This window comes from Xyrauchen texanus, chromosome 28 (genome assembly GCF_025860055.1).
Source record: "Xyrauchen texanus isolate HMW12.3.18 chromosome 28, RBS_HiC_50CHRs, whole genome shotgun sequence".
NCBI classification, from domain to species: domain Eukaryota; kingdom Metazoa; phylum Chordata; class Actinopteri; order Cypriniformes; family Catostomidae; genus Xyrauchen; species Xyrauchen texanus.
In genome coordinates this window covers 8626902-8698990 of record NC_068303.1, presented here as the reverse complement: position 1 = coordinate 8698990, position 72089 = coordinate 8626902, and the positions used below count along the sequence as shown (strand labels likewise).

Sequence of the window (72089 nt, the reverse complement as noted above, 5' to 3'; positions counted from 1 at the left end):
GGGGAGCAGCTGTCAGTAGGTGGCTTGCACATACCCAACACTTCCAGTCCTGTATAAAATGAATGTATACATATTATTTACTTTTAATATTTGTAGTATTTACAATAAAAGTCTGAGCACAAGCTGGTCCTGAATAAATTATTTAATTAATCACAATAATGACAATTGTGAATGTGCACAATTTTATTTTTTGTGATTGTGCATTGTGGGATTTTAATCCCAAGTGGCTTCAGTGTTTTGACTACGTTCACCAAAATTTGTTCAGATCCATTTAATAATTCAGTGACCATTTCTGGTGATGCCAGAAGGTGGTGACAAATTAACTAAAATTGTTAGTCACTGAATCAACAAATCAAAAGAAAATTTTTATTCTTTAAAATGTGTATTTTTACAGACCTACAAAGAGACTTTGGTAGAGGTTTTAAGCATTATAAGAACAAAGAAAATAGGCTATATCATTTATCTACAGTGTGTGAGCTGCTGACTTGACTTTTATCAAAAGACAACAATAATATATATATATATATACACGCTGGTGCCAAAAGTTTGGAATAATGTATAGATTTTGCACTTATGGAAAGTAATTGGTACTTTTAATCACCAAAGTGGCATTAAACTGATCACATTGTATAGTCAGGACATTAATAACGTGAAAATTACTATTACAATTTTTTTTATTTATTCTGAACTTAAACTACTTCAAAGAGTTCTCATAAAAAATCCTCCATGTGCAGCAATGACAGCTTTGCAGATACTTGGCATTCTAGCTGTCAGTTTGTCCAGACATTTCACCCCACACGTCTTGTAGCACTTGCCATAGATGTGGCTGTCTCGTCGGGCACTTCTCAAGCACCTTACAGTCTGACTGATCCCACAAAAGCTCAATGGGGTTAAGATCCATAACACTATTTTTAAATTGTATGTTGTCCAATGTCAGTGTTTCTTTGTCCACTGTAACCTTTTCTTTATGTTTTTCTGTTTCAAAAGTGGCTTTTTCTTTGCAATTCTTCCCACAAGGTCTGCACCCCTGAGTCTTCTCTTTACTGTTGTACATGAAACTGGTGTTTAGCGGGTAGAATTCAATGAAGCTGTCAGCTGAGGACATGTGAGGTGTCTATTTCTCAATCTAGAGACTGATGTACTTATCCTCTTGTTTAGGTGTATCTGGGCCTTCCACATCTCTTTCTATCCTTGTTAGAGCCAGTTTTCCTTTGTCTTTGAAGACTGTAGTGTACACCTTTGTATGAAATATTCAATTTTTATGTCAATTTCAAGCATTGCATATACCATTCATTCCTCAAAACATTGATTGATTGATGAGTTTCTAGAGAAAGATCTTTCTTTTTTTGCCATATTTGACCTAATATTGCCTGGCATACTGTGGCAAAAACAAACAAACACAAAGACAATGTTAAGCTTCAGTTAATGAACCAAATAGATTTAAACTGTGTTTAATATAATGGCCAGGGCTGGACTGGAAATCTGGCATACCGGGCATTTCCGCAAAATTGGCCGAATGGGCCATGATAAGCTTAAATGAGCCACCGTGTTATGCAGAAGGGACCACAAAACGGCGCCGCAATAAGGACAGCGAACCCTTGGGTTCTTTACATCATCTTCATCTGCCTGTCATTGCCAGCATTTGTTACTATATATATATATATATATATATATATATATATATATATATATATATAATATACACACACACACACAGTATATTTACGTGTGTGTGTGTGTGTGTGTATTATATCTCTAGTCTTAAAGGTGCACACAGTTTTTATGTCCAATACACATTTTGTCAAATTCTGCAAATATCTCCTCACAGTCTGCTAGCTGTCCATTCTGTGGGTGGGATGAACAAAATCTAGTATTTGTACACAGCCCTGGCTCTGCAAATGGGACAAAAATAAAGTGGACTGATCCACACAACACTACACCAGCCAATCAGCAACAGGGTGTGGTTCTTGCACGTGCACAGGATGGGGGGTGGGAGCGAGAGTGAAATGAATTACAAGAGCGACGGCAAATCTAGCTGATGCGAACATTCTAAACTCCAAGGAGGACAAGTGGCTGAGAAACAGACCAACAGAAAAAGGTCAGATGGATATAAGCTAAAAAAGAAGGATAATGATAAGTCGAGGGCTAGGAGCCATGTCAACATCGGCAAGGTTTTTCAGCAGTGGAGAGACGTCTGTGAGTTAAAAGGCTTGAAGACAGATGCAGAACTTCTCGATAGGTGGGTAACATAACTTTTGCTATGTTTCACAGAACCCAGATTTGCTGTTGTTGTGATTTTAGATTTAGTAGCATGAGAGTTGTGAGTGTCTGGAGCTGGTGGGGGCAGAGCTTCCAAAGGAGCACTGAAGGGAGGGGTGTGTTACTTTTGGCTGTTAAGTTCAATATTAACAGTATTTTACAGGAATCACTGAGTGCACCTTAAAGTGTTAACTTATAACTCTTAATTGTCACCTTCAATTATATATACAGTATATACATATTGTTGGCTCCTAAAAAAAAACAGTAACAGAATTTTACTGTTATCCCCTTTTTACATGATAAGCCATTCCTAATAAAAGACAATGTAAATCCAACATTCATATAAGGCTATGACCGACAACTACAGTTCCCAATACAATGACCTTCTCAGAACACTGCAACATTTTCTAGAACTTTCTGGTTTTATTTATTCACATAATATTACCCGGACTTAAAAAAAAAAACTTGATTTCCTTGACAGCACAGCTGTTTCCACAAACTGGCTCCAGATTTTCTTGGTTTCCATTTCATTATTGAATAAGTTTTGATGGACTGAAGATTTATGTAGACATTAAATTTCCACCATGCAGAATGATAGAATATTAAAAATGGAATGTGACCCCAAATCTCTCTGCCTTTTCTCACAGACTCAAATTAGTTATCAAGTTGGTATTTTGAGCTAGAGGATCTAAGCCATTCCTCTCCAACAAGCACACATTAAATAAGGTAAACAAAAGGGGTTTTAAGCTTGACTCAAAAGAAAAGTTTTAAATACCACAAATTGCTTATTAATGTGTGGTTCTTAAGGAATATGTACTGGTGATTTAAAGAACCCCAAAACCACTACCTGTAATGTAACATCGAGTTGATCTCCAAAAAAAAAAACGTTTAGCCAATTTAAGAACCCTATACGTTTAAAATGGTTTATGATAAGAAAGGGCTCCTTGCTGAATCTAAAGCGATGCAAAAAATGATTGAGTAGCTATTAATTATAAAAACACTGGAGGAGATTATCCTATAGTGGAATTATACTTTTATGGTGTCTCTACACTCTTATTTTCTGAGAGGATGTTTTACAAAAATATAATAACTCTTGTCTCTCTCTTTCTTTAAATGTGTTCTGTATTCCCTCTGTATTCATAAATAACTTTCACTATTTCAAGACAAGGGCATTAAGTATCATGAACTAGCAATGAACAATATATTTTTTACAGCATTTATTAATATGTTTTAATGTAGTTAATAAAAACTGTTCATTGTTAGTTCTTAGTGCTTTAACTAATGCAAACTTATACGACTTTTGATTTTAAAAATGTATTACTATATGTTGAAATGAACATGAAACAAAATTAATAAATGTTTTAAAAGTATTGTTCATTGTTAGTTTATTTTAACTAACGTTGTTAACTAATGTTAAATGCAACCTTATGGTAAAGCCAGAGCCTTATAAAGGAGAGTTGCGACAACGGAAGTTCTAAATGCTTGATCGTCACGTGATTCACGTAGACTTCAGATAGTTCCAGGAAGTGCTTTTGCGGTCATTCCAAACTGTTAGAGTAGAGTGACAGAACTGCGATTTCTGGTAATTAGTAGTCAATAAATGCATTTATTTTATATATTTATGTAACACACCGACATATGTATGTAGCATGAGTATGTTGTTACAGCGATGTTGTTTTTTAAAGATCAAATCAGCTAATATTTGAGGATTAGGGTTCGCTTACCGTTATTTGCCTCAACTTATTTCAGGCTAGGGTTTCTGTTGCCTTTTTATGTTACCTCATGTTCATTGTTTTCACTAATCTCATGGTAACTAATGTCATATTTATGACTTTTCAGATAGTACAGAGACAGGTTGGTGACAGGTGATTTCCAGCTCGCACCGCACAATGGGTCAATGAACTAGTGAAATGAAGCTTATTGTTTACAATTCTTACAATTCTATATATAGTAATATAATTATTTATGTATTATAAATATTATATATCTAATGTATAATTCTTACAATACTTATTCATATACACAATATATTCAGCTTTAAAACAACTTAAGCATACTCGTATATAAACTGCCGTTCAAAAGTAATGAGGCTGAAAATTCAGCTTGGCATCACAGGAGTAAATTACATTTTAAAATACATTAAAATAGAAAACATATTATTACAATTTAAAATAACTATTACGATATTACTTTTTTGTATTTTTATTCAAATAAATGCAATAACTATTTACAGCAATTCATGAATACATTTCTAATAAATTAAATAGCATGCCAAGCATTTTGTATGTGTCCTTTCTTTCATGTTGTCGTTGCATAGTCTTCACCATGGTTTGCTGTGCTGCATGGGGATGCTCCAATCGCTCAGAGAAAGGTGTGCGAATGTATGGCTTCCCCACTGACATGGAGAGGAGAAAAAATTGTTGGCTCAAGTCAGCAGGAGCAATCTAAATATAAATAAAAATTACAACAACAAAAAAATGTGTGAGGTATTTGCAAAGATTTTACAATTAATAGGGTGTTCGTTACTAACTTTATCCAGCTCCAATCCTTGCCTAATCTGTTAGTTATCCGATAACATCCCTTATCTCCTAATTTAATGAGTAATACTCAACTATAAGGTTTTAATTTACAAGTTATTTTTATTTAGATGTACTGATAATATACAGAATAAGATAATATTATTCTTTAAACGTCTCACCTTTTAAAAGTGCGTCGCAAACGGTTTGTTCTGATGCATCTCTACGGTGTTTGCTGCTACTTCCGGGAACTATTGAGAGGCTCCACGAACCGCCATTGCTGTAAAAAACTCTCCCTATATATGGCTCTGGGTAAAGCGTTACCCAATTGTATTTTCCATGTAGGCAACAAAAGTGTGTGCTTTCAAAATTTCTACACGAATGCACGTTAAATTGCTTGCAGTGTTGAACAAACAGTAAACGTGGACGCTTTATACCTCAATCCCTTCATAAACACCTACAAACACACCCGATCAGAAGAATATAAACAATTAGTATGAAGCAAGAAACGTATAAGGAACTTTCAGCAATCGGTCTTTGTCAGACAAGTGGGTTTGTTGTGTGTGACGTCACCGCGGCGCCATTTTTGAGGTATCGCGACTATCGCGACTGACTGAGTGAGAATTAAAGAGATTGCAAGAGTAAGAAGTACATAAGATTACATAGTGTTGAGAAGTTGTGGTGCATTTGCCGTGGACCAGAAAGCAAGGACGACATGGTAGCCTGTGACAACCAAAACTGCACAATTGTGTGGTTTCATCTAACTTGTGTGGGGCTACAACATGCACCTGCCGAAGAAGACATTTGGATCTGTTCTCATTGTTCCACATAAGCCCAAGCTGCTGTCTCGCATGTTATACGTTTTCCTTTAAGCAAACACACTCAGGTTTTTCTCAAAGTATTGTTGTTGACACTGTTCAGGTTAGACATATCAAAAACATGTTTGTTTTAAAACATACAATGCTTAAAAAAGAAAAAGATATTACCTAAAGTGTTAGTTTCTGCACTTTAATGTTAGTGATTACTTGCATTCACAAATATATAAATTATATAATATTCTGTTCATGTGATTTCAACAGTTAACATTATTGTAATTGTCAAAATATGCAAGTATTAAGCCTTACCAATGTGTTCGTTTTCATACTTTATTTAGCTGTCAAAGTGAATTAAAAAAAAAATACATTTATGAAATTTTTTTGTCAAACGTGCTTTATTGTTCATGCAAGGCTGGTCGAGCAGGCTAAAGCATCAGCACATTGCAATAGATGGACACAGTGGACGGAGTACAAACAAAGTTGCATACATTGAAATTAAGTTTAACTTCAGATCAGACAAAAAAAAAAAAAGTGCAAAATTATGGGACCCCACGACAAGGGTTGATAACCACTGTACTACACTACAGTTGGACATTGGTTTGTCAGCGCACAAAAGACAGTGACGATCTTATCTAAAAATGTGATATCCTCACCTTCACATGGGAGGATCATGTTGATGGGTATGGTTCCTGTTAAAAGGTTATATTTTTGACAAATATTTCCAATCACTCTTTCAACATGGATTCTTAGGTGAGCTACTTTTCTTGTCTCCTCCACATCTCTTGCAGCTAGCTGACAGTAACCCCTTGTAAATGCTGGGAGTTTGACCTCTGCACACAACATGCCAACACTTTCCTTTATATCAAAACCTCTATCAGCCAATACAATGTCCCCTGGCAACAATTTTTCAAGAAAACCACTATTTTCTGTAATGTGTTTATCACTTGTACAGCCACCCCACCCTTTTGATATGAAACAAATAGATCCCTTTGGTGTAATACCTATCACATATTTCATAGTGTGATTGTGCTTGTAGCTGGAAAACATTTGAGCACGTGCTTTCAGATTTGATGGTTTCTCTGTGAAAATCTTAAAACAGTCAATGATCACTGCTACTCTGCGTCCAAAGGACTCCACAAATTGGTGAAGCATAATTTTTTGTAAAGTGTCTCTTTCTGGCCATATGATGGAACGGCTCAGGTTTGCATACATAAACGACACAATTTCATGAAATGTTCTGTATACTGTCTTTGGGGAAACACGAGAGAGATGGGCTAGATGTTGTGCAGGCAGATCCAGTCTGAGGCATAAAGGTTATGAGAAGCATTTGAAATGGACTAAGAACTTTCTTCTTTTGGTCTGACATGAGAGGCACCAAAAAATTTAGTAAGGCCATAAAGGTTCCCAGGTTTGGCATTCCTGTGTAGTACTTAACTTTATCATCATTGTCTCCAAAAAAACTATCAGACATCCTGTGCTCATCAAGTTCACGTCGCAGCTGTACGTTTTCTTCCAACAGGCGGTTAACTTCTGCAGATCTGTGCACATAAGTTACATTCTGTTTGTGTCACAGCCATCCCCTTAGTTGTGTGGGTCCCTTCCTCAGTGTGTTGCTCGCCATGTCCTACAGCATCATGTGTCTCCTCCTCAGTGTGTTGCTCACCATCTCCAGCCGCTTGTGTCTCCTCAGCATGTGGCACAACATCTCCATCAGCCTCTTGTGTCTCCTTAGTGTTTCGCTCACCACCTCATTCAGCTGGCTGCAGTGTGTTTTTTCTTTCCTCCCTCTTACTTCGTCTTGCCGAGCGTGTAGTGTTGGTGTGAGAGATTTCTGACCCAGATGGAGGGCGGGTGCCCAGTCTGGGTCAGTCTCCATCATCTCATATGCAGGTTGACCTGCAATAACATGAAAAAGTTTTTATCTTCAAAACATGGGACCAAAAGTGTCAACAGTAATCATAGATTATACTAAAGTATTAGTACAGACACTGAGCAAATATAATTCAGCTAAAAAATATTTTAATACTGAAAAAGTATTAAAACAGTGCTGCACTTTTCAGACTGCAAGTCACACCGAAGTGAAATTAAAATTTTCTGCAAAAACACAGTGAGTAACGTTAACTTTCAAGCCTTACAAATTGTTTAATTGAACTTTTTCCATTCTAAATCTATATCCATTTAGTTGACATTGCAGTTGAGTAAAGTACAAAGTAAGGTACAAACCCCCAAAATAATAAGTGCTGTAGTGAAGTAAAATCATTATTTTATAGCCCTGTATTTATAAGACGATTGCATATCATTTTACAGTATAAACAATAAAAGACTAATACTTCAAATTTGTCAACTTCGTCACCTTTATGTCTTACCTTTATGAAAATGTTGAGAGCAGACATATATAAACGGAGATATGTTTGCAAAGGTGATGTTTTTGCGTCGCACAGCTCCAACCCAGGCCATCCGACGCCTTTTTGTTACGTCCGCGACATGCTGTCCATGTCCTTTCTTCAAAGTGGGAAAGCTAAAAAACCTTTCCCCGTTGTTTAGTTTGTGACCCTTTCTGTCGTGAGACTTACTATCACACAACAAGAACGCACCATTTTATCACATTTATGAACACAATTCTCCAAGCAGAATACACCAGCATTGATACCTTAGAAATGGCGGCTACGCCCATAATGCACTTCGCGATTCACGAGTGTGACGTCACCTGACAATGACCGAGCTGTCATACAAAAGTCATCAATATAATTGCATTGCAAAGCTCCAATAGTAGCTAGAGAAGTACAAAAGCTAGAGCATAAGAAATTAAATAATAATAATAATATTAATGTACAATTGACATGTTTTTTTCTGTTAATATACATAAGACGTTCTTACAAGAACTAATAAATGTATTGATTTTGCTTTTATTTTGATTGAATAATAATAATAATTATAACAACGAATATTAATGTATAATTTTCACGTTTTTTCATGTGAAGGTACATAAGACGTTCGTACAAGTACTAATATATTTGTTGATTTTGCCTTTATTTCGCTTGTATGGTAGAATAGGTAAGACCGTTTGGATTTTATTTTGAAATCAAATGTTTAAAAGAGTCTTGTGGTTTTCGGCTTCGCCAGAAGAATGAAGATTGAAGATTTAATGAAGTTTGATCGAGGAAACAAAATAATATGGTGTGGGGATTTTAACTCTCATAATACACTTTGGGTGGGAAAATTACAGATTATAATGGATTGATATTGGAGGAATTAATTGAGAATAAAGGATTGGTATGTCTAAATAATGGACAAGGCACTAGGGTCAATCTAAGTAATGGAGTAGAGTCAATATTGGATTTAACATTGGTGTCCAGTGAGTTAGCATGTGGGAGTAAGTGGGAAGTGAAAAGTGATAATAGTGTAGGAAGTGACCATTTTCCAATTTTAATTCATTTTGAGGAAAATTTCAGGATTGAGCTTGATGGGGTCACAAGATGGAAATTGGATAAAGCAGATTGGAGTAAATTTGCAAGTGCTTGTGATGAGGAGTTTAATAAGATTGATATGACAGGGGAAGTGGAAGAAATAAATGAAAGTATTATCAAAGCTATATTGAACGGAGCATCACAATCAATTGGAAAGAGTACTAGTAAGAAATTAGTTAAAATGGTACCATGGTGGAGCAAAGAATGTTCTGAAGCCATCAGAAATAGAAATAAAATGTTTAGAGAACTGAAAAGAAAACATGCAATGTTGAATTTGCTAAATTATAAAAGGGCTCAGGCAGTAGTAAGGAAGATTATCAAAAGGGCAAAAAAGAAATACTGGAGAGAATTTTGTAGTACTATTGGAAGAACAACACCTCTAGATAAAGTTTGGGGAATGATCAAAAGAATGAGGGGAATTAGACAAGATAAGGATCTTCCAGTGTTGAAGAAAGGGGAAGAAGTGGCATGTGAGAATAAAGAAAAAGCAGAAATGTTGGTAAAGAATTTTGTTAAGATTCATAGTTCAGATAATTTGACACAAGAAGGTAAAATCAGAAGACAACAAACTTTAGATAGATATCCGGAGGTACTAGGAAAAAGATTAAATAATCAGAGTCCTCTAGATGAGGCCCTTACCATGCATGAGCTGAGGAGGGCTTTGAGTAAGAGCAAAAGAACGGCACCTGGAAAAGACAATATAAGTTATAGTATGATAGAACATTTAAATGATACTACATTGGGTAAAGTATTGGAATTATTCAACAAGGTTTGGGAGGAGGGTAAATTACCAAAAGGGTGGAAAGAAGCAATTATCATTCCGATTAAGAAACCTGGAAAGGATCCTTCAAATCCTGATCATTACAGACCGATAGCTTTAACATCACATGTGTGTAAAACCATGGAGAAAATGATTACAGAAAGAATAACATACTACTTAGAAAGAAATGAGTTATTTTCACCATTTCAAAGTGGATTTAGAAAGGGACGTAGTACTTTGGACTCGTTAATATGCATTGAAAATGATATTAGGAAAGCACAAGCAAATAAAGAGGGGGTAGTAGCAGTTTTCTTTGATATAGAGAAAGCGTATGATATGATGTGGAAGGAAGGTTTGTTAATAAAGCTAGATAAAATGGGGATAGGTGGTAAAATGTATAACTGGATCAAAGATTTCTTATTTGGCAGGTATATCCAGGTTCGTGTGGGTAACTCTATTTCAGATACGTTTTTAATTGAAAACGGCACCCCTCAGGGGAGCGTCATTAGTCCAGTACTCTTTTCTATTATGATTAATGATGTTTATAAGAATGTTGATCATGATATTGGAAAATCACTTTTTGCAGATGATGGGGCAATTTGGAAAAGAGGAAGGAATATGGAATTTGTTGTAAAGAAAGTTCAGGAAGCTATTGATGTGGTGGAAGACTGGTCCTTGAAATGGGGATTTAAGTTATCTGTTGAGAAATCTCAATCCATCGTTTAGATAGATTGAAGATATTTGTCTGAAATTGTATAAACAAAGATTAGAAAGGGTGAAAATATTTAAATTCTTGGGGTTATGGTTTGATATGTTGCTTACGTGGAAAAATCATTTTAATAAAATAGAAGATAAGTGTAAGAAAGTATTGAATATTATGAGGTGTTTAACAGGCAGTGTATGGGGAGCAGATCGTGTGGCGTTAAGAAATATTTATACTGCATTAGTTAGATCAGTCCTAGAATACGGATGTATTGTTTTTGGTTCAGCTGCTAGTTCATCTTTAAAAAGGCTGGACAAAATTCAAGCTCAAGCATTGAGATTATGTTGTGGAGCAGTAAAATCAACTCCAATATCAGCGCTTCAAGTGGAGGTTGGGGAAATGCCATTAATTCTGAGAAGGAAACAGTTGAGGGCAAATTATTGGGCTAACTTACAGTCAAAAGGAAACACACCCAACAAAAAGAAGTTTAAACGAAAGTTGGGAAAGCAGTAAAATTAAAAAGGAGGTATTTAGTAGGGGAATTATAGAGATAACTAGATAGGTACATTTCCTGAAGAAAATGTGAGTGGTGCTTGCCGTGGCAAAACTCGTCAAATAGCCTGCTTGAAAAGAACAGAAATTGTGGTCATAAATAAATCAACCCAGAAGTCTGTATAATTTTCTGGTGCAGAAATATGTGATTTGTTACTAGGTTGCTAGGGTAAGCCCATGTGGTTGCTATGCAGTTAGCAAGGTAATACAATACATGGCTCCTTTCCATCCTGAGTGAAATAAGTCAACCCAAAAATCTGTACTGTTTTCTGGTGCAGAGATATGTGATTTGTTACTCGGTTGCTAGGGTAACCCCATGTGGTTGCTAGGCAGTTACCATAGTGATACTAATCAAGTGTCCTTGCCATCCTGATTGAAATAAGTCAACCCGAAGTCTCTATGTTTTTGTGATGCAGAGATATGTGATTTGTTACTCGGTTGCTAGGGTAAGCCCATCTGGTTGCTAGGCAGTTACCATAGTGATACTAATGAAGTCTCCTTTCCATCCTGATTGAAATAAGTCAACCCGAAGTCTCTACGCTTTTCTGATGCAGAGATATGTGATTTGTTACTCGGTTGCTAGGGTAACCCCATCTGGTTGCTAGTCAGTTACCATAGTGATACTAATCAAGTGTCCTTGCCATCCTGATTGAAATAAATCAACCCAGAAGTCTCTCTGATTTTCTGGTGCAGAGATATAGTTACTGCTAAACGGTTGCTAGGGTAGTCTGTGTAGTTGCTAGGAGTGGCTTGGCAGCTGCCAATCATGAATCTCCAAAGGCTGCTTGTCAGTATGAATGATATAAACCAACTCCCATGCCTCTGTGACATTCAGAATGGAAGATATCCCTCTATGGATTTTGGTTGTTAAGGTGCTTGACAATGGTTGCTAGGGAGGGGCTAGGAAGTGTTGATTTGATGCATGATTGGCTGTTTGCTGTCCCGAGTCAAACGAGACCACCCTTGTGTTTCTATGACACTTCTATCCGGAGATATCCCTTTGATCTGTTTCAATAGAAGTGTATGGGACTTGTTGCTAAGGTGCTCTTAATGGTTGCTAGGGCGTGGCTTGATAGCTTCACAATGATCCTGAGAGACTGATTGGTCGTCTGAGTAAAATGAGCCCACCCCCTCGCCTCTATGACACTGTGATCCAGAGCTATGTTCAATACAAATCCCTATGCCTTTTCATTTCATGGGCCGTCCTACACCATTATAAGTCAATTGGGGCATTTTTGGGCAGCTCCTGCCCCCAGGGGTGCAACTTTTACCCCATATTGAGGTATGCTCATACAGAGCCTGCCAGCCTCTTCAAATGTGGCAAATCACACGCTTCTACTGAAATCCTCGCTTGGAGCTGTGACGCGTCAAAGTTTGTCTCAATGTTAAGTCTATGGGATTTTTCGCCGCTTTTTTGCCCCTGGGGCAAATACCGCACTCCGATCGCTTATAAAAGTCATAGCACACGTGTCCTCAATAGGTCGCTCGATTTGACACCTCATTCGTGGGTCTACGCCAAACGGTGCGGGATGAGTTAGGTGTCAAGTTTTGTTAAGAGATATATAAAATAAAATAACTAGATGGGGACATTTCCTGAAGAAAATGTGAGTGGTGCTTGCCGTGGCAAAACTCGCCAAACAGCATGTTGTAACTTGAAAAGAGCAAAAATTATGGTCATGAATAAATCAACCCAGAAGTCTGTATGATTTTCTGGTGCAGAAATATGTGATTTGTTACTCGGTTGCTAGGGTAAGCCCATGTGGTTGCTATGCAGTTACCAAGGTAATACAATACATGGCTCCTTTCCATCCTGAGTGAAATAAGTCAACCCGAAGTCTCTACGTTTTTGTGATGCAGAGATATGTTATTTGTTAGTCGGTTGCTAGGGTAACCCCATCTGGTTGCTAGGCAGTTACCATAGTGATACTTATGAAGTCTCCTTGCCATCCTGATTGAAATAAGTCAACCCGAACTCTCTATGCTATTGTGATTAAGAGATATGTGATTTGCTAGTCGGTTGCTAGGGTAACCCCATCTGGTTGCTAGGCAGTTACCATAGTGATACTAATGAAGTCTCCTTGCCATCCTGATTGAAATAAGTCAACCCGAAGTCTCTACGCTTTTGTGATGCAGAGATATGTGATTTGTTACTCGGTTGCTAGGGTAACCCCATATGGTTGCTAGGCAGTTACCATAGTGATACTAATGAAGTCTCCTTGCCATCCTGAGTGAAATAAGTCAACCCGAAGTCACTACTGTTTTCTGGTGCAGAGATATGTGATTTGTTACTCGGTTGCTAGGGTAACCCCATCTGGTTGCTAGGCAGTTACCATATTGATACTAATGAAGTGTCCTTGCCATCCTGGTTGAAATAAATCAACCCGAAGTCTGTACTCTTTTCTGGTGCCGAGATATGTGATTTGTTTCTCGGTTGCTAGGGTAACCCCATCTGGTTGCTAGGCAGTTACCATAGTGATAGTAATCAAGTGTCCTTGCGATCCTGAGTGAAATAAATCAACCCGGAAGTCAGTACTATTTTCTGGTGCAGAGATATGTGATTTGTTACTCGGTTGCTAGGGTAACCCCATCTGGTTGCTAGGCAGTTACCATAGTGATAGTAATCAAGTGTCCTTGCCATCCTGATTGAAATAAGTCAACCCAGAAGTATCTACGCTTTTCTGATGCAGAGATATGTGATTTGTTACTCGGTTGCTAGGGTAACCCCATGTGGTTGCTAGGCAGTTACCATATTGATACTAATGAAGTGTCCTTGCCATCCTGGTTGAAATAAATCAACCTGGAAGTCTGTACTCTTTTCTGGTGCCGAGATATGTGATTTGTTTCTCGGTTGCTAGGGTAACCCCATCTGGTTGCTAGGCAGTTACCATAGTGATAGTAATCAAGTGTCCTTGCCATCCTGAGTGAAATAAATCAACCCGAAGTCAGTACTATTTTCTGGTGCAGAGATATGTGATTTGTTACTCGGTTGCTAGGGTAACCCCATCTGGTTGCTAGGCAGTAATCATAGTGATAGTAATCAAGTGTCCTTGCCATCCTGATTGAAATAAGTCAACCCGAAGTGTCTACGCTTTTCTGATGCAGAGATATGTGATTTGTTACTCGGTTGCTAGGGTAACCCCATCTGGTTGCTAGGCAGTTACCTTAGTGATACTAATGAAGTCTCCTTGCCATCCTGATTGAAATAAATCAACCTGGAAGTCTGTACTCTTTTCTGGTGCCGAGATATGTGATTTGTTTCTCGGTTGCTAGGGTAACCCCATCTGGTTGCTAGGCAGTTACCATAGTGATAGTAATCAAGTGTCCTTGCCATCCTGAGTGAAATAAATCAACCCGAAGTCAGTACTATTTTCTGGTGCAGAGATATGTGATTTGTTACTCGGTTGCTAGGGTAACCCCATCTGGTTGCTAGGCAGTAATCATAGTGATAGTAATCAAGTGTCCTTGCCATCCTGATTGAAATAAGTCAACCCGAAGTCTCTACGTTTTCTGATGCAGAGATATGTGATTTGTTACTCGGTTGCTAGGGTAACCCCATCTGGTTGCTAGGCAGTTACCATAGTGATACTAATGAAGTCTCCTTGCCATCCTGAGTGAAATAAGTCAACCCGGAAGTCTCTACTGTTTTCTGGTGCAGAGATATGTGATTTGTTACTCGGTTGCTAGGGTAACCCCATCTGGTTGCTAGGCAGTTACCATAGTGATACTACTGAAGTGTCCTTGCCATCCTGGTTGAAATAAATCAACCCGGAAGTCTGTACTTTTTCTGGTGCCGAGATATGTGATTTGTTTCTCGGTTGCTAGGGTAACCCCATCTGGTTGCTAGGCAGTTACCATAGTGATAGTAATCAAGTGTCCTTGCGATCCTGAGTGAAATAAATCAACCCGAAGTCAGTACTATTTTCTGGTGCAGAGATATGTGATTTGTTACTCGGTTGCTAGGGTAACCCCATCTGGTTGCTAGGCAGTTACCATAGTGATAGTAATCAAGTGTCCTTGCCATCCTGATTGAAATAAGTCAACCCAGAAGTATCTACGCTTTTCTGATGCAGAGATATGTGATTTGTTACTCGGTTGCTAGGGTAACCCCATGTGGTTGCTAGGCAGTTACCATATTGATACTAATGAAGTGTCCTTGCCATCCTGGTTGAAATAAATCAACCTGGAAGTCTGTACTCTTTTCTGGTGCCGAGATATGTGATTTGTTTCTCGGTTGCTAGGGTAACCCCATCTGGTTGCTAGGCAGTTACCATAGTGATAGTAATCAAGTGTCCTTGCCATCCTGAGTGAAATAAATCAACCCGGAAGTCAGTACTATTTTCTGGTGCAGAGATATGTGATTTGTTACTCGGTTGCTAGGGTAACCCCATCTGGTTGCTAGGCAGTAATCATAGTGATAGTAATCAAGTGTCCTTGCCATCCTGATTGAAATAAGTCAACCCGAAGTGTCTACGCTTTTCTGATGCAGAGATATGTGATTTGTTACTCGGTTGCTAGGGTAACCCCATCTGGTTGCTAGGCAGTTACCTTAGTGATACTAATGAAGTCTCCTTGCCATCCTGATTGAAATAAATCAACCTGGAAGTCTGTACTCTTTTCTGGTGCCGAGATATGTGATTTGTTTCTCGGTTGCTAGGGTAACCCCATCTGGTTGCTAGGCAGTTACCATAGTGATAGTAATCAAGTGTCCTTGCCATCCTGAGTGAAATAAATCAACCCGGAAGTCAGTACTATTTTCTGGTGCAGAGATATGTGATTTGTTACTCGGTTGCTAGGGTAACCCCATCTGGTTGCTAGGCAGTAATCATAGTGATAGTAATCAAGTGTCCTTGCCATCCTGATTGAAATAAGTCAACCCGAAGTCTCTACGCTTTTCTGATGCAGAGATATGTGATTTGTTACTCGGTTGCTAGGGTAACCCCATCTGGTTGCTAGGCAGTTACCTTAGTGATACTAATGAAGTCTCCTTGCCATCCTGATTGAAATAAATCAACCCAGAAGTTTCTCTGATTTTCTGGTGCAGAGATATAGTTACTGCTAAATGGTTGCTAGGGTACTCTGTGTAGTTGCTAGGGAGTGGCTTGGCAGCTGCCAATCATTAATCTCCAAAGGCTGCTTGTCAGTATGAATGATATAAACCAACTCCCATGCCTCTGTGACATTCAGAATGGAAGATATCCTCTATGGATTTTGGTTGCTAAGGTGCTCGACAATGGTTGCTAGGGAGGGGCTAGGAAGTGTTGAGGTGATTCATGATTGGCTGTTTGCTGCCCCGAGTGAAACGAGACCACCCTTGTGTTTCTATGACACTTCTATCCGGAGATATCCCTTTGATGTCTTTCATTAGAAGTCTATGGGACTTGTTGCTAAGGTGCTCTAAGTTGTTGCTAGGGCGTGGCTTGATAGATGCAAAATGATCCTGAGATACTGATTGGTCGCCTGAGTAAAATGAGCCCGCCCCATTGTCTCTATGACACTGTGATCCAGAGCTATGTTGAATACAAATCCCAATGCCATTTCATTTCATGGGCCGTCCTACACCATTGTAAGTCAATTGGGGCATTTTTGGGCAGCTCCTGCCCCCAGGGGTGCAACTTTTACCCCATTTTGAGGTATGCTCTTACAGAGCCTGCCAGCCTCTTCAAATATGGCAAATCACACGCTTCTGCGAAATCCTCGCTCGGAGCTGTGACGCGTCAAAGTTTGTCGCAATGTTAAGTCTATGGGATTTTTCGCCGCTTTTTTGCCCCTGGGGCAATTACCGTACTCCGATCGCTTATAAAAGTCATAGCACACGTGTCCTCAATAGGCCGTTCGATTTGACACCTCATTCGTGGGTCTACGCCAAACGGTGCGGAGGACGAAGTTAGGTGCCGAAGTTTTGTACATGAGGAGATAGAATAATAATAAAATAACTAGATAGGTACATTTCCTGAAGAAAATGTGAGTGGTGCTTGCCGTGGCAAAACTCGTCAAACAGCATGTTGTAACTTGAAAAGAACAAAAATTGTGGTCATAAATAAATCAACCCAGAAGTCTGTACGATTTTCTGGTGCAGAAATATGTGATTTGTTACTCGGTTGCTAGGGTAAGCCCATGTGGTTGCTATGCAGTTACCAAGGTAATACAATACATGGCTCCTTTCCATCCTGAGTGAAATAAGTCAACCCGAAGTCTGTAGTGTTTTGTGGTGCAGAGATATGTGATTTGTTACTCGGTTGCTAGGGTAACCCCATATGGTTGCTAGGCAGTTACCATAGTGATACTAATGAAGTGTCCTTGCCATCCTGATTGAAATAAGTCAACCCGGAAGTCTCTACTATTTTCTGATGCAGAGATATGTGATTTGTTACTCGGTTGCTAGGGTAACCCCATCTGGTTGCTAGGCAGTTACCATAGTGATACTAATCAAGTCTCCTTGCCATCCTGATTGAAATAAGTCAACCCGGAAGTCTCTACTATTTTCTGATGCAGAGATATGTGATTTGTTACTCGGTTGCTAGGGTAACCCCATCTGGTTGCTAGGCAGTTACCATAGTGATACTAATCAAGTGTCCTTGCCATCCTGATTGAAATAAATCAACCCGAAGTCTCTACTGTTTTGTGATGCAGAGATATGTGATTTGTTACTCGGTTGCTAGGGTAACCCCATCTGGTTGCTAGGCAGTTACCATAGTGATACTAATCAAGTCTCCTTGCCATCCTGATTGAAATAAGTCAACCCGGAAGTCTCTACTGTTTTCTGATGCAGAGATATGTGATTTGTTACTCGGTTGCTAGGGTAACCCCATCTGGTTGCTAGGCAGTTACCATAGTGATACTAATGAAGTGTCCTTGCCATCCTGATTGAAATAAATCAACCCGGAAGTCTCTACGCTTTTCTGATGCAGAGATATGTGATTTGTTATTTGGTTGCTAGGGTAACCCCATCTGGTTGCTAGGCAGTTACCATAGTGATACTAATGAAGTCTCCTTGCCATCCTGAGTGAAATAAGTCAACCCGAAGTCTGTACTCTTTTCTGGTGCAGAGATATGTGATTTGTTACTCGGTTGCTAGGGTAACCCCATCTGGTTGCTAGGCAGTTACCATAGTGATAGTAATCAAGTGTCCTTGCGATCCTGAGTGAAATAAATCAACCCGGAAGTCAGTACTATTTTCTGGTGCAGAGATATGTGATTTGTTACTCGGTTGCTAGGGTAACCCCATCTGGTTGCTAGGCAGTTACCATAGTGATAGTAATCAAGTGTCCTTGCCATCCTGATTGAAATAAATCAACCCGGAAGTCAGTACTATTTTGTGGTGCAGAGATATGTGATTTGTTACTCGGTTGGTAGGGTAACCCCATCTGGTTGCTAGGCAGTAATCATAGTGATAGTAATCAAGTGTCCTTGCCATCCTGATTGAAATAAGTCAACCCGAAGTCTCTACGCTTTTCTGATGCAGAGATATGTGATTTGTTACTCGGTTGCTAGGGTAACCCCATCTGGTTGCTAGGCAGTTACCTTAGTGATACTAATGAAGTCTCCTTGCCATCCTGATTGAAATAAATCAACCCAGAAGTTTCTCTGATTTTCTGGTGCAGAGATATAGTTACTGCTAAAGGGTTGCTAGGGTACTCTGTTTAGTTGCTAGGGAGTGGCTTGGCAGCTGCCAATCATTAATCTCCAACGGCTGCTTGTCAGTATGAATGATATAAACCAACTTCCATGCCTCTGTGACATTCAGAATGGAAGATATCCTCTATGGATTTTGGTTGCTAAGGTGCTCGACAATGGTTGCTAGGGAGGGGCTAGGAAGTGTTGAGGTAATTCATGATTGGCTGTTTGCTGCCCCGAGTGAAACGAGACCACCCTTGTGTTTCTATGACACTTCTATCCGGAGATATCCCTTTGATGTCTTTCATTAGAAGTCTATGGGACTTGTTGCTAAGGTGCTCTAAATTGTTGCTAGGGCGTGGCTTGATAGATTCAAAATGATCCTGAGATACTGATTGGTCGTCTGAGTAAAATGAGCCCACCCCATTGTCTCTATGACACTGTGATCCAGAGCTATGTTGAATACAAATCCCAATGCCATTTCATTTCATGGGCCGTCCTACACCATTGTAAGTCAATTGGGGCATTTTTGGGCAGCTCCTGCCCCCAGGGGTGCAACTTTTACCCCATTTTGAGGTATGCTCTTACAGAGCCTGCCAGCCTCTTCAAATATGGCAAATCACACGTTTCTCTGAAATCCTCGCTCGGAGCTGTGACGCGTCAAAGTTTGTCGCAATGTTAAGTCTATGGGATTTTTCGGCCGCTTTTTTGCCCCTGGGGCAATTACCGTACTCCGATCGCTTATAAAAGTCATAGCACACGTGTCCTCAATAGGCCGTTCGATTTGACACCTCATTCGTGGGTCTACGCCAAACGGTGCGGGACGAGTTAGGTGCCGAAGTTTTGTACGGAGATAGAATAGAATAATAAAAAGTATAGAAAATAATAAAAACTAGATAGGTACATTTCCTGAAGAAAATGTGAGTGGTGCTTGCCGTGGCAAAACTCGATCAAACAGCATGTTGTAACTTGAAAAGAACAAAAATTGTGGTCATAAATAAATCAACCCAGAAGTCAGCTACGATTTTCTGGTTCAGAATTATGTGATTTGTTACTCGGTTGCTAGGGTAAGCCCATGTGGTTGCTATGCAATTACCAAGGTAATACAATACATGGCTCCTTTCCATCCTGAGTGAAATAAGTCAACCCGGAAGTCTGTAGTGTTTTGTGGTGCAGAGATATGTGATTTGTTACTCGGTTGCTAGGGTAACCCCATATGGTAGCTAGGCAGTTACCATAGGGATACTAATGAAGTGTCCTTGCCATCCTGATTGAAATAAGTCAACCCGGAAGTCTCTACTATTTTCTGATGCAGAGATATGTGATTTGTTACTCGGTTGCTAGGGTAACCCCATCTGGTTGCTAGGCAGTTACCATAGTGATACTAATCAAGTCTCCTTGCCATCCTGATTGAAATAAGTAAACCCGGAAGTCTCTACTATTTTCTGATGCAGAGATATGTGATTTGTTACTCGGTTGCTAGGGTAACCCCATCTGGTTGCTAGGAAGTTACCATAGTGATACTTATCAAGTGTCCTTGCCATCCTGATTGAAATAAATCAACCCGGAAGTCTCTACGTTTTTGTGATGCAGAGATATGTGATTTGTAACTCGGTTGCTAGGGTAACCCCATCTGGTTGCTAGGCAGTTACCATAGTGATACTAATCAAGTCTCCTTGCCATCCTGATTGAAATAAGTCAACCCGGAAGTCTCTACGCTTTTCTGATGCAGAGATATGCGATTTGTTACTCGGTTGCTAGGGTAACCCCATCTGGTTGCTAGGCAGATACCATAGTGATACTAATGAAGTCTCCTTGCCATCCTGATTGAAATAAGTCAACCCGAAGTCTCTACGTTTTTGTGATGCAGAGATATGTGATTTGTTATTTGGTTGCTAGGGTAACCCCTCCTTGTTGCTAGGCAGTTACCATAGTGATACTAATGAAGTCTCCTTGCCATCCTGAGTGAAATAAGTCAACCCGGAAGTCTGTACTCTTTTCTGGTGCCGAGATAAGTGATTTGTTTCTCGGTTGCTAGGGTAACCCCATCTGGTTGCTAGGCAGTTACCATAGTGATAGTAATCAAGTGTCCTTGCGATCCTGAGTGAAATAAATCAACCCGGAAGTCAGTACTATTTTCTGGTGCAGAGATATGTGATTTGTTACTCGGTTGCTAGGGTAACCCCATCTGGTTGCTAGGCAGTTACCATAGTGATAGTAATCAAGTGTCCTTGCCATCCTGATTGAAATAAGTCAACCCAGAAGTATCTACGTTTTTCTGATGCAGAGATATGTGATTTGTTACTCGGTTGCTAGGGTAACCCCATGTGGTTGCTAGGCAGTTACCATATTGATACTAATGAAGTGTCCTTGCCATCCTGGTTGAAATAAATCAACCTGGAAGTCTGTACTCTTTTCTGGTGCCGAGATATGTGATTTGTTTCTCGGTTGCTAGGGTAACCCCATCTGGTTGCTAGGCAGTTACCATAGTGATAGTAATGAAGTGTCCTTGCCATCCTGAGTGAAATAAATCAACCCGAAGTCAGTACTATTTTGTGGTGCAGAGATATGTGATTTGTTACTCGGTTGCTAGGGTAACCCCATCTGGTTGCTAGGCAGTAATCATAGTGATAGTAATCAAGTGTCCTTGCCATCCTGATTGAAATAAGTCAACCCGGAAGTCTCTACGCTTTTCTGATGCAGAGATATGTGATTTGTTACTCGGTTGCTAGGGTAACCCCATCTGGTTGCTAGGCAGTTACCTTAGTGATACTAATGAAGTCTCCTTGCCATCCTGATTGAAATAAATCAACCCAGAAGTTTCTCTGATTTTCTGGTGCAGAGATATAGTTACTGCTAAAGGGTTGCTAGGGTACTCTGTTTAGTTGCTAGGGAGTGGCTTGGCAGCTGCCAATCATTAATCTCCAACGGCTGCTTGTCAGTATGAATGATATAAACCAACTTCCATGCCTCTGTGACATTCAGAATGGAAGATATCCTCTATGGATTTTGGTTGCTAAGGTGCTCGACAATGGTTGCTAGGGAGGGGCTAGGAAGTGTTGAGGTAATTCATGATTGGCTGTTTGCTGCCCCGAGTGAAACGAGACCACCCTTGTGTTTCTATGACACTTCTATCCGGAGATATCCCTTTGATGTCTTTCATTAGAAGTCTATGGGACTTGTTGCTAAGGTGCTCTAAATTGTTGCTAGGGCGTGGCTTGATAGATTCAAAATGATCCTGAGATACTGATTGGTCGTCTGAGTAAAATGAGCCCGCCCCATTGTCTCTATGACACTGTGATCCAGAGCTATGTTGAATACAAATCCCAATGCCATTTCATTTCATGGGCCGTCCTACACCATTGTAAGTCAATTGGGGCATTTTTGGGCAGCTCCTGCCCCCAGGGGTGCAACTTTTACCCCATTTTGAGGTATGCTCTTACAGAGCCTGCCAGCCTCTTCAAATATGGCAAATCACACGTTTCTGCGAAATCCTCGCTCGGAGCTGTGACGCGTCAAAGTTTGTCGCAATGTTAAGTCTATGGGATTTTTCGGCCGCTTTTTTGCCCCTGGGGCAATTACCGTACCCCGATCGCTTATAAAAGTCATAGCACACGTGTCCTCAATAGGCCGTTCGATTTGACACCTCATTCGTGGGTCTACGCCAAACGGTGCGGGACGAGTTAGGTGCCGAAGTTTTGTACGGAGATAGAATAATAAAAAGTATAAAAATAAAAATAAGTATGTGAGATTACAATAGTGATGCTTTGCAAGCACCACTAATAAGTATGTGAGATTACAATAGTGATGCTTTGCAAGCACCACTAAAAATAAAAATAAAAATAAAAATAAGTATGTGAGATTACAATAGTGATGCTTTGCAAGCACCACTAATAATAAGTATGTGAGATTACAATAGTGATGCTTTGCAAGCACCACTAACTAAGGAGCTAGGAATCAACAATTGGGTAATTAGTCCAACTGCCGTAATACCAGCTGTTCCATCATGGTTACTACCTCAACCTAGAGTTGATATTTCTCTATTAAAAAAGGTTAGTTCAAGCAAAAGCATGTTTAGTATGCAAGCTTGTGTGAACACTGTGCTGCGTGAGAGATATGGGTATTATGTACAAGTATTCACGGGAATGATCCAGAGAATGGAAAATCAAGCTGTGCATTTTACATTCCTGAACTAAAAATTAAGGTGTTTAAGAGAATAACTGATCATTTGTCAGTATATGCAGCAGAAATGATGGCAATCATGTTTGCATTACAATGGATAGAGGAAGTCAAACCCTTGAGAATACTAATTTGTTCAGATTCAAGAGCAGCATTGGAAAGTCTCAAAAGTGCGTCATCAAAATGTAGGGAGGATATTATGTTTGAAAGTTTGTTATCACTATATCGAGTAAATAGTCTGGGTATAGATGTTCAGTTTTTATGGATCCCAGCACATATTGGCATCCAAGGAAACGAGATGGCAGATTCTTTAGCTAAGGAAGGGTTAAAGATAAATCAGGTAGAAGTGGCAGTACCAATTAGCAAAGCAGAGATTAAATCATACGTACGAAGCAAAATTAAGATACAGTGGCAAAAATTATGGGATAATGGAAGTAAAGGAAGACATTTATTTAAAATACAGCAGAAGGTGGGGGAAGAAAAGACTCTGGGGAAGAGCAGGAGAGAGCAGGGGATGATTAGCAGAATCAGGTTTGGTCACACAAGGTTAAATGCATCTCTGCATATAATAGGGAAGCATCCAACGGGAAAGTGTGAGATATGCAGTCAGTCAGAAACTGTGGAACATGTGCTGTTTGAGTGCACTAAATACTCAAATCAAAGACTGGCTCTAAGGAATGGACTGGAACATGAATGAATCAAACAAATGGATATTACAAATATTGTCTCAAATAATTCCGGAAAGATGGTGCTTAAAATTGTGTCATCGTATCTACAACAAACTGGACTGAACGTAAGGATTTAAACAAATGTAACTAAGATACAGTAGGTGGCGATAATGCTCCATATGGTTGCAAGTCGCCAGTAAAAAAACGAAGAAGAAGAAGGCCTCGCCAGAAAACGGAGCTACATTGTAAACACACTGCGTCCATTTTCAAACCTGTCTGGAGAAACATCAGACACAGAACCTGAACATGGGGGCCGTACTCGGGCTTTGTTCCATGGCCAGTTGGGTGAGTTTACCTATTTGTATCCTGCTAAAATATAATCCTAAAGATGTGCGAAAGGAAAGAACTATTCGGTTTTCGGCGAGGTTAGATTGTGAGGCTGATGACACCCGCAGAAAATAGCCATAACAGAAAGAGAAAATGGTGCCTGGGCCCTTCACGATTCCCTAGATTAATCAAACCTACTGAATCTTTCAAATAATAACCACGAAAGACACATAACAGCATAATAATTAAATACACTGTGTTTTATGGGGTGACAAATCAAACTATTGTTCGAAATGTATAATGTAATGTTGGGTGGTTCCCCTGTCATGTTATAATGAAGGAAATTGTTGTTGTTTCGCTATACCACGCTTGTCTTATTGTGTTTTGCTTGATTTGGGTCATCAAACATATGCAAACATTGGATACATCAAACATAATTGTATCCAAATCATTGTTGATAAATAATTTACTGTTCAGCAGTAAATTGGACCTATCAAAAGTGTGCTTTGAGGCTTAAATTGGATTTAAACCCACTTTGACAAATTATCTACATTCACAAGTACATAGAGACTATTAAAGTAGGACACGATTTTTATGTTTTTAGATGTTGCAACATCAAAACTTGCATCAGATTTCAAGTCATGACACACACGAGGAGAGGATAGGCCTACAGGAGCAAGTGTTTACTGTTGGGTTACATTGTAGAGTATCTTTGAAAAGTAATTAAATGGTTAGTTCAACCAAAAATAAAACATTTTAATAATAATAATTCCTTACATTTATATAGCACTTTTCTAGGCACTCGAAGCGCTTTACATAGCATAGGAATGATAATGCGATGGCAGCCATAGTGCGACAGAACGCCCACCACAGACCAGCTATTGGTGGGGAGGAGAGAGTAGAGCGATGTAGCCAATTCTGGGATGGAGATTAATACGAGGCCATGATAGATAGGGACCAATGGGGGGGAATTTGGCCAGGACATATGACTGACTTATTTTAGCAAGGATTTAATGCATGATTTATCTTAACTCTGTGTTTGTTATGTAAAGCCAGACAACTATAGATACAAGCTTCATTGTATGTTGGCATTTGTTAGAGCGAATCGGAAAGGTGAGGGATGTGACATCTCTAATTAGTCTGATGCTTATAAAGTCATTTTTATCAAGCATTGTTATGTGTCATTCTGATGTCAGTGTGTTTGTGTTTTGCCCAGCCATGCTCATTTTGTAGACTTATCTGACAATTATTGTACAAAGTTAATGCGTTTTATATGTTGTTTTCCTGTGTAGATTCCTTGCCTTTGTGGCAATGCTCCTTGCCTGCTGTGCTCATGTTGCCCGAGTGGAAACAACTCAACCGTTACTCGGCTGATCTATGCCTTTTTCATGCTGCTGGGTGTGGGCATTGCCTGCATAATGCTCATGCCAGGCATGGAAGGGCATCTGAAGAAGGTAATCCAGCAGTAAATTTGCCATTGCTGTTGTTAGTGTGGCATAGTGGTGGAAGATCTGGGCTGGGAATTAAAAGGTTGTTGGTACGAACCCTGCATGGATCCCACTGTGCCATTGAGCAAAACACTTAACCTCAGGTTACTGTGGGTGGATTGTACCTGTAATAAGTGCACTGTATATGTGAATGGTGCTTTAGATAAAAGTATTTGCTAAATTACTACTTACTGCTATTCTTGCCTTAGTTTACTATTTAAATTAGGGCTGACAATCTATTCAATTTTGTTGTCAAATTAATTGGGCTACATGCTATGCCAATTAATTACATTATTGTTGCATACAAGTAAATCATAGCAGATACTATTTAGTAGAGACGGGCCACTTCTGTTGAAATAAATGGGAGAAATTGGAATGCCCAACAGAGAGCGAGATATAATATTATATATATATATCTATATAGAAAGTCCTGCCTACAGGTAAAAGGGCCAATCACTTTTTAGATGCAGCCTGTCAATCAACTCGACAATGCACATGCGCTTCAGCTGTACAAACCGGAAAAATTCAAGTAGATTGGAGCTGCACTGTCATGACCGGAAATGGCTTCCCGGGAGCGTTCCAAAGATGGCCGCCAGTGGACTGACTTGCTTGAAAGTCTTGATCATAGATAAGATAATACAAAAAGTGGCTTTAGAAGGCAATATATGTTTATATCCATATTAATGAATAGAAGAATATCATTGGCCTACAGTTCACTCACAGCAATCCATTTTGCAACTGAATTTGTCAATCCGTCTGAGATAGATTTATTATAAGGGCTTATCTAAGGACGTATCCATGTACACATTGGTCAGACGGATATCTTTTGAGCGTGTCCGAAACTTGAACATATCTCGAGATCCCTGCATTCAGAATCGCACTCCATTGAGCTGTTTTTGAACACAAGAATGCATCCATCATCATGCTGTGCTGTCGCTAGTGTCGAGCAAGACTGTGGTTTGTTCTCTGTATAGCTGCACAATGTCTGTACAGCTGGAGTTTCGCTTACTGCCCCCTGCTGAAAAAAAGTGGTACTTCAAGCTTAAATTGCTCCGATGGTAGGAATATTCCTTAAGATCCTGTCACATTCGCATAGCAGAACTTGTGGGCGAAATACAGTCATCTCAATGGGAATCCACGTTATCGTGAATTTCACAAGATGGACTTCCAGTGATGAAGAATTTTGATTTGACATTGACCTCTGTGTCGGTGGTGCCTCCTGAACAGCTACACTGAAAATTCACAATGGATAAAGATACTGTATAATTTTTGTGGTGAGTTCCTTTTAAACATGAAATCAACATCTGCCCATGCCACCTTCGCATGCACAATTTTTATGTGCAAAGGTTATACTTAATAGGTTATAAGGACTGTGCATTAAGATCCTTGCCATTTTTGGGGATTTCCGCCTGGATTTGGCCTACCCAAATTAAAAAGCTTCCCATTCCCACATACTTTGGCCTAAATACACAGTTTTGGTGTCATTTTACAGGAAACCCTTTGAAGTTGCATAAAACACTGCTAAAAATAAAAAAAAATTTAATATATGTTGTCTGAACAGTAATAACCCTCCTAAAAAAGAGGCTTTTTGATTTTATTTATATAAATTCATTTTTGAAAGTGTATAACTCAAGCCCTGTAAACCCTACCAGCAAGCAGACAGTTTTGGCTGTTTCCACTAGATGTCAGCAAATACCTGAAAAAGGAATTTTGTCTGTATCATGTTTTATTTAATATCTATTTCAATTTATTTGAAGGGAGGAATATTACTTTTTTTGGTGTACTTTCCACCTACCCAAATCTAAAGTCTCCCCATACCCATATACAGTGCTATAAATGCAAAATCCCAGTGTAATTTTACAGAAAACCCTTTGTCATTACATAAAACACTGTTGAAAGTGGTAAATATGCGCTCTGGTGTCTGGTGAGACAGCGTCTGTGTGTTTTGCGCACGTAACCTACCCAGTGATCACTTCACAGTCTGGATGCAATATCACAGCCCCTGATTGGTCTATTTGATCTTGAGAGACATTGCCGGAAAGCAGAGGGTCTAAGCTTTACGGCAATATATGCTTTATCCGGATCGGATGTTTACATATTTTCCTGGATTGTTGAATATCATATAACATTACTTTGTGGTGTTTCTGCACTCGAGGGATTACTTGGGCACACAACCACAGAAAACACTGAAAAACGGCTCATTTTGCAGAGAATAACCTAAGGTAAAAGATTATGTAGCATTTGTGGCTAACTGTGCTGTCTAGTGCGAGTAGCACGGCAAATATTCAATAATTTCACTTGTATGATTGTATACTTCATGATTCATTCGAAGTGTATTAGATATGTGATTATACCTCAATAAAAAGACTTATTGGAACTTCTTACTGGCAATGAGAGCTTTCATTTGATACATGGTTTGTACATGTGCGTCATATTTGAGCGATATGAGACATATGTATTCAAAAACGCACATAATTATGACACGACTTTTGATGGGTGGAACTATGTAATTTATTGTAAATAAGTTACTTAGTGTAAAACAAATGCCAAAGTGATGCATATCTCAAGAAAGTAGACATTCTAAGCTTTCAAATGGTACCAGATATGAGCTCATAACTCCTCCGCATACATTTAAAATTGGAAGTACATTATTACTGACGTAATTTTAAATCCCGGAACCGGGATCGTGGATTTTAAGATTTAAGGTCCGGGGACATGATTAATGGCATTAATTTAAAAAATGAAAAACATTTTACAACTGAAATACATTTTGGAAAAATAATTGTGGGAAGTTTAAATTCTCTATTCAAATGTTGTTTTATGTCTGAGGACTTTTTCATGATGGTCTTTTGTTGTCTATGGGATGGGACATTCTAGTCATTTCCATGTTGTTTGTATGCCTCTGCAGATTCCAGGTTTTTGTGAAGGAGGAATAGGGTCGTCTATTCCAGGGGTTGAAGGTCATGTGAATTGTGATGTCCTGGTTGGGTATAAAGCTGTGTATCGTGTGTGCTTTGGGATGGCCATGTTCTTCCTCCTCTTCTCTCTTATCATGGTGAAGGTCAAAAGCAGCCAGGACCCACGAGCCGCTGTGCATAACGGGTATGTAGCCTTGTGGTTAATAGCGGGATGGTAACCTGAAGGTTTGAATAAGAAGAATTGCCATTGCAAAGCACTTAATGAAGTTCTTAAATCAGTTTAGATAAGGCATAGTAGCAATGTATGTGACATTCATAGACCGTAATGAGCATGCAGTTAGCTTAAAGCAATGTTCCGGGTTCAGTACAATTAAAGCTCAAGCGACAGCTTTTGTGGCATAATGTTGATTACCACAAAAATGTATTTTGACTCCTTTTCTTTAAAAAAAGCAAAAATGTGGGTTACAGTGAGGCACTTACCATGGAAGTGAATGGGGGCCAATTTTGAATGTTAAAATACTGTTTCAAAGGTTTAGCCACAAGACATACATGATATGCATGTAATCACTTAGAAACTGTACGAAGTTATAGCCAAATTTACAATTTTGTTACTATGATGATGAAATGTCAAACAACCTTAAAACGATTGTAAAAACAATGATTTTAACAACTTTACAGCTGTGTAAATGTAGTTTTAAAAAAGGAGGAACGAGTCAAATTATTTTTTGTGGTAATCAACATTATGCCACAAATGCTGTCGATTGAGATTAACTTGTTCTGTGCCCGGAACATCCCTTTAATTTGGGCAAAGCTACAAATAAAACCTTTTTCAATGATGTTTGCTCTAAATATGCAAAAAAGAAAAAAAAAAAAAAGGTGTGACAAACTTTACAGATCTTCTAAAATATTCCATCTTCTCTAGGTTTTGGTTTTTCAAATTTGCAGCTGCCACTGCTATTACAGTCGGAGCATTCTTCATTCCCGAAGGCCCCTTTACTACTGGTAAAAGACCTTTAGTCTTACTATATCACCTTAATTATAAACCACACTTGTAATTACTTGAATACAACAGTGCCAAGGCATTGTCATAGGCATTGGCTCAGTAGGACTTTACTAAAAATAATAGTTCAACCAAAAATGAAATTTCTAACATCATGCATTCTTCCATTGAACACAAAAGAGATAAAGAGAGAATTTTGGCCCCAGTCATCATGCAACAAAAGTGAATGGCGACTGATGCTAACGTTCTGCTAGATGCTAAACTCTGTTTGTGTACCACAGTAGAAATACAGGTTTGGAACAACATGAGAGGGAGTAAATAATTTGGGTGATCTATCCCCACTTTGTTGTTCCTACATCTATTTATGAGGAAGATCTGAAGCTACAATGATCTTCTGCTTGGTCTCTTCCAGTCTGGTTTTACGTTGGCATGGCTGGAGCTTTCTGTTTCATCCTCATCCAGCTGGTCCTCTTGATCGACTTCGCTCACTCCTGGAACGAGTCTTGGGTGGAGAAAATGGAAGAGGGAAACTCTCGTTGCTGGTATGCAGCTCTTCTTTCGGCAACAGCCATCAACTACGCGCTGTCCCTGATGTCCCTGGTGCTCTTCTATGTGTATTACACTCACTCTGATGGCTGCACTGAGAACAAAGTCTTCATAAGCTTCAACATGCTGCTCTGTGTTGGGGCGTCTGTCTTGTCCATCTTGCCTAAGATCCAGGTAAAAAATTGAGAAAATGAGGTATCAGAGTTTGAATAGACAGTATCAGATAAGTAATGATCTGTTACAGCCACAGTCTGTTACAACTACTTAACAACAAATCTCTAATGAATATACTAAAAAGGGAAAATTCTGTCATTTTCTCACCCTCATTCCATTCCAAACCTGTCTGACTTTATTTCTTATGTGGAACCTCAAAAAGAAATTCATTTTCATTGTGTTGCAAAAAGATACAATGAAAGTGAATGGTTACTTGTGTGTTTAACAGAAGAAAGTGAGTCATACGGGTTTGAAACAACATAAGGGTGAGTAAATGATGAGTGAGAGATCCCTTTAATATTGAGATTTGAAGAAGTATAATTTATTCTCATTGATCAGGAATTAAATTAATTTGTCTACATATTACAAGAAGCAAGCTTCACCTTATGATATAAAGTTGATTTTCCTTCATTCAGGAGTCGCAGCCCAGGTCTGGTCTCCTGCAGTCCTCTATTGTTACCTTGTACACCATGTACCTGACTTGGTCTGCAATGACCAATGAGCCTAGTAAGCATACTGAGATGTTTGATAAAAGGGAGACAAAATGTTCCACTGTAAACATCTGTTGGTAAAAACTAGTTTTTTTTTTTCCCCCTCCCATCAAGACCGTACGTGCAACCCCAGCTTGCTTGGTATTATTGGCCTCAACAGCACCAGCCCTGCTGGTCAGGACCGTGTTGTTCAGTGGTGGGATGCTCAGGGCATTGTAGGATTGATTCTGTTCCTGTTGTGTGTGCTGTACTCCAGGTAAGAAAGTTTCTTTCAAATTAATTTCACACAAAAATCTAAATTCTGTCATTTACTCACCCTTGTGTTCTTTTTTCCATTGAACATAAAACATTTTTAGGCAGCCTCAGTCAACATTCACTTTCACTTGCATCTTTTTCCTTACAGTGAAAGTGAATGGTGACTTAGTGTAACAAGCTTTCTTAAATATATTGTTGTGTGCACTAAAGATAGTCAGATAGGTTGGGAATTACATGAGGGTGAGTAAATGGTGATGGAGTTATTATTTTTGGGTGAAGTGTCACTTTAAATGATATGAGCTAATGTTCCACTTATTTTCAATGGTGAATTTCCTCAGCATCCGCAATTCCAGCAACACTCAGGTGAACAAGTTGACACTCACCAGTGATGAGTCTGCTCTGATCGAGGATGGCCCCGCTCCAGAGAACTTCGAAGTGAGCGATGGCATCAACCGTGCTCTTGACAATGAGAAAGATGGAGTCACCTACAGCTACTCTTTCTTCCACTTTATGCTCTTCTTGGCCTCCCTGTACATCATGATGACACTGACCAACTGGTACAGGTATGTATCCATGTGACAACCTTAACCTACAGCATTTTGTATGAAGTCAATGATCCTGTATACAGCCTCCATTTTCCAGATTTAGGTCGTAGCCATTGATTCACAATAGTTATCATGCCTTTTGGCTTTTTCATAAATAAAGTCCCAAATTTACAAATTGGCACATCAGATAAAAATAAAGATGTTACTCTGTTGACACAAGCAGGATGTAAAAAATATAAAAACTTAATGAGTTTTTAACTGTAATTGCTACCATTTTGTTCATACATGTGACTACTGGCTTGGATAGATTAATTCTTAAATAAAAACCTAGAGTCTCCTGATACAAGGACAGTCAGTTTAAATTAGTTTATAGTATTTATATGGTACAGTGAAGCCAAAATTTTTTTTCCTCATATGAGGACGCAGGGTCGCAAGAGGCTATATAAGTTTACCCTGCTATAGTTTACTTCAGTGTTCCAAACCTAGAAATATTAAAAAGGTCAATTTATACAGTTAAACAGTCATTGTACAGAATAAATTGACTGCAGAATACTGCGATTGACCACTCCGAATCAAGTGTTTATTTTCTATGCCAGGTCTCAAAAGTACGTAACATTTATTGTAATGTCTACTACAAATTGTAATGTTTATTATGTATATTAGAGGTCGACAGATAGTGGTTGTTTTTATTTTATCCCCTTCCCAATTTGGCATGACCAGTTCCCTCTACTTACTGGGTCCTTATGGTGGCACGGTTACTGGCCTCAATCCAAGTGGCAAAGGAAAAATTGCAGTTGCCTCTGCTTCTGAGATAGTCAGCACGTGGCTTGCTGTGCATCCCACCGCAGAGACTCATAGCATGTGGAGGCTCATGCAATTCTCCGCGATCCACACACAACTTACCATGCACCCCAATGAGAGCGAGAACCACTAATCGTGACCACGAAGAGGTTACCCTATGTGACTCTACCCTCCCTAGCAACCAGGCCAATTTGTTTGCTTAGGAGACCTGACTGGAGTCACTCAGCACACCCTGGATTTAAACTCGCGACGCCAGGGGTGGTAGTCAGCGTCAAAACTCGCTGAGCTACCCAGGCCCCTACGACCAATAGTATAGACCAAAACTGATAACTACGGTGGTGCGAAATGCCTATTACTGATTAATATGCCATTCGTTTTTTAAATCAATTTATAGAATGACACATTTTCTTAATCTTTCTTTACTATGTCGGGAAAAGACAAAGGTCAAAATGAAAAGTGCTAGTCACATGAATCCCCTAGGAGGAGTGTTTAAATGTTCAGAGACTGTGGGGGGGCCTGGGTTGTCAGTGAGTAAATATGCTGACTACCACCTCCATCCAGGACTCCTAAAGCAACCAAATTGGCCCATTTGCTAGGAAGGGTAGAGTCACATGGAGTAACCTCCTCGTGGTCACTATAATGTGGTTTTACCTCTCGTTGGGGCGCATGGTGAGTTGTGCGTGGATGCCGCAGAGAATAGCGTGAGGCCACCACATGAGCCATGTCTCCACGGTAACATGCTCCACAAGCTCAGTGTAATAAGATGTGCGGATTGACAGTCTCAGACATGGAGGCAACTGAGATTCATTTTTCAGAAAATCCAAAATCGCCGACTTCCTGTTGGCTGAGGCTAATGACTGAGAGTATGAAAGTTGTTTGGCTTAATGAGAACTATATACACGTATCAATTTTGGTTACTGTAGGTGAAAATGGGTGTTGCAGAACCCCCCCTTACATGCCCATTTTCAAGAGGGTGCTACAGAGACACACCCCCCCTGCAACTTTGCCTGGCCCTTATGGCCGACGACTCTGATGTGTGAGTTTAAGCATGTTAAGTTCCCCCATACAAAAACCATGAAAATAGTAACTGTGGCGCCATCACCACCTGGTGGTTCTAGGAAAACAAAGCATGGTGGACTTTTAAATATAAACAAGTCCAAAACACACCAGGGTCTCTTATTTTGAAATGATGAAAAAAACATCCAAAAAGCAACTATTTGCACCATTGAATTGGCAAAACCAATATATCGGTCTACCTCTACTGTACATTATAACACGGTATTTGATCCTTGATTTCACTTTAAGCAAGTGATATTCTATATAATAAAAATAGGGGAAACTAACAGATTTATATTTGCCATGTCAGATTAATTTTTTTACTGTCTTGAATGAAACCTGTTGTATAATTGTTGTTGTTGTTATTATGTCATTATAGACCATAAACACATGAAAAACTGGCTGTCTATGTTCTTTATTATTGAATCCCTATTAATATTCAGTTCTGACCTCTAATGTCTATCTCTCAAACTCTCGTCTTTAATCTAATTTTCCCTATGTCAAATTTTAAAAGCCCTGACGCCAACTATGAGACGATGACCAGCAAATGGCCCTCTGTGTGGGTGAAAATCTCCTCCAGCTGGATCTGCATCTCTCTCTACGTGTGGACCCTGGTGGCTCCACTGGTCCTCACCAACCGTGACTTTGACTGAGAGCACCCTTAGAATTAAAGCTTGCTGTAATTCTTTGCTTTTATCTTTGAATTATATAGGATAGGAGACTTCTAAATGTAAATAATGTGTGTTTAATTCATTCAGCTAACCCTATATGCGTTTTTTTTTTTTGTTTTTGTTTTTTGCATGCTTTAATGTATGAGATTGTATGTTAAAATATAAATTGGCGGGCAAATGAAGAACACGTCTTGTGTTTCTTATGTTGTAAATATATCATCCTAAATTAAGAATTTTAAGAGAACAGTGTGTTCTTCAAAATGTTGGAAATTGTAACCGTAATTAATAGTCTCTGCATGTTTTAGAAAAAAAATAAAAAAGTTATTTGTGAAAAGTAGCAGCAATGCAGGTCATGTTTTTCCATAAGTTATGTGACTTGGCATTTCCTGTAGAATGCACAAAAGTATACAGTGTTGCATTTGGATGTTACAAATTTACAGGAAACTTAGAATTGTCAATTTTGTACTGCTTTTTAATAATTTGCACCAAGAACGTAATACATTTTAGACCATAACCGTGCTAACCCTTTTGCATCTTGCACAGGCTAGTTAGTGTATGGCTTATTTGTAACTATGCTTGTAGCCAATGTTTGTGCTGAACAATGTTTTGCACTGAATTTTGTTATTTTACCTGAAAACCCTTAATAGTTTACATGTTTGGTATCGTGACCCTTGTTGTCAATGTCTTGGGCTCACTGGAAAAAATTATTAATTTCTGAGCTGCTCACATACAAAGCTGTCAGTGTTATTTCTTGTGCATTGTAATCATCCCACATTTCATCTCAATAAAGTTTAAACCAAAACTGTTTCCTGACTGGTATGTCTAAACTAATTAAGGCCCAAATTTTTATTTTATCTTTTTGAAGCTGTGTATGTATCACAAAAGTATTGAATTTGGATTCATGACATTACTTCTGTACACAGCTCAATTTACTGCTCTCTGCTAGCCAAAAAGATGAAGCGCTCCTACCAATGGTGCTGTTTCAGTAGCATTTGAATAGCATTGCAAGGTGTTTTTAGACATTTGATTTGAAGCAATAAAAGTTAGCAGTGCTATATTGCCATTTTCGTTTATCATTCATTTAAGGATTTTAAATCAACCAAGTGAAAAGATTGGAGCAGGGGTCGGGAACCTATGGATCATAGGCCCGCCGAGTGTTGTGCCTAATTCCTAATGCTGTGTTTCCTCTAGATGGCAGTAAAAACTCTGATTCACAAACCTGAACACAATGTTCAGTTAAGTGGGAAAATCAAGTTGTTTTACCTGTAGATTCTGCCTTTCTTATTCTGGCTGGATGCTCAAATAGTCCTAAAATAGGTTTGGTGGATTGATTAATGCAACACTATATGTCCCATTAAGCATTTTTTTGTACTGGATGCTCAGATAGTCATAATATAGGTTTGTCTTTCTGTTAGCGTTGATAAGGCATCTGTTGTTGCACTGAGGAGGCCAAGGTCAGGGTATCTTGGATTATTCCACACCATTGATTGCGATTTAGGGTGGCTTTCTGTGCATCGGCTATTGCGCGAGCGGCTGTTGATCTTGGGCCACCTGGTTCATTCACGTTTTATTTGGAGCGCTTTTTACTATTTTCCAGTCGGCGTGTCTTTCGACGTTTAAGCATGATTCTGTAGTCTGATGGTCTCCATGCGACATACATGGCCAAACCAACTTAGTCGTTGCCGTTTGATATGTTTCAATTGTGCTTGTTCTGGCAAGTTCGTAGAACGTACTCATTTATCCACCGATCTCTCAGGGTGATATGTGATATCTTCTCTGCAGTTTGCTTCTCTACTTTTGAGTAGTCTGGATCAAATGATAGAGGTTCATAGCTTTGCTGATGTTGACAAAAGGCTTATGCCTCTATAGTTTTTGCAGTTGGCCGGATCACTTTTGTGTGTGTGTGTGTGTGTGTGGTACGATGATGGCATCCTTGAAATCTTGGGGCACGTCCGGCCATTCCATATCGCTGAGTAAAGGTTCTTTAGTCGGGTCACTATGATTCCCCCCCAGCTTTCAGCGCTTAAGCTGGGATTGCATCAATTCCAATTGCTTTGCGATTTTTTTTAGTCCTTTGATTGCTGTTCTGATTTCTTTCTCATTCGATGGGTGGTCAGTAATTTGCTTACAAACTGAAGTTTGGCATTTTCCAGCAACTGTTGGTCTTGGCTAGTCGGTTGTGGATGGTTGAGGAGTAGTTTGAAATTTTCCTTCCAACTTTCTAATTTGCCTTCAAGTGATTTTAACTGGGCCCCATTTTGATCTTTATGGCTTGATGTTGTAACCCTAAATTTACCATTGCAGCTCTGTAGAGTGTTGTAAAGAAGACGTTATCGTGCTTCTTACTAGCCGACTCCATTTCTTCAGCCTTTGTATTCCACCAAATTTTTTGTCAGCTTTGAGTTGCCGTTTAATCTGTCGATTGAGGTACAGGTAGAGTTTGTGATTGGTATTCTTTATCTTGGGATGTTCTTCAACTAAATTTAAGGTGTTGTCTGATATCCATGGTTTGATTTTCCTTTTCATTAGGGGGCAAGTTTCCATTAGTGATTCTATAATGGGGGTTTTGGTTGCATTCCTGTTATCATTGATGTCTTCAGTTGTGAGGGCTGCGAAACAGTTGTGTAGTTGGATTTGAAATTGGGCTTGTTTGGTGGGGTCGGCTAAGCATGAGTAGTCCAATGTAGGTGTGGGGCATGTAAATTTGTGTGCTTTTAGGTGGAGTTTAAACTTGACGCGAACTAGGTAATGATCTGATCCAATGGAGGTTCTGCGCATTGCTTTGACAATGAATTGCACTCTGGAATCTTTTGTGTATAAAGAAATAGTCCAACATTCTTTGATCCCATCCGTTATTTGAGAACCAAGTTAGCCTGTGACGTTTAGGATGTACTAATTTATTGTAGCTGGCAAAAGACAGGAGACGTAGGCCGTTGTCATTGACAGTTCAATAAGGGGCCCAGTGATTTTTCCCATCTGAGTCGGCAAGACCTGGTCTGGGCATTGAGGTCTCTGCAGATTATTATCATATGATTTCCTCCTTGATATGAATTCAGGGTCCGTTGTAATTCTTCGTAAAAAGTGTACTTGTCAGCATCGTTGCTGCCCCCTGTAGGGGTGTACACCACGATGACGGCTGTTGGTATCGATTCGATCTGAGATTGGCTGAAAGCAGGTGACGAATTTCTTCAAACTAGTTTTCAACATGAAAGCTCTGCCTCGATTAAAGCTGTCACTGCCGGAATAGAATAAATGGAAGCTGGCTGAATGGCTAGGATTCAAAACAGTACGTTCTCTTTGTTCGGGGAGTCTGGCTTCGGTAATAGTAGCTAGGTCAATTTTAGTTTTATCCAATTCATTGGCCAAAAGGTCCATTTTGCCAACTTGGCTACCTGAGCAAATGTTCCAAGTAGCAAAATTAAGAACGTCCTTTGCGTTGAAAACTTTCCGTGGGGCTGGTAGTTGATTTTTCGGAGGGAGCCCAGCTACTCCCAATGCAGCAGTTGAGCCGTTTGCGCAAGCCATATGAAAGTTCTGTAAACTTTGTCCTGCCATTGGGTTCTTGGCTGGTTTTGACGGTTCCGTCGCCACGAGAACCAACAATCCCCATTTTGCATCACAGGCTTGTGACCGGCATAGGCAGGGTTTAATATAGGTTTGGAAGATTAAAACAAGCAACACTGTAAGTCCCATAAAGCATTTGACTTTTTTGATAGAAAGTCTTAATACTCAGGGGGTAAAAACTGGACGAGGTCATATTTTCCCAGCTGCCTGGATTCTACCTCCTTCATTCTTCTGTCTAGATGCACAGAAAGTAATAAAAATAGGTTTGATGGATTAACACAAACAACTCTTAATGTCCCATACTGCATTTGATTCTTTTGACATAGACAGTATTATCATTCAAGGGGTAATAACTGGGCGAGGTCATATTTTCCCACCTGTCTGGATTCTACCTCCCTCATTCTTCTGCCTGGATGCTCAAATAGTCATAAAAATAGGTTTGGTGGATTAATAAGTGCAACACTTCAGTATAATGTTGAGGGGGTTATTATTGTGTGGAATCATTTTTACCCACCTTCCTGGATTCTATCTCCCTCATTCTTCTGTGTAGATGCTCAGAAAGTCATAAAAATAAGTTTGGTGGATTAATAAATACAACACTGTATGTCCTATAGAGCATTTGACTCTTTTGCCATAGTATGTCTTATTATTCTGTGGGATAACAACAGGGCGGAGTCATATTTTCCCACCTGCCTGGATAATACCCCCCTCATTCTTATGTCTAGGTGTTTAAATAGTATTCAAAATGAGTCAATTATTTTTAGAGTATTGTCAGGTTATGGTAGCCAGTAGCCACGATTGTTTACATTATCATAAACCTTTAATGTGTGTGTGTGAGCCTTTGCAGTATGTCTTCACAGATTGCAAGATAGATAACACAATCTATTACTTTGTGTAGAGGAGGTCCATTGGAGAGGTCAAAGAGGTCATGAGAGTCCCTCTCAAAGAAGTGTTGTCGAGAACATTTAGCATGGTAAACACTCAAATCTATATCATATCACTAAATAAGCTAATACAGAAATGCTTTCTATATACAAAACATGTCCAGTTCAAACTCAACCAAACATCAACCAAAATCACACAATCACAAATAATCATTGTCTCAAATATAATATATATATTAAACTAAGTATTAACTAAGAGAGGAAGATGAAGACCAGGAGGAATACAGAAATGTATCCAATTAGATGTATATCCATGGACTACAAAGAGTCATTCGTGTTTAACTGGACCATACAACACAGGTTTTTGGAAAACATGAATACCTTATAGAAAGAGATTTAAGAATTTGATTAAAAATTACAGATATTAATAACTAGTCATTGTCAGTCCATAGCTAACTTTCTGTCCAGATTCAAAATGATGCATTCAAAAATGGCTTTACCCTTCCTAAACATGGGTAAAGAGGTTAATTGATCAAATTGTGTGTCATTGTAAAACAGTGATATGAAACATTCTGTCATGCTGGATATTAAATGAAATGTAGATTTGTGGACCAAAAAATTATACTTTTTGTTTGAAATGAAAATTTAAAGTTAGACACATGGTAATATGTATTGAGTCAAATTCTTAATTTGTGCTACATCACTTGTGAACAACATGAAACAAACCAGACTAACATGTTTAAGTTCCTTTAATGCTACAGCCAAGCTCAATATAATGATGAAAAGCTCACATTAACAACAATTCAATGTATAACGCACAACATTATGGAGCCAACCATAAGCAAAATTCTTCATGGCTATTTAGAGTGACATTTGGACATCAGGCAGGCACTTCTATACCATATATATGAAGAATAGCTGTGACTCCCACAACAATCTTTGATCTTCACCGAACTTGTCAATAACAAAAAAAAACAAATAAAAAAAAATAACACATTTCACAAAACAGCTGCAATGCAAACCAGCAGCATACCTGCAGCCTGATCACCTGCAAGAGATGATGAAAGGTACACTAACTAGTGAACACTATAACAAGAAATATGTGTAACAAGAAGGAATGTCAAACTCATGGACAGATGGTACCAAAAACATTCTGGCAAATAAATAAATCATCATTTTGATGAATATCTACAAGAAAATCAAAGGTCTAGTCCCTGTTTTGCAGGCTGATTCCCTTTTAGATATCCAGCTCTGGTATATCGGCACTGGGCAGGTCAGAGTTCAGTTCGCACAAGTAGAAAAGAGTGGCCTCGCTCGCCTCTGCTTCTGTGAGGGGCTCCAGCTTGATCAGAGAGCTTCGTGGGGTCTTTGTCTCCAGGTCCTTGTCCAACAGATCTGCTGGTTCTTCCAGCTGGCTCAGGTTTTCAGCTGGGGATTCTGCGGGTGGGGCGAGAGGGGTGCATCCATCCAGGAAGGCCAGAAGAGGGCATGTGGTGTACTGGATTAGCTGCTTATCTATATGAAGATACCAACCGGTAGTAAATAAGGCACATAAAGGCACATAAAAATTGGTAGGCAATGATTAAAACCTTCTGTTATGTTTGGGTCATTTTTTACCCATTTAAGAGTTAAATACAGTTTAAAACTATTTTTAAAGTTGGTCGAAATGCCATTGGATTCTCCACAACAATGAATAAAAGAATAAGTAAAATATGTCAGTGTGTTTTGATTGATTACTAGGGTGTTGCAAGGTGGTTGCTAGGGCATTACTAAATATAAGATGGTTGCTTATTGGCCCAAGCCAAAAGAGACTATTCCCCAAGTCTCTATGATTTCCTGATCCCTAGACATGTGTCGGAAACTTTGCAATTTAAGTCTATGTGATTTTTGCTCAATTTAAAAAGTTCTGTATTTGTTTCAAACAGATATGATTGGCAAGTATTCTAATTATCAGCTTGTTTTACTCATACTGAAGAGTTTACACCATTGATCTATTAAAAACATTCACATCAACCATCAGAAAGGGAAAAAATGTGATCACAGTGATTTCGATTGTGGCATGTTTTTTGGTTTTGGTTTAAGTATTTCTGTAACTGCTTCTCTCTGTGCTTCTCTCTCCCATTGAGCGTCAGTTCTGCAGACAGAAATGCCTTGTTGATGAGAGAGGTCAACGGAGAATGGCCAGACTGGTTTGAGCTGACAGAAAGGCTATGGTAACATAAATACCCACTCTGTACAATTGTAGTGAGCAGAATAGCATCTCTGAATGCACAACATGTCAAAACTGAAGGTGAATCGGCTACAACATTACAAGACCACATTGGGTTCCACTGTCAGCCAAGAACAGAAAGCGGAGGCTGCAGTGGGCACAGACACACCAAAACTGGACAGTTAAAACTGGAAAAAACAGCTTGGTCTGATGAATCTTGATTTCTGCTGAGGTACACAAATGGTAGGTCCACTGCAGCCTCAGCTTTCTGTTCTTGGCTGACAGAAGTGGAATCCGACATGGTATTCAGCTGTTGTAGCACATCTGCCTCAAGGTTCAAAGAGTTGTGCATTTTAAGATGCTATTCTGCTCACTACAATTGTACATTGTGGTTATCAGAGTTACCATAGCCTTTCTGTCAGCTTGAACCATTCTGGCCATTCTCCGTTGACCTCTCTAATCAAGGAGGCGTTTCCATCCGCAGAACTGCCGCTCACTGGATGTTTGTTTTTTCTGGCACCATTCCAAGTTAACTCTATAGACTGTTGTGCGTGAAAACCCCAGGAGATCAGCAGTTTCAGAAATACTCAAACCAGCCCATCTGGCACCAACAATCATGCCATGGTCAAAATCATGGATATGAAATTTTTTCCGCATTCTGATGTTTGATGTGAACATTAACTGAAGCTTATGTCCCGTATCTGCATATTTTCTTGCTTGCACTGCAGCCACATGATTGGCTGATTAGATAATCACATGAATAAGTAGGTGTACATAATATAGTGGTCATGAGTGTGTATGCATGCATGCGTGTGTAAATATATATATATATATATATACACACACACACACACACACACACACACATGTTGTGTTTCCATGTTTTATGGGGACTTTCCATAGACATAATGGTTTTTATACTGTACAAACTTTATATTCTATCCCCTAAACCTAACCCTCACAGAAAACTTTCTGCATTTTTACATTTTCAAAAAACATAATTAAGTATGATTTATAAGCTGTTTTCCTCATGGGGACCGACAAAATGTCCCCACTAGGTCAAAAACGTCGGGTTTTACTATCCTTATGGGGACATTTGGTCCCCACAAAGTGATAAATACACGCGCTCTCACTCTCACTCTCTCTCTCTCTCACACACACACACACACACACACACACACACACACACACACACACACACACACACACACACACACACACACACACACACACACACACACACACACACACGCTTATAATCAAAATGGAGGTACTGTGTTCTACCAGGCCTTTTATTTTTATTCGTATACTAGATTTAAGGTTGTTAGAACTTTTTTCAAATTCACTAAGGGTTACATAGGCATATCATGGTTCATATGGTCATGGAAAACCTGAAAATATAAAGAAATCTTAAAATTGATATTTCCTGGTCTGAAGTCGCCATTAAATTAGAAACATCTTTATAAAAAGTAATGGAAATTTCTATTGTGAAGGTTGCTGTGCTCTAAAACATTTTCTCAGCTATAAATTGCTCTTTGCGAGTTCAGTTTCTATAGAATGATATTTAAATAAAAACAATAAAATTCAAACTTAATTTCTTGGAATTTCTTCAGTGAATATACTTCTTTCCTGTTTTGCTCTGCTCCAAAAAAAAAAAAAAGTCCTTTGCTACAAATTGTTCTTTGCGATGTTAAGCTCTATAGAATGGTACTTAAAAATCATTCAGTAATCATGAACAACTGGAAAAGACATGAAAATTCAATGTTTGACTAACTAATTAATTTAAATGTAATAAAAAAAGAAGTGGGAATGATTACCCATGTAATCAGGCTCAGACTCTCCTTTGTTGGCTTTATTAAGCTCATCTTTTGTTTCCACCATAGTTTCCACCATAGTTTCCTGTCAAAAGAAAAAAAAAAAGCTATTTTATTTTTTAAATACACTGAAAGTAAAGCTTGAAGGACAAAATTAGAGAAACTTTATCACTATGACAGCATGGAATTCAAATTCAACAGGTCATCATGGTTTTACAGCAGTACAATACTGAAAATTCAAAAGGAACAGATGGGAAGGCACATGAGCAGGCAGAGATGACTAAATATCTAAACATACCGCTGCAATATCTGGGTCAATGCTGAACTGTTTTCCGTAGAGCATGGCCTGAAAGTCTTCCAGACTGCAGTCGATACTGTCCAGATAGTCCATCAGCTCAACCCTGTAATGATATAATTCACAAGAAGTTACAAGCAATGAATTTAAAACCATGCTTAGAAACATTCTATTGTCACATGCACAAGATTTTAAAGCAATCCATTTCTACAAAATCGACATAAAATCCAAAATATGTATTTTTTAGGTCAGTTTTTAATTATTTTTCAGATGCCAAACATTTTTAAATGCTTTATTAGACCGTGAATAGTTTGGATTTGAAGTTGTTTAGCCACATTGAACTAGATAGGCCTTTATATACTTTTCTTTCAAACCTGATATATACCTGTACATTTCGTTTGAGTTTACAATATTTGTTCTCAGTATTAGAATAACATTTGTTAGTGAAAGCTCACTGAAAATGTGTAGCATGAAATGGAAAATTAGATTTGGGCATTATAGTTCACTTACTTGCCAAGAAGGTTGATGTTTTGTGAAATGGCTCCGTTCTCACTGAGAATGGAGTCCATCAGCTTGACTGGATCCTCAAAACTCAGACCTGAAGGTTTGTTTAATTGCAGGGCACTACTGGTTGGTGAATAGTCAGAGGTGATTTTAGGTACAGGTTCTTGTTGAGTGGTTAAATTTGTTCCATTGCCATTTACGCTTTCATTTTTTGTGGTTGAGCTGCTTTCATAACTGACTTCCACGATTTCAGCATCTCTATGAGAAACAGAGAAGAACATGGATTTAAAATTCATTGCAAATAAATTACAATCTCTATATTATAATAAAACACACCCCAAATACTTACCCTTCATCAATCGGTACAGATATAGCATCTGTAATTTCTGGATCTTCGTCAGTGATATCACAGATGATGACATCATCGGAAATGTCGGGACTGTTATTTAGTCCATTCATTGCAGACTAACAGAGAAGACACCAGATGCATTTCTAACATACAGAACTTAAATGTTCAATATTAATGAGGATTATCATATTTATTTAAATAAATCCTCCCCCACCAACATGAATTTAACTGAAGGCGACAATCACAATTTAAGGTTCATTTCCTCAAATCTCATCAAGACAGTAAAACGTAAGGCAAAAAATAGCAATGTTACGGTAACAAAATAACTGATAATAGCATGTTTTCTTCAAGCAAGAGGAGACAGTAAATATTGCATGGAACTAACCCTACATATTTTATCTATACATACTTGACTGTGGTCTATGTGTTCGTCAAAGATCTGGTGGATGAATTTTGACTTCTTTCCATTACTGTTCAGAGCAAGTGGCCTGTTAGCAAGAGAGCAAGTATTAGCAAACTCATTCAATAACTTATTTCCATTTAAGACTTTTATTTCAATTTTGGTCTTACCTTTTGCGTTTCAAATTTAACATACGATTGTTCTGAACCAACGTGAAAATGAACTGCACCAGCTAGAATGGGAGGTGCAAAAAGTAGCATTAGATTTTAAACATGTGCATTAAGCCCTTCATGTATTTCATGCTCTGGAATCATTGCAAAACTGGTGCATGCAAGGGAAATGTACCTCCTTTATGACTTGCTGTTGTTGGTTGTGTTTCTGCCTGAGGTCTGAAAGCTCGGTCCAAAGAGCTTCATTCTCTCTGAGAACCCCCCAGAAGACAACATGATTTTAACATTTCCTGATGACAATGTGAGAGGTGCTTATGCATGTAAATCTAGCCAAAACTGTGCTAGTGTTATTGGGTGGGTGGTTGCTAAGGCATTTCTAGGAGGTTGCTGGTAGACCAAAATCAAAAGAGCCCTCTATAATATTATGATCCATTAATATTTCATGGGTCCTTTTTTCTGGTCCAACAAGTCTGATCATTTAGAAATTTAAAAGAATGCCTCTTCTAAACAAGCTGCATGAATAGTCATAATTCATGTCCGCAGCATATATTATGATGAAATTATGTGCCAAAGTTTGATACTTGAGTTTAATCAAATTCCCATCCATATGTATGAGCAATAGTAGTAAAAATTCATCTTTATGCTGACTTGATTTAATTGAAAACTGGATAAATGTACATATAAGGATAATATTAGATAATACAAGATAAATGCAGAAGAGAAAAGAGAGCAGACAAACACAGACTAAACTTGAGAGTATTTCAATACCTTTTCAGGGCAGCAAGTCTAGAATCCATGTTTTCTTGCTGCTCACGGACGTCATGAACGGTTGTGAGAATTTTAGAGAGATCCTCTTGTCTTATTTTACCTTCTTCAGGTCGTGCATTGGATACCTATATGAAGAAAAATCAATCACGGCTTGAACACAATACCAGATCAAAGGACTGGGTGTTTAAAAAAAAAAAAAGATTTTCCGATGTATCGCGATCTTTTTTTGAACGATCTCAATATCGATTCTTAAATCCCAAGATCGATCTTTTACTCTATGCGGCAACCCTCTGCAAAGGGAGTAAATCACTTGCATATGCGAAAAAATTGTGTGCAATGCAAGTACAAATGTTTGTGATTAGCCTCTGGCTGGTAAACTTTTAGATTTTAACTCACCAGTGTTTGAGTAGTATAGTGGTGAAGAAGTTCAGCAGCGAGATCCTTTCACTGCGTGTTAAGAGAAAAAGTTTATGTAATGTTTGTCCAAAGACGAGACCAACGCAATACATTTGTCATTGAATAATGTCTCTTTTAATACCCTTTATGTTCTTTACAGTCAGTTGTTGATTAGAAACAACAACAAAAAACATTTATTTCTAAAAATCACACACAGCACGGATGCACTAAAGAAATGCATCCACTCTCGTTAATATGCGCACAGTGGCTGATGACGGTAGTCCTCAAGAGACAGTTCTGATTTAGCACGTGTTCTAGATATCAATGTAAATACTTGTTATTAGAACAAATTATACACGTAAACAATAAAAATGTAACAATAAGATATATATTTAATAGAGTATATGCAATTTCAAGACATTGATTGATGAAATAAATGTGACTCCTATGAATCGATATCGAATCGAGAGCTTGTGAAACAGAATCATATCGGGAAATCTGTATCAATACTAAGGATGTAACGGTTTCAAGCCTTTACTATATACCTTGGTTTGAAAATGGACGATTATCATACCATTGAAATCTCATTGACGGTATTGCATAAATATAAAAGACAGATCTTTTTCAGAACTTTTCTAAAATCCAAATCAGTTTAATTAAGAGACATTTACACAGCACCCTCTAAACTTGGTGAGATAAAATCTTTAAATTGCATCTTCCTCATGTAACATTCAACTGTCACTCAATTTTAAAGGTGGCATGAAAGGTGTCGTAAGCATCACAAGCACATTAGAAGTGCTGCATGAGTGGAGAGCAGCACGAGTGCATCATACAGATACACTATATGGACAAAAGTATTGGGACACCTACACATTACACCTTCAGGAGCTTTTATGACATCACATTCTAAATTCATAGGTATTAATATAGAGTTGGTCCCCCCTTTGCAGCTATAACAGCTTCCACTCTTCTGGGAAGGCTTTCTATGTCGGTTGGAATTTTTGCCCATTCTTCCAGAAGAGCATTTGTGAGGTCAGACACTGATGTTGGACAAGAGGGCCTGGCTTGTAATCTCCGTTCTAGTTCATCGCAAAGGTGTTTGATAAGGGTCAAGGCTTTGTGCGGGCCAGTCAAGTTCTTCCACACCAAACTCATCCATGGCCCTTTATGGACCTTGCTTTGTGTATTGGGGCACAGTCATGCTGGAACAGAAAAGGGCCTTCCCCAAACTGTTTCCACAAATTTGGAAGCATAGAATTTTCCAAAATGTCTAGGTAAGCTGAGGCATTAACATTTTCCTTCAGTGGAACTAAGGGGCCTAGGTCAACCCCAGAAAAACAACCCCATAGCACTATCCCTCCTCCACCAAATTTACAGTTGGCACAATGCAGTCAGTCAGGAAACTTTCTCCTGGCATTCGCCAAACCCAGACTCGTCCATCAGACTGCCAGATAGAGAAGCGTGATTCGTCACTCCACAGAACATGTTTCCACTGCTCCAGAGTCCAGTGACGGCATGCTTTACTCCATCTGACGCTTGGCATTGTGCTTTGTGATGTAAGGATTGCATACAGCTGCTCAACCATGGAAACCCATGCCATGAAGCTCCCGGGGCACAGTTTTTGTGCTGATGTTAATGCCAGAGGAGGTTTGGAACTCTGCAGTTATGGAGTCAGCAGAGCATTGGCGACTTTTACGCACTATGCTCCTCAGCGACCCCGCTCTGTAACTTTACGTGGTCTCCACTTCGTGGCTGAGTTGCTGTGGTCCCTAAATGCTTCCACTTTGCAATAATACCACTTTCAATTGATCGTGGAATATCAAGTAGGGAAGAAATTTCACGAACTGACTTTTTACAGTACCACGCTTTAATTCAGTGACCTCTTTAGAGCGACCCATTCTCTCACAAATGTTTGTAAAGTTAGACTGCATGGCTAGGTGCTTGCTTTTATACACCTGTGGCAATGGGACTGAATGAAACACCTGTATTCAATGATTAAGAGGTGTGGGCCCAATACTTTTTCAATATAGTGTATGTCCAAGCCTGAACCTTTATTACTGCCTACAAAGCAGTTGAAGTCTGCTGTCTGGGATTACTTTGGTATGTTAAAGACCCATTTGGCACCATCAATGTTGATGGTTACCCAGTCTGTAAAGTTTGTTGCACAAAGTATCGGCACAAGTGGGAAACACTTGCATCATCCCATGAAATGTGATGAATGCAAGTGGAAATACAGCATACAGGTTAATCAATTATAGCCCCCTTTTAATAAAAACACCAGATTCAATGTAGTTTTCCATAATTTGTAATGACTTGGTAGATTAGTTTTTCATGCTTTCTGTCACATTCACAAATGCAGAAAACACATTTAAGCATTGTTCAACATTACAAAGAGCCATCCGTTTTTACATTTGCCAAAGTGCAACACAACAGTAGGCCAACAATGTGTTTGATACTACTAATAATATTTGTATTTGCAAAACATAGCACTAATTATGGTTTACAAAGTACATGGCTTTGGTGTGCAGGAAATTGACAATACACATGCAGGAAATTGACAGTGCAACTGTGGCAGAAAATAGACAGTATTGAGTAAAATGCCAATAAATAAACTGCAAATAAATAATTTAAGTAGGTATTGTTTAGAATTAAACTAAATCACAAATGCAACAAATTACTGAATGCATATCTGACGTATTATCCTGGGCAATAATCATTACAAGATATTACAATTCAATTCAATTTCATAAAATAACAATAACATTTTTTTTTTATTTATATTCATCGGACTACAGTACATGTTGCCATTTTTTTTTTTTTTTATAACTGCTTTACATTTTTTCTTTTATTTGTTTTAGCATGTTGGATTAAGAGAGTTTCCTGATATTCAAGATCAAGAGTAAAAGGATTAAAGTTGAAGACATCCAAAATAAAGTTCATTGTGTGTTTATCAAACATATTTCATAACCAAATATTAAACTTCAAAAATATTATCAATGCACCTCAATACCGTGATACCCTGGTATTTTTTGTGTTGGTTATCATACCATGAAAATGTCATCCCGCTCCACCCCTTATCAGTACTCAGCCCTACTAGAGCATAAAAGAAGGTAAACAACCTTCTCTAATTTGAGAACGGCAGATGTTGTTAACGACAACAGAATCAAAATCTAACCTTTCATATACCAGTAGAAATGTGTCAACAGGTATACATTTTTTACCTCTATCATGGACGTGTTGTGCAAAACACCACCAGAAGTTAATGAATGTCCGTTACAATCAACTAAAAAGGAGGCCTTATTTTTTGGCTTGGATTGAAAAATAATGCCAAGCAGATAAAATAATTGTTACAGATTAGTTACTTATTGAAAATGTGGTTTCATTGAACATTTGTTGCAAAAACTGTGTTAAGGTTCTACCATTACTTTGGACATTATTTTAAATGGAAATTCCTCTTTTATTTTCTTCTCTTTTTTTTTTAGGTTTTCAAGCTTTTTATTCACTTTTCCATAAAAACATACTGTAATGTATATCTTTATAAACCAAGAATTGTAAGAATATTGTAATATAAATCTTTGCTTACATCACACCAGACTAAACCATCCCAAGTTTGATGCTCTTCGCATAATGTATTTGCAGGTGGTAACTTGTTTTCAGGTCTTTAACTTTCCAACAAATCAAACAGAAGGACATTGACTGTCTCTATTTTCTTATTTTCTCATTTTAAACAATTGTCTCACCTTTCTCTTGATGTTCTCTAGCAGGTCATCTTGCCCATGTTTGAAATAAGGATGCTGGAATTCAACTGGTCCATCTCGTTCTTGCTTCACTATGCCTATGTCAATGTGCATCACCTTGCGAAAACCATCTGTTTGTCAAGTAAACAACAAAAGAGGGAAAGAAACAGAGATGGACCTCAGATTACAGCTGAACAATGAAGACAGGAGAACTTCTGTGCAGGGGGAGAGAAATTACTCACACATGTTGAGCTGTCGAACAAAGCTGGCCATGTTGTTGTGCTTGAAAAACTTGGGGAGAATCTCTTTTGCAAACCTTTGTTCATCCAATACAAGAAAACTGTTCCCTTCCTACAAAAACATAAAGAGTTGTTATTTTTTTACAGAAATTAATAAACTTTCATTATCTATGAACCCTTATGTAGCTCTAGGGGAATTCATTAAATTATTCAATGATTAACAACTTCAATTTTCAATACATTACAGCTATTGTATGGAATCGATTTTCGAGATTTATGGGCTACTTTAATGGAGATTCTTTTGGGGGAGATTGATGGTCACCATGAACTGTCATTAAATAGAAAAATACGTAAATTCTTAAAACAATTCTCCTTTTTGTGCTCCAATGGAAAACATTTCAGCACATGGATTTGGAAAGACATGAGGATTAGTGAATAAAGACAGAATTTTTATTTTTAGGTGAACTAATTATTTAAAGAAAACATAATAGAAGGTATATTCTCTTCTACAATTTTTCATAAAATTCTATGTTATGCATCCAATTTAGTTGGATTCTACTCTATTATTCAATATAATTTAATGTCCATAATAATTTTTGCAGACTTTAGCCCCTTTCTTTAACCTTCCATCATTACATTTTATATCAAACTGACTAGCACATATAGTACATACAGAAAAATACAACCAACCTCACCTCTCTCTCTCTCATATATATATATATATATATATATATATATATATATATATATATATATATATACATACATACATACACACATAAACAAAAACACACACATACACACACACACACACACACATTATATATAAGTAATATTACACATGCAAGCGTGCGATATGGCCCTATATCAGCACTGCTGTGATTCGGCCGCAGGTACTTTTACTATTGCATGATATAATATTATATTATAGCTATACAGGTTGGCTGGGTTACAAATTAAGCAAAAGAAAACAAAACATTGAAAAAGTCCAATGGATCAAAAGTAAATCAGACAACTAAGAGACATATTTTAGTTATGTAGATATTTTAATCATTAAAATATTATTTTAATTATTTTAAATTGCATACTTTTATATTTGACTGTCATTCATACGTTTTTGAAGCCTGAAAAGGAAATCATATACCCTTATTTTATTATATGACTCAAGTTAAACTTATATAAATTACATTGTTGTGTGAGTGAAGCACACATGGTGAGTTTGCATGGTAATTAATCGTCATATTCGTGAATCACCTAAAACAGACAATTAATCATCATAGCCCTATAAACAGGCGATTAATCGTCATAATCGCAATTATTTGTTTGACAAATGTCAGACAAATTTTACAATCGTGACACCGAATTTTCAATATTAGGATCCTACCTTGAAAAATGTTTTTCTAAAAAATGTGTACGAAATTTCAAACAGTGACAACAGCTTGTATCATTATTAAAAATGCGATTTTATGACCTTGAATTGATAGAATGTGAAATTTTACATTTTTAAAAATCTAAAATGTGATAACCATAAAGAAATTATTATTTTTTTTTTTTTTTTATAATTTACTATATTAAGAGAATATATATTAGGAGGCCCCCTCTCTCAGTTTGCTTAACATATTTTTCAGTTGGATTATGCTTACATGTCGTCAAACGTCTGGCGAGTAAAAACAAAAATGTACTAGCCAATGGCGATTCTTTCTCAAACATGATCGTATAGGGTTTATAGCACAACCCCTAAATATCTGACACACATCAATCACATGCCAGTTTTCACAACATAATAAACAACTGATCACACAATACCTGGATCGCAAACAAGTGTGTCATTGTCAGCTAAGCTAGATCGCTAACATTTAGGTCAGCTTTTCTTTGTATTAGTGTTTTTCTTTTCATATACCTGACTCCAGCAAATAAATTCATTGGTATCCAAATCCTCGACGAGAGTCCAAAGCTTGGTGAGAAATGCGGGGACATTTGAGTTGTGCTTCATTTTGCTGAAATTAAAATGAATCGTTGTGAAGGAATAAATCCTTTCAGACAGTGGACAAAACACGAGTACCAGTGAAAATAACTACGCAAATACACAACTTCCTGCAGGAACCGAGTGCTCTGATTGGTCAGTTGCGGGCTTACGTAAGTTTCCTCACGTGTATGGTCATTCGTGTGCTGGTGGTAGCCAATAAAAACTCGTATCTGGGGGAGAGGGCTCTGATTTGCCAGTCTTCAACCAAAGAAAAATAAAAATATACACCAGTGCTTTAAAAGAAAGCGGTTTTGACTCATGTTTTCTAAAACGGTGTTCTTCTGTTAAAATGAATGGGAGAAATTGGAACGACCAACGGTCAATGTAGAAAAAAAGTCCCTTCTTACATGTAAAAGAGCCAATCACCTTTTAGATACATTCATCGACTGTCAATCAACTCGACAGCGCGCATGCGCATTACCTTTTTTCTTTTTTTTTTCTCGTTATCTGAGGTAAAGAAGAATTTTTGACACAAGTGTTGTCAGATTTTACTGCTAATTTGAAATATGTCCTTTGATCGTAATCTTGACAAATATCTTAGGATGTCTATTCCCATTCAAGTAGATAAGGGCTGCACTGGCATGACCTCGAGAGAGATGGCCGACAGTGGTCAAGTTTCTTGTCGAAAGACTTTGTTTTCACGACGATCTGTCGCACTAAATCAAATGTATGGCGTGATTTTTATTTCACAAGAACTCGTATATTTTTGAAACCATCCGAATTAATGAAAAAAGACTGGGTGTTAATTTTAAATACCTAACACACACACATATATATATATATATATATATATATATATATATATATATATATATATATATATATATATATATATATATATGTTGTGAAATTCAAGTTTTTATTACTCAAGTGGTGGATTTTCAGGTCTCAGTATTCAGGTTGTTGAATACGGGTTGAGACATTCAGGTGACAAAATTCGAGGATGACATCCGAGAATGCAAAGAAGAGCAAATGAGAGTTGATGTAATCCATCTCGCTTTTGGACAATCGCAAAGCCATGGAAACAGCTAAAAAAATATATTAAATGAATAAAGACAGTATATTATAAATATATAGCAGTATATATTCACATTGAACAAATCTGCTGAACAGGCAAATACAAATGATTAAGGTGCACGCGTACATACCCAGGTTACACGATCCCCAGTTGATCCATAACACCGGTATTAGTAAATATTAGTATTTATGACTAATGTTTACATTGTAGTCTGGCGGTGTGAATAAAGTCTGTGCTTTATAATCTTATGTGTTGTTTGTTGACCAACATTAGTATATAAACAAAAATATATACTGTAAATTTACATTAGAGTGTTTTGGTATTATTATTATTATTATTATTATTATTATTATTATATGTTACAATCATGACATACCATAGTCTGGGTGTTATGAACTTATAAACTTATATCTGTCTTGGTGACAGAAGCTTCCAGTGCACAAACAATAGAGCAACAAGATATATAAAAAAAAAATAAAATAAAAATAGAATAACAATTATATATATATACACGTGTGTGTGTGTGTACAATATACAAATACAAATCTTCTATATATAGAATCAAGGGAATGTGGTGACAGAAAAGGTATGTATGATGGATAATTATAAATAGACTAAGCTGTGTATTGCACATTAATTATTGCTCAATGGGGGATGAGGAGAAAATGGATTGGCTTAACTTGTAATGATTTGGAATATTCCTTTAATGTATAAAAGCCTTCCTTATCTGTAATAAGGTAGACCAGGTCTAGTTGTCACAAGGTCCAAATCTTTGTTGAGTAAAAGGTTGAATTACACAAATGCATTTTTCACAAACTAGGGTTTCTTTGTATGTTGTTTCCCAAACTTCAAAAATGTCTTAAATTAGGATTTTTTTTTTTTTTTTTTTTTTTTGTGAATTATGTCATCCAAACTACATTTTCAGTGTCATTATATTTTTATTATAGCTGTTTGGTAAACAAAACAGGGTTGCATTATGGTAAGGTCTAACTATATTATAAAGTTAGATTTTGACTGAAAGGTTGAACATTGTCCAGGACAAGCACAATTTTTTCATAAATATCACGTTGGGGAAAGTTGTCACACGTGTTTTAAAAGTTAATTAATACCAGCTAATAGCTCATGGAACACATTTGAACTTTGTGACAAACAGACACGATATTGTTCATATTACAGTGAAGCCTTGATATTAGGTTACACCTGGCACTTTTGTGCAACTCTCATCAATATTACATTTGTGGCAAAATGCTTGCCAAAAATATGTAGGGTTAAAACGTGTGGAAAGGCTATTGAATGAACATTGAGGAAATAGGAGTTGAATGAAATTTTATGATGCAATAGTTTGTCCCTTTATAATGCCTCTATCCCTTTCTCACACTAGAGGTCAGCATTAGACAACATTAAGACAACTGAAAACATCTGGCCTAAAATCATCATAAATTATTGATAACTATACTGTTTCAAATGTCATCACATTTATAAATGACAGTGATATTGTACATTACTTTACAAGTGCATACAAAAAAAGAAAAGAAAAAAAAGCTAAATACAATTTTATAGAACAGAGTGCAATATGCCTCGACAAACCTAATCATCTACAGGAGAAAACATTTCAAGATTAAACTTTTGTCATCTCCGGTGCAATTGGGTCTGTTGTAAAAGGGATTCGAACCATACATCTGCAAAAGTGCCTAAAAATGCAGCCCACCAATCGCCAGCTCTCTCTCCAACACATGTGATAGTAATTTCAGTTTTAGCTGACATTATATTTAACTGATTATTGTGCTTTTTAAATGCTTAGCACTTGATTTAATTTGTCAAACCAGCTGCAAAACAAATTGCCTTCGGAGATAAATAAAAGGCTGCATTTAATTAACCAGACCTGATGTTGGACAAAGTAACTGTAAGTGGCCTAACAACACCATGCTCCCCTTAATGTTCGCCGCATAACAAAGAACGAACTCGACAAGCCTGAGTAATGAGAGCAGACAGTAATATTACATCAAAAGATTACATCAAAGGGTCTTTCCAAATATCCTCAATTAGGGCATTCTTTGATTCTCGGTAAAAGAGATTATAGAGATGGCAAGAATCAGTGCAAACTATGGTTAGACAGGTGACAAAGCAGGCGCTATTGGATAGTATAATCTGAATCTAACACCTGAAAGATCTCTATCTTACACATCCAGTCTCTATATTTCATTCACTCTATTTTATTTTCTATAAATGAATAATGGCAAACAGCTTATATGGTAATGGCCTTATCTTAAGTGTTTGCATTTGATAGGTAGCACATGCTTATCTTGAAAAGGGCAATTTGTATATGTGGATGAATGGATTTAGGATTTAACAAATATGATGTGCGATTATGGCCAATTATAGTTAATAACAGTTTTAGTGGATTAGGAGGCCTTCTGTAAATTGATACAATAGAATCAATGCAAATAATTAAACTAGATATCTTCCATGCATACACATCCCATGAACAACTGTAAGTTTATGCATAATGTAAACAAACTAATAATCCTAGATGAAGTCAATGGAAGTGGACTGACACACTGTCTCATTGAACCCATCGCTTGAATAGGCTTGGATGTCTTCAGGTAGGTATTGGTTGTGAAGCCGTACACTCACTTTCTCTTGCTCTCTCTTTTTGTCTTTCATTTTCTTTTGTCTTTTTTCCAATAAAGTTGGACCAAAAAGCCTGGAAGGAACTGATATTTTCCATTGGATGTAGGACTTGGACCTCGGTTTTATAGTTGTTGTTCCCTCTCATTATTTGATTAATCTAAGGGAACCAAAATGAAACAGACAAAAATATATTAGTGCTGACCTCCGCAGATGTATTTTTTAACTAAAGAATAAATAAGTTTGGGTTACGCCATGCTGAGCTGCCAAAGAGACCATTTTATTGCTGTTCGAAACATCTTGGAGTAAGTGAAACTAAATGGTTTTGCTTCTCTCTGTTAATTTGTGCAATATTTCTATATGCCACCGCACAAATTGAAATCAAATGATCTCATCATGCAACTAGCTGATGTTTTAGAGCCAACGTTTTAAACTGCAACAATAAAACACACCTTACCAGTTGGATGTCAGAGGCAAATACTGAAAGCTTTTTTTTCTCTCTTTACTTTGAGGAAGTTCTTTTAAAGAGAACATAATATCCATTTCTTTTCTTTCAGCTTGGTGAGACTTGGAAATGGTTATAGACAACATGCTGGCCAGAGGCAATAAAATATATGTTTTCACATTTAGGCTCAGTATAAGGCTTCAGAAGAGATGTTGCCACATATGACCTCACAAAGTCTAAGAATAAAAGGTTAAATCAGGTAAAGAAGTGATTTTTCTCCATTATACAAATAGGGTAGGTTTTAAAGTCTTGTTGGAAATATTTTAACTGCCATACAAAGCACTGCTATGTGTAGCAGTTAAATTAACTATTAATAAAAATAGGTTGCTTTCCCTGAAAGTTTAAAAACAGTGGCTTTGTGTCAAAATATTGCTCAGTTTGTTTGAGCATCCCAACCAGCTAGACACAGCAACATTGGCTCAACCAATGGCATGAGTTTAGGGGTGGGACTGTCTGTTTGGCTGACCAGTGGAAGACGAGGGATTGTTCGGGAAACCTGTTGAAACTGTCATTTTTGCAATTCCGCTTGGTGCCAAAACGATGCACATCACCTTAAAATGGTTAGTTAAAACAAAAATGTGTTACATTCATACGAGCAGACAGAGAAGTAAGTTTGAAGTAAGTTTGGAGCAGCATAAATAGAAATAAACCTTGTGTAAATTGTCAGCTTTACGCTAAGCTAAAATGCTATTTCTAGCCATTTTACATGCACATGTTACCAGGCACGATCATATTTTTTAGTCTTTAGTCTTTTTCCAAAACTTTTCTACCTCCTTATGCATTAGGTCCCATTAAAGGGGTGATGTTCACATCTGGCCTTTGTTGCATCCCTTTGTCAGGCCTATTACATAACCTGAATCCTAAATTTCAGGCCTTTGTTTGAAATCCCCAAGTTCTTGCAATTTTAACACCTGACAATCCTGGTTTCTATTTAAATAAATTCACTTTTCTCAACATTTCTTCCCTGATTCACCTCCATGATAATAAAGCAATGAAACTATTTAGTCAGCATGAACCATGTGCTTTTACTCCATTGGGGGTTTGCATCAGAGCATGCCAAATGTCATAAAAGTAAAGAGATAAATTATGCAGCCAAACTCTCTGAACCATCTGGCATGTACATTTATATGCTCCAGGACCAGTATTAACATTGTTTGTGCATTATTGCTCAGAAAACACTTACCGCAGTGTCATTAGGCCAGAGGGACATGATTGGCCACAGTTTTTAAATTACCCTGGTACTGACACAGGGACGTTTAGTCAGTATACAATTTAAATGCTTGTTGCTCGAATTTAACTAAATGATGGACAGATGGAGTGCAAATTACCCACAAGAGAGCACGTTACAAGGCTTTACCTTGCCAGGTGTTTCTCATTGTGGTTATAGGGAAGTAACGTGAATCCCTCTTCACTGAAAGACCTCATACAAAAAGAGCGGACTCAAAGGAAGGTATTTGATGATGCCAGGTTTAAGACTCATGTTGTGTCTCATATGCATATTCAGCACTTCCCCATAAACACAGAGGCTTTAAATACAGAGCAACAGCCAACTGCGTACAAGATGTAACCACTAAAATATCTCTGGCAGACCGCAAACCAGGAGGTATGAGGAGCTGTGTGTGCTAAGAATTACATTACATGAGAATTACAATTTTAAACTATCTCTGCCTGGGGGTTTGGGATTTCTGAAAATTAATTTTCCAATACATACTGCAGGTGATGAGACAGTACTTTATTGATCTCCTGAAGGAAAATGAGGTGTTAGTAAACATACTGTAAACAATACAGAAACAAAAAAAATATAAAGATTAATTTAAGAACTAATATAATAATATATAATATAATAATAAGAAATAAATATTAATTAATTTACGGGTTCGTCCGCTCTCACTACCCTCGGTGGCGGGGTGGTCCACGGTTACACGGAGGTCCCTCAGGTGGATAAGATGGTTGTGGATAAGATGTACCTGTGCCCGCAAAACACAGCCAGCGAAAGCCCAGCCTCAACCTGAGCCCAGTTCTCGGCCCCAGCGTAGAGCCCCCTGCATGGGCTGCGGTACCCACATTGTCAAAAAGAGAGCGGTTTCCTCACTCCTTGGGTCACGTAATCAGTGTCCACAGCCGCCGTTGTCACGGCCGCCGGACACCGAGCGCCTGCAGCCAGGGCCCCGCAAACGCGGCCTCCCTGCCTTTGCGCGCTCGGCTGTGTCACACCTACAGCCCGCCGGTTGTGACGAGTCTCGTAGACGGCCCAAGAGGCCCTCCTCCTCAGTCACTAACCCACCCTGCCAGTTTCGAAGAGCAAGGTAAGTACTTTGAGCTCCCCCTCAGCACAGCCGCCAAGGGTCGAACCAACGCTCCCCGACGCGATGTCGCCTGCTCCACCACGCTGCTCCGCCCCACCCCCAGGTATGTCAGATGCATCAGTACATCAGATCGTCCCCTTGGTGCCCCTCGCATGGAGCTTGGACGCGTGGCTAACGCTTTCCAACCCATCGCGGTGGCTGACCAGGACCATCCTACTCGGCTATGCGATTCAGTTCGCCAGGCGCCCGCCCTGGTTCAGCGCCATCCACTTCACTTCGGTGCAGGGCGAGAATGCCGCCACCCAGTGTGCCCTTCTTTGCAAGGGCACCATAGAGCCTGTCCCTCCAGCCGAGATGGGGAAAGGGTTCTACAGCCCTTAATTCATCGTGCCAAAGTAAGGTGGTGGGTTGCGGCCAATCTTGGCCCTGCGAGTTCTGAACTGGGCCTTACACAGAGTCCCGTTCAAGAGGAAGTGGGCATCCGCATACTCAACTACCTCGACGACTGGCTGATTCTAGCACACTCTCAAGAGTTGCTGTGCGTGCACAGGGATTTGGTGCTTAGGCACCTCAGCCGCCTAGGGCTTCAGGTCAACTGGGAAAAGAGCAAGCTCTTGAAGTCATTGAAGTCATTCAGACGGGGGACAGCGGCTCCACTGAAACACTTTCAGAGGCTCCTGGGGCATATGGCTTCCTCAGCGGCAGTTACGCCACTTGGGTTGATGCATATGAGACTACTTCAGCACTGGCTTCAGACTCAAGTTTCGAGATGGGCATGGTTACTGGTCAGGACCGCGACTTGGTTGGCACATCAACTGCCTAGAGTTGCTGGCTGTACCACTCGCCATGCGGAGGCTATTGCCATTGATCCAGGGCAAGCATGTGTTGGTCTGGTCCAAGAACACAGTGACAGTAGCATATATAAATTGCCAAGGCACCGTACGCTCTTGTCGCATGTTGCAACTCACTCGCCATCTCCTCCTCTGGAGTAAGCAGTGGCTGAGGTTGCCACTGATATGGGCCACTCATATCCCCGGCAGCCTCAGTGCCACAGCGGACATGTTGTTGAAGCAGCCAATGCTCAGCGGAGAGTGGAGACTCGACCCCAGGTGGTCCAGCTGATTTGGAATTGATTCAGCAAAGCACAGGTAGACCTGTTCGCTTCCCGGGAATCCTCCCACTGCCCGCTCTGGTATTCTCTCACACGAGCCCCCTCGGACAGACGTGCTGGCACACAGCTGGCCCCGGGGGCTGCGCAAATATGCATTCCCCTCAGTGAGCCTTCTTGCACAGACCCTGTGCAAAATCAGAGAGGACGAGAAACAAGTCACCCTCGTGGTCCCATACTGGCTTGGGAACCCCCAGAGATGCGCAGTCGGGTAAGTGCTTTCCTTCCTGCAGGAGAAGGAAAGCACCTTGAATGTATACTTAGCCGCTATAGCCGCACACCAAGACACAGTGGATGGTAAGTCTCTAGGGAAACATGACCTGATTATCAGGTTCCTCAGAGGCACCTGGAGGCTGAATCCTCCCAGGCCTTGCCTCTTCCCCAATGGAATCTATCCGTGGTCCTCTTAGGCCTTCGGAGAGCCCCATTTGAGCCGCTAGAGTCTGTCGAGCTGAAAGCCCTCTCCTTAAAGATGGCCCTCCTGATTGCATTCACCTCTCTTAAGAGGGTGGGGGACCTGCAAGCGTTCTTGTTAGTGACTCTTGCCTGGAGTTCTGTCCGGCAGATGCTCACGTGAGCTCTTTGTTTGCTTTGGTGGACAGCGGAAAGGGAACACTGTCTCTAAACAGAGGCTTACCCATTGGATCGTGGATGCCATTGCATTGGCCTACCAAACCCAGGCTGTGCCTGCCCCCTTGCGTGTTCGAGCACACTCTACAAGGAGTGTGGCATCCTCGTGGGCACTGGTCAGTGGCACCTCTCTTGCATACATCTGCAGAGCAGTGGCCTGGGCAACACCCAATACCTTCGTTTTGTCCTGTGTTCTTTCAGATACGAATAGGTAAAGTTTGGTAATACGGAACCGATTGGGTATAGCGACTTTCCTCTCCCCTGAGGCGAAAATGTGCACTTTTATCCTTATTCGAGTTCACGAAGTCGTGGACCCAGGATGTCCTTCCTCCCTAACCCTATGGTATGTGAACTCAGCGGAGCAGTTTGCAGCCAGCCCCACTACGGGGTCTAATATGTCCTGTACTGGGATAGGTGCTCCACAGGTGCCGATTACTCCGGTAAACCCTGTGATGTATATTCCACGGTACGGTCTCCCTGTCAGCGGACCCTCATCTCCCTTGGGCAGTGCTCTCTCTGCCCCCGGTGTTTGTAGAGCCCCCCTTTTAGTGGCGGGACAATACCGCATATTCCATGTGTGGCTGCTGAGCCCATGTGTCATATTGCCACATGTTGACCTCCCCTTTTGGGTAGGATATGGTCTCTGCGAGGTCTTTTCCCCCTGAAAGATTAGGAAAGTATGATAGCGTTAGATGGCCCCAGCTGAATCTAATACTCTGCGGAGAGAAAACATAGAGAGAAAAGGCCTGCTCCCATGCTAGTTACATCACTTCCCTCCTCAGGGATTTGGGGAACTACATGACGTCTTTTTGGGTGTCGTGGGAGGTTACGTGCAGTCTGATGCACCTGCTATTATGCACGCAGCAGCCTGCTTGCACCTGATTCAGTAGGTCACGTAACATGGTTCAGATGTTGTGGGGTTTTTCTATAGGGACCCCTAGTGTCACTACATCGACACAACGTCGAGTGAATGACAGAAGGGGAACGTCATGGTTACAGTCGTAACCTCTGTTCCCTGATGGGGGAACGAGACTTTGTGTCCCTCTTGCCACAACACTGTACTAGCTGCTGAAATTTCCGGACCTTGTCTATTATAATGCTATTCTGATGTGGGCTGGCACGTAATATACAGTGTATAGTACATTGCATACAACAGGGTTTCATCAAAGTATTATCATGTTAATGATTTAAGGCTTTAGAAAATTGGTTCTGAAAATGATACGCACAGCTTTAAAGGGTTAATATTTGCAAATATTATACACACACCCACACATACAGCCAAAAATGTGTGTAGTTGCACACACACACACACACACACACACACACACACACACACACACACACACACACACACACACACACACAGTTATTTGTAGTTGTTAAACTGCAAAATGTTGATTTGACAATGCTGACAGTGCATTGTTGTACAACAATATGTTATTTTTTTCAATATTCCAATGGTTGTAATGTTTCAGAATATACATAATGTTTATGTTTTTCTTTCAGACTAAATTAATTTGTAAGTAATCTATGTGTCAGCATATTTTCAATACTGTAAATCCTTACAGTAAAGATAAGGATTTACTATATATATATCTTCTACACGAGTAGTACCACAACTGACATACAGGTGGCACTCTTTCCTGTTAAAATGCTACTATAGAAGCCTGTATTCAGTGTGAAAACATGTAGATGTGTCTATGCCAAATTTGATATTCATAATTAATAGATAAGTGTGCTGTAAATTTACTGAAAATCTATTGAAGTTTGTACAGGTCAATGACCTGAACATCACAGTTGTCATTATTTTTAAACATAACAGAAGGGTTAATACCATGTGAAATCATTTTCTTTCCTGTGTTGGTGAGTGTAGAGAAAGTTTAATCAATATTTCAGCTCTGTTTCTTCCTGGTATCTACTAGGTGCCCATTAAAGATGATATTGAAGCTTATAGACGTAAATCCACAAAAACAGATTTTTTCTTTAGTTATAATGATAACATACTCAAATGATCACATCATCATTGCTTTGGTTACAATTAAATGCTTATCCCCTGTTTATCTACTGTAACAGTTGCACTGCATGAAATTTATTTTTGCTAAAATGAAAATCTACCAACACACCGAGAATGGCCTAAAATGGAAATAAACTAGCTACATAAAGTGCATTAAAGATATAAGATCATTGAGAGTTGTTAAGCTGCATCCATCCAGCTCTATCCCCCATGGTCCATGACTTGTTTTGGTATATGATACGGAGTGTGACCATTGAGGCTTGCATCAATTTGGGTGTCCTATTTAGAAGAAATGCAGCCACTGTTGAACATGAGGTATAAAATCAGTCAGTTTTTAGCACGTGACTCAAACATTAATGTGTGGTACAAAGACAATCTGGAACAAAACAATATATCTCAGTTAGGGTGACATTTAAACATTTAAATGGACATAAAAACAATCATGTATAGGCTAGTAAACACAACTACACTAAAATAAGCACTGAACATGAATAAATGAATAGTGGGTACAACGGGGCTAAAGACTCCCTGGGGTAAATGACACATTTGATTTGATCAGCAAAACAAACTACTTCAGCACTTTCCTAAACACCTCTTTGTTACTGTGCACTGCAATTTTTTCTGATCCCAATATCATTGCATTCAGTGTCTAAAGTTTGATTTTGTGGAAATTTGATCTAATATTTAATCTTTTTTAAAAATCATGCAAATTTATGTAGCTAATCAAAATTCCTGAAATTATCACATTTATTTTGAGCCAAAATACTTATTTTTCATTTTCAATTTTGGTCAATATGATTAAATAATAATAATAATAAAAAAATAATAACTGTCCAATAAATATGGGGTACATTTGGGGTAAAAAGTCCCCCTGTTGCATGAGCTAATGGCCCATATAACACACATTGTTTTTCTTAAGTGGGGGGAAATAGATTTGTATTTAATGAATATGAATATTCACTGTGGGCTCACACTGGCTTATCCAATCACAATGGAGATTCATTTGTTTATAGAATACTTGAGATGTCATGAAATGCCAAATGTTATTGAAAAAGGAAATGGTTAACCCTTTCCAGAAGTAGCCTATATAATTTGATAAAGCACACTGTAAATAGTAATAGAAATCGGAGAGGGATGCAATTTGAACCCAAATGCAGAGTTTAATGAATAACTGACAAATAAATATATACACATACACAAACTGAAATACAAAGAATATGATGGGTACAAGAATAAATATAATGATGAGACAAATGTTACATGCTATTATAGACGAGACCAAGAGTGAGGAAACTAGAGGGAATATATACAGACAAAGGTAATATCATGTAATGATGATCTGGAAGGTGCATGCTGGGAAATGTTTTGTGGAAAAACTAGAACATAAGTCCATGAAGTGTCAAACTAAGGGTCTGTAAATATGAAGGGATGATGCCCAAGGCGGAGCTGGCGGACTAACAGGGGACCGGGAAGGAGCAGGCAGATTGTCCAGGAAGGTGGCTCCAGGAAGGGAGCGGAGTCCGAAGGTTTGGGATGTGGCTACAGGAAGGCAACTGGTGGATGATCAGGAGACCAGGATGGAAATAGCATAGGGTCAGGGGGCGGAGCCACAGGAGGCGATGGCACAGGGAGATTGTGACTTGTGTTTATAGAGGACAGTTTTGCACCAAAACACGCGGGGCTCAAACACCATAGCCAATATTAGAACATTGCCATCATTGTAGAGAGGTTTCAACTGGGTTGTGTAAGAAGGCACTCCCCATATGCGTAGCTACAAAATGTCAAGTGTACTGAGTCATAAGGGAACATCAGTTTGCCCATATTAAAGTGTGACATTGGTTTAAATGGGAACTGGTGATTACATTTGTCAGAGCAATAAATCGCAAGTTAAAGTCTTTTATGTGCAACATTTAAGCATCATTAGCTGATATATGTCAATAACATAGCCTACTTTCAATTAATACTTTATATCAATTATACAGTATATTATACAGTAATATTTATACAGTCTATACTTTTATATTTCTTTATAATAAATAATGGCTTAATTAGCCATAACAGATTGAGTCGCTTTCTGCTACCATTACAGATCAAGTCATGTAATGTTTATTTTTTAATTACTGAGAAAAAAATAGGAACTATCTTGTCCATAGTTAACAGGCTTTTAAAATTGTAAATTTAATGATTTAGTATTGAATATATATATATATATATATATATATATATATATATATATATATATATATATATATATATATATATACAGTGAGGAAAATAAGTATTTGAACACCCTGCTATTTTGCAAGTTCTCCCACTTGGAAATCATGGAGGGGTCTGAAATTGTCATCGTAGGTGCATGTCCACTGTGAGAGATATAATCTAAAAAAAAATCCAGAAATCACAATATATGATTTTTTAACTATTTATTTGTATGATACAGCTGCAAATAAGTATTTGAACACCTGTCTATCAGCTAGAATTCTGACCCTCTAAGACCTGTTAGTCTGCCTTTAAAATGTCCACCTCCACTCCATTTATTATCCTAAATTAGATGCACCTGTTTGAGGTCATTAGCTGCATAAAGACACCTGTCCACCCCATACAATCAGTAAGAATCCAACTACTAACATGGCCAAGACCAAAGAGCTGTCCAAAGACACTAGAGACAAAATTGTACACCTCCACAAGGCTGGAAAGAGCTACAGGGAAATTGCCAAGCAGCTTGGTGAAAAAAGGTCCACTTTTGGAGCAATCATTAGAAAATGGAAGAAGCTAAACATGACTGTCAATCTCCCTCGGACTGGGGCTCCATGCAAGATCTCACCTCGTGGGGTCTCAATGATCCTAAGAAAGGTGAGAAATCAGCCCAGAACTACACGGGAGGAGCTGGTCAATGACCTGAAAAGAGCTGGGACCACCGTTTCCAAGGTTACTGTTGGTAATACACTAAGACGTCATGGTTTGAAATCATGCATGGCACGGAAGGTTCCCCTGCTTAAACCAGCACATGTCAAGGCCCGTCTTAAGTTTGCCAATGACCATTTGGATGATCCAGAGGAGTCATGGGAGAAAGTCATGTGGTCAGATGAGACAAAAATAGAACTTTTTGGTCATAATTCCACTAACCCTGTTTTGAGGAAGAAGAATGATGAGTACCATCCCAAGAACACCATCCCTACTGTGAAGCATGGGGGTGGTAGCATCATGCTTTGGGGGTGTTTTTCTGCACATGGGACAGGGCGACTGCACTGTATTAAGGAGAGGATGACCGGGGCCATGTATTGCGAGATTTTGGGGAACAACCTCCTTCCCTCAGTTAGAGCATTGTAGATGGGTCGAGGCTGGGTCTTCCAACATGACAATGACCTGAAGCACACAGCCAGGATAACCAAGGAGTGGCTCTGTAAGAAGCATATCAAGGTTCTGGCGTGGCCTAGCCAGTCTCCAGACCTAAACCCAATAGAGAATCTTTGGAGGGAGCTCAAACTCTGTGTTTCTCAGCGACAGCCCAGAAACCTGACTGATCTAGAGAAGATCTGTGTGGAGGAGTGGGCCAAAATCCCTCCTGCAGTGTGTGCAAACCTGGTGAAAAACTACAGGAAATGTTTGACCTCTGTAATTGCAAACAAAGGCTACTGTACCAAATATTAACATTGATTTTCTCAGGTGTTCAAATACTTATTTGCAGCTGTATCATACAAATAAATAGTTAAAAAATCATATATTGTGATTTCTGGATTTTTTTTTTTAGATTATGTCTCTCACAGTGGACATGCACCTACGATGACAATTTCAGACCCCTCCATGATTTCCAAGTGGGTGAACTTGCAAAATAGCAGGGTGTTCAAATACTTATTTTCCTCACTGTATATATGCCAAACAAACAAAATCATCATGTTTCTGAAGAACTTTCTCATAATTTCTCAGAGTGTCATTTATTCTCAGCCACTGGTCAATTTGGCCTTTGTACTGGCTCTCCACAAAACAAAAGCACTGATATGAAAGATCATCTTTTGGCAGTTTTATAGGTAGTCATAATCGTGACATTGTCATTCACAGAACGTATGAAAGTATATGATGCAATAATACAATTTTAAAGGGTCGGTTTTCATGATTAGCAAACACACTACCACTAGACCAACAAATCTTTTCAGTGAGAATGAACAATTGTTATATGAACTTTTTTCAATATGAGTCATTTAAGAGTATAGCCCTATATTGTTGAGCTGTTTCAGCCTATGATGCTTGAATGTTGCAAATAATAGTCTTCCACATGCGACTGACTGCTTTTACAATGGTCATCGTCCGTTCCCATTCATACCAATGTGTCCCACGTTAACATGGGCAACCTGATGTTATTCTGTAAACCCATGTTAAAATCGCTCTTAAACTGCGTCAAATTCATTGGAACAGACATCAATCATACAAAGTGGGTTCATAATTATACCAACAGTTTTATGATGTGCTAAACATTTTTTCTTGGCTCTTTGGCAATTTACAATAAACAAATCTGCTGAAAAGACAAGTAAAATTATTCACATGCACGTGCACATCCCCAGTTAACACGATCCCCAGTTGATCCCCAGGCGATCCACATCTTTAAAATTCTTTAGGTCGCTACATGTCTTATAAAAGTGTTTCATTACAGTGAAATTAAGCAAATTAAGAAAAAAATGATTCTTTGTAAAGTGTTTTGAAGACATTAGGACTTTCATTCTTAAAATGTGCAAATAAAGGGCAATACACCATATACAAAGATTTGAAAATGATGTTTATCTGCCTTGTCTCATTTCAGACTCAGTTTTTAGTTCTCAGCAGGTGAACATGAGAGTGACCTCAGATAACACACAAATATATATTTTTTATAATATTTAATATCGATATTTCCATAATGATGTTCTTTGTCCATGTGATATCTGCTTTGTAGCAGCTTGCTACTATCTTTGAAGAAGTGTGGCAAATAGAGACAGCTGAACACTTTCTGAGTGTCTTCATTGTATGATTACAGATACAGTGACAGAGGCCTTTTCATCCTGTAGCCTTGAGCTCATCAGTTTTCCTTTCTGATACAGGCCTGTATGACCCTTTGTTTAGTTTGCCCATTTTTTGGAAACAGTAGACCTAAATCAGCTTAGAGTTGAAATAGAGCATTAAAACCAGTTTAAACGTCTAGGGGCATCTTTATTAATATATTAATATTAAATGAATAATCTTATCACTAATATTTAATATGTAAGGGATAGCCTAATGCATAGTCAGCTAGTCCTTATTTCAAAATAAACCATGCAGGGTTTAAATGGACATCAAATATAAATGTTAGTTATTTGAACAGATTTCACACACAAACTCACATATCTTTTGTAGATACACTTCATATGTAACAACCTTTCTTTTTAAAATACATGATTTCAAAATTCATGTTGGAGATACGAATGCATGTCATTTATTTTGTAGAACAAAACAGGAAATTAGCTTCAAGTAAATCTAACCACAGAGTTTATGTTACTTTGGACCCATTGCAGTTTGCCTACTGCAACAACCGCTCCACTGATGATGCCATTGCATCTACACTACACACTGCTCTCTCCCATCTGGAAAAAAGGAACACATATGTGAGAATGCTGTTTGTAGACTACAGCTCAGCATTCAACACCATAGTGCCCTCCAAGCTTGATGTGAAACTCCGGGCTCTGGGCTTAAACGGCTCGCTGTGCAGCTGGATCCTGGATTTCCTGTCAGGCAGACGTCAGGTGGTTAGAATGGGCAGCAACATCTCCTCATCACTGACCCTCAACACTGGAGCCCTGCAGGGCTGTGTTCTCAGCACCCTACTGTATTCCCTATACACGCATGACTGTGTGGCAACACATAGCTCCAATGCCATCATTAAGTTTGCTGACGATACGACGGTGGTAGGTCTGATCACTGACAATGATGAAAGAGCCTACAGAGAGGAGGTGCACACTCTGACACGCTGGTGTCAGGAGCACAACCTCTCCCTCAACGTCAGTAAAACCATGGAGCTTGTGGTGGATTTCAGGAAGAAAGACAGAGAACACAGCCCCATCACCATCAATGGAGTACCGGTGGAGAGAGTCAGCAGCTTCAAGTTCCTCGGTGTCCACATCACTGAAGAACTCACATGGTCCGTCCACACTGAGGCCGCTGTGAAGAAGGCTCACCAGCGCCTCTTCTTCCTGAGACGGCTGAGGAAGTTTGGAATGAACCACCACATCCTCACACGGTTCTACACCAGTACTGTAGAGAGCATCCTGACTGGCTGCATCACTGCCTGGTACGGCAATAGCACCGCCCACAACCGCAAAGCCCTGCAAAGGGTGGTGCGAACTGCCAGAAACATCATCGGAGGTGAGCTTCCCTCCCTCCAGGACATATACACTAGGCGGTGTGTGAAAAAAGCTCGGAGGATCATCAGAGACTCCAGCCAACCGAGTCATGGGTTGCTCTCACTGCTACCATCAGGCAGGCGGTATCGCAGCATCAGGACCCGCACCAGCCGACTACATGACAGCTTCTTTCCCCAAGCAGTCAGACTGTTGAACACTTGATCTATCACGATCAATAATTAGCACTGCACTTTATTCATCTTATATCTCACACTGGACTGTCAACATATTCTCCTCAATATACTACTTCATATATATATATATATATATATATATATATATATATATATATATATATATATATATATATATATATATATATATTTCATATACTCCTTATTGTATTGTATATTGTGTGTATTGTATATAATTATTGTGTTGTGTAAGTATGTTGTTTACTGTAATCGGTATATGTCTCGTCACTGTCATGACTGCTATGTTGCTCGGAACTGCACACAAGAATTTCACCTACTGTTGCACTTGTGTACATGGTAGTGTGACAATAAAGTGATTTGATTTGATTTGATTTGACTTATAAATCAAAAAGTGCTTTTCTAAAACCCCAGAGGGAACTTATGGTGCATTACCCTTCCAGGTTGGCATATAAATTGACATCATGACTGATCAGCTCCAGAGGAACTATTGGCATAGCACATTATGCTCATATTGTTTATGGTGGTAGATCAACATAAAGTTCTGATATGCTCTATTAATGTGCAGGTGGTCTTGTCCACACACTCACTGTGAAATCATCTTGGACTTTATCCTGAGTATCTCTCTGGGGAGTTTGACCTTGAGTCCCGGTGTGCAGAGATTTAAGAAGTGAACACATTATGTGCTCTAATCTCTCAATGTTCTTTCCCATGTTCAACAATTGCGAAGATACTTAAGCATTCGGCATAGCTCACACCATGCTGAAGTGGAGGTTATGAGTCAATAGCCATTATTCACTTTGACTTGATGACTTGTTTTTGGCCTTTTAGAGAAATTACAAAAATGCTTGTCAATTATCTGATATTTGTGAGGAGAGCCTTTTTAAAGAAAAGGAAATTGGCCGCAAATTCTCAGGCTTTTTTTTCAGACAGGCATCAAAATGTTTTATTTTTTTGTGTAATATGTTTTTTTTAGTTTTTGGTAACACTTTTCCAATGTGGTTCCATTTGTTATCATTACACTGAAAAAAAATGACGAGTAAGATTTACTCACAATATTAAATTTAAATTAAAAAGGTAAATTTTAATGGTATAAAATTAAGTAAAATCTTCTTAATTTCATGACACAATATTGATTGAAGAAAATAAATTCACCTTCTACATTTAGTTACATTTCAGTAACTTTTACTTTTAAATCTGACATACATGGCATTTAAATGAATATTTTACAAGAACATTACACATTTTGAACATTCATTATTAACACATTAAATAATGTACCACAAAACATATGGAAGTTTTCCACAGGAACGCTCCACGCATGCTGTGTAGTCTATTAGACAACATCATCTTGAAAAGAGCTTTGAAAAGTGAAGTAAAATTCACTTATTTTACTTATATTGTCCCACTAAAATTGACTCAAATTAGCAAATAAATAAATTTGTGGCCAAAAATATTGGCACTCTTGGTAAATATGAGCAAAGAAGGGTGTGCAAACATGTCTTCATTGTTTATCCTTTTGATTCAAAATATCTACAAAAATCTATCATCTAATGCAGTGGTTCCCAACCTTGTTCTTGGATGCCCCCCAACACTACACATTTTGGATATCTACCTGATTCAACTCAATCAGCTCGTTAGTGGAGACTTGAATTGGGTGTGTCAGAAAAGGGAGATTTACAAAATGTGCAGTGTTGGGAGGCTTCCAGGAACAGGGTTGGGAACCACAGCTCTAATGGATATCAAACAATTGCAAACACAACACACATTTTATAACAAGCGAAAATGTTTGTCAAATATATGTGTGGCACAATTATTGGCACCCTTTTATTCAATACTTTGTGCAACCTCCCTTTGGCAAGATAAAAGCTCTTAATCAGTCTTCTCCTATAAAGCCTAATGAGGTTGGAGAACACATGGCAAGGGAATCTTTCTAGATCCTTCAAATTCCAAGGTTCATTGGGGGGAGCAACTGAGATTCGTACTCCACCACCCGGATTTAGGCAAATCACTATGCCACCACAAGGACCTAGAGCACATTGGGAATTTTAAATATGGGAGAAAAGGGGAGAAAAAAAATTCAGAGGTTCACGCTGGTGGACTCACCTCTTCAGTTCACCAGGATGGCCATGGTAGAACCTTGATTTTGTGATCAGTGAACCATTTTTGTGTTGATTTTGATGTTTGTTTTGGATCATTGTCTTGTTGGAAGATCCAACCACGACCCATTTAAAGCTTTCTGGTAGAGCCTGTCATGATTTTTTTATCTGTCCATGATGCCATGTATCTGAACAAGATATCCAAGACCACTGGCATAAAAGCCCCACAATGTTAAAAATCCACCACCATATCTAACCGTGGTAAATACTTTTCCATATGGCTTCCTCTCTGTTTGCGCCAAACCCATCTCTGGTGTTTACTGCCAAAAAGCTCTATTTTTGTTTTATCTGACTATAGAACCCAGTCCCATCGGAAGTTCCAGTAGTGTCTGGCAAACTGAAGACGTTTGAGTTTGTTGTTGAATGAGAGCAGAGGCTTGATATCCTCCCAAACTACTTGTGGTTATGTAGGTGACGTCTGATTGTAGTTTTGGAGACTTTATGACCCTAAGACCCAACTAATTTCTAAAATTCTCCAGCTGTGATCCTTGGATTTTTTTGGCCACTTGAACCATCCTCATTATGTGCATGGAGACAATATAGACAAACATCCACTTTCAGGCCGATTCGTAACAACTCCAGTTGAATGGAACTTCTTAATTATGGCCCTGATGGTGGAAATGGGCATTTCCTAGTCACCCATGTGTACTAAAAAATTTCAAATATGAATGGGAATATACTTCAGATATATTTTACATATAAGTAAAATATTCTAAATAGCAATTCTAGGGCTGCCAATAATTGTGACAAACGTATTTTGGAGAAAAATATTAATTTAATTAAGAGATTTTCCTCCCCTTTAAATTAGTTTACATCAATTTAAGGTTAGATTTGTTTTGAATATTTTGAATGAAAAATCAAAAAGGTAAACAATAAAGACACATGTTTCACAGCCTTCTTTGCTCATATTTACCAACGGTGCCAATATTTATTGACAAGGTTTTTACTTTTGTGTTGATACAGAATGATGCATTATAACCATAACAAATATTCATAAATTTAATTTATTTTTAAGCATACATTTTTTTACATGTTTAAACAAATGTAGTATTTACTTAATATTTTCAAGTTCAAACTTACATTTAAATTTAAACTTATTCAATTTTTCTGCTATAATAACTTCACCACAAAATATTTTAATTTCAGTGTAATGCATTAGATATCATAAACTAACAATGAATTACATATTTTTTATAATAAATACTGTAAAAGTATTTTTCATTGTTAGTTCATGTTAACTAATGTTGTTAACAAACATTACCAAATGGAACCTTATTGTAAAATGTTACTGTTTTTTCGAGTTTGAACAGCAAAAAACACATCAAACCCCGTTTATGAACCTGTTCCAAACCACATCCATATGTGTGTTGTAATCCAATTAAAATTATTTTGTTAATCCTGACTCACTTTGATATTGATTACGCTCTCTGAACAAACAAATCACTTGCAAAATGACTATGGTAATAGTCCGTTTTTAAAGATTAGACTTTCATTAGACCAAAACGGATTTGTAAGCTGCACTGTGAACAAAGCCTTAGATGTGTACTTTGTAGCCAAACACTTCTACAGATCACAGGGTGTAAAATATGTATGTGGTTTTAGGTAGTGCGTGTTTATGACCAGCATGCCACAGTTGTGTACTAAAACCGAAACGGTTTTAGAAACTACAAGAAATACATAATTATCAATGTAAATGTGAGGTATGACTTGTGCTAAATTAGAGATGTAGTGTGAGCAATTTTTCCACAAAACATTTGAATCATTGCCCTCTTTATAATGATAAAACTGACAGAGCTTACATTTCCTAGATGAAATTAAAGGGATAGTTAACCCAAATATGACAATTCTGTCATATTCCGTCAAATTCTGAGTAAATATTATTTACTCACCCTCATGTCGTCTCA

At 38.6% G+C, this 72089-nt stretch overlaps 2 protein-coding genes and 1 pseudogene across 2 annotated transcripts; 1 reads left to right on the top strand and 2 right to left on the bottom strand.

Annotated features, from left to right (window-relative positions):
* Nucleotides 1–5921: 5921 nt before the first annotated feature.
* Nucleotides 5922–7167, bottom strand: LOC127622453 (uncharacterized; annotated as a pseudogene).
* Nucleotides 7168–23734: 16567 nt separating this feature from the next.
* serinc1 (serine incorporator 1) lies at nt 23735–34648 on the top strand. Its single transcript, XM_052096000.1, has 9 exons — nt 23735–23878; nt 25153–25314; nt 28256–28449; nt 29188–29267; nt 29678–29985; nt 30441–30531; nt 30630–30771; nt 31109–31333; nt 33687–34648. Exons 1-9 carry the CDS (start codon nt 23840–23842, stop codon nt 33823–33825), a joined length of 1380 nt encoding a protein of 459 aa, XP_051951960.1. The 5' UTR covers nt 23735–23839; the 3' UTR covers nt 33826–34648.
* A 4276-nt stretch (nt 34649–38924) lies between these two features.
* On the bottom strand, nt 38925–51252 carry hsf2 (heat shock transcription factor 2). The gene is made up of 12 exons (XM_052095999.1): nt 51073–51252; nt 49176–49284; nt 48937–49064; nt 44801–44925; nt 44208–44283; nt 44033–44094; nt 43872–43950; nt 43463–43578; nt 43120–43371; nt 42613–42715; nt 42318–42399; nt 38925–39806 (listed from the first exon to the last, which is right to left on the bottom strand). Exons 1-12 carry the CDS (start codon nt 51163–51165, stop codon nt 39529–39531), a joined length of 1503 nt encoding a protein of 500 aa, XP_051951959.1. The 5' UTR covers nt 51166–51252; the 3' UTR covers nt 38925–39528.
* Nucleotides 51253–72089: the final 20837 nt, after the last annotated feature.

Excerpts from the sequence above, each read along its gene's own strand:
- hsf2 (XM_052095999.1), bottom strand. The coding sequence starts at position 51,165 with ATGAAGCACAACTCAAATGTCCCCGCATTTCTCACCAAGCTTTGGACT. Across the intron at positions 43,579-43,871 it reads AACACATAGACCACAGTCAA|TCTGCAATGAATGGACTAAA; the intron begins GTATGTATAGAT and ends CTTCTCTGTTAG. Across the intron at positions 42,400-42,612 it reads TTGACCCAGATATTGCAGCG|GAAACTATGGTGGAAACTAT; the intron begins GTATGTTTAGAT and ends TTCTTTTGACAG.
- serinc1 (XM_052096000.1), top strand. The coding sequence starts at position 23,840 with ATGGGGGCCGTACTCGGGCTTTGTTCCATGGCCAGTTGG. Across the intron at positions 30,532-30,629 it reads TGCAATGACCAATGAGCCTA|ACCGTACGTGCAACCCCAGC; the intron begins GTAAGCATACTG and ends CCTCCCATCAAG. Across the intron at positions 31,334-33,686 it reads ACACTGACCAACTGGTACAG|CCCTGACGCCAACTATGAGA; the intron begins GTATGTATCCAT and ends AAATTTTAAAAG.